The 60,948-nt window shown below is 44.1% G+C and overlaps 1 long non-coding RNA gene across 2 annotated transcripts; it reads right to left on the minus strand.

Annotated features, from left to right (window-relative positions):
- Positions 1–9,303: 9,303 nt before the first annotated feature.
- On the minus strand, positions 9,304–59,993 carry LOC140481763 (uncharacterized). 2 transcript variants are annotated; one of them, XR_011961597.1, is made up of 4 exons: positions 59,716–59,993; positions 57,732–57,896; positions 53,719–53,774; positions 9,304–9,677 (listed from the first exon to the last, which is right to left on the minus strand). It is a non-coding gene; the product is annotated as an uncharacterized lncRNA (long non-coding RNA). The 2 variants fall into 2 exon arrangements; XR_011961596.1 differs by lacking the exon at positions 59,716–59,993 and having other exon boundaries at positions 57,732–58,182.
- Between the last annotated feature and the right edge of the window lie 955 nt (positions 59,994–60,948).

The raw sequence follows: 60,948 nt of genomic DNA on the forward strand, positions 1-60,948 counted from the left end.
TTCTTTGGATTGGTGATGTTATTTCCTGTAGTGAAGTCACTTCCCGTTCATTTTCTCAGCAGGTGATAGATCATGTCTAACTCAATGTGTTTGATAATAGAGTTCCGAATGGAATGCCATGCCTCTAGGAATTCTCATGCGTGTCTTTTTTTGGCTTGTACTAGCTTGGATGTGTTGCTCCAGTTGAAGTGGTGTCCTTCTTCATCCATATGTAAGAATACTAGTGAGAGAGGGTCATTGTCTTTTTGTGGTAGTTGGTGTTCATGTATCCTAGTGGCTAGTTTTCTGCCTGTTTGTCAATAGTGTTGGTTAGTAACACTAACAAACACTATATTGGATATGAAGTCAATCTTCTCTGTTTGTCGTCATTTCACCAGCCTACCTTATTAAGGAACTTGAAGAGTGATGTTGCCTTATCAGAGTCTTCATTTTCCTCGTATTTATGAAGGGACAACTCATTTCCCAGGACTCCGCAGGGGTTAAAGATTTTCTGAAGTCCCAGGAAACAATTTTAGTGGTTGCCAGTCTGAGAGTACATTGAACATAGAATATAACAATGCAGTACGGGCCCTTCAGCCCTCAATGTGGTGCCGACCTGTGAAATTAATCTGATGCTCATCTAACCTACGCCATTCCATTATTATCCATATATATGTCTAATGACCATTTAAATGCCCTTAACGTCAGAGAGTCTACTCCTGTTGCAGGCAGGTCATTCCACGCCCCTACTACTCTCCGAGTAAAGAACCTACCCCTGATATCTGTCCTAAATCTATCACCCATCAATTTAAAGTTATGTCCCTTCGTGTTAGCCTTCATCATCCAAGGAAAAAGGCTCTCACTGTCCACCCTATCTCACTCTCTGACTATCTTTTCCGTCATGATTAAGTCACCTCTCAACCTTCTTTTCTCCAACAAAAACATCCTCAGTTCTCTCAGCCTTTCCTTGTAAGACCTTCCTTCCATACCAGGCAACATCCTAGTAAGTCATCTCTGAACCCTTTCCAAAGCTTCCATATCTTTCATATAAAGCAGTGACCAGAACTGTACGCAATACTCCACATGGGACTTTACCAGTGCCTTGCACAGCTTCAGCATGACCTCGTGGCTCTGAAACTCAATCCCCTACCAATAAACACCAACAGACCATATGCCTTTTAACAACCCCATCAACCTGAGTGGCAACTTTCAAGGATTTATGTACCTGGACACAGTGATCTCTCTCTGTTCATCTACACTGCCAAGAATTTTACCATTAGCCCAGTACTCTGCATTCCTTCTTCTTTGGAAGTGAGCTACCTCACACTTTTCTGCATTAAATTCCATTTGCCACTTCTCAGCCCAGCTCTGCAGCTTATCTATATCCCTCTGTAACCCATAACATCCTTCTGCACTATCCACAACTCTGCCTACCTTTTGTGTCATCCACAAATTTACTAACCCATCCTCCTATGCCCACATCCAGATCATTTATAAAAATGACAAACAGCAGTGGCCCCAAAACAGATCCTTGCAGCACATCACTGTTAACTGAGCTACCAGGATGAACATTTCCCATCAACCACCACCCTCTGTCTTCTTTCAGCTAGGCAATTTCTGATGCAAACCAGCTTCAATTCAGAAACTGCCTATTTTGTGCAATAGCCTACTATGTGGAACCTTATCAAATACTTTACTGAAATCAATATTCTCCACATAACTGCTTTCCCTTCATCCACCTGTTTTGTCACCTTCTCGAAAAACAAAATGGATTTGGTGTGACATTAACTCTCACAAACTACATTATTTCTAGAGCTGTCATTATTAGTCTTGGATAGGGCTTGTTTTAGCTTTAAATTTCATCCTTTCTGTTTGATTGAAATTTTCATACTGCCGGTCCAAAATAAATAAAACAACTTGAAAATTATTTTTAACAAAAATGCAAATGTAAGCTTAATACAACTGTATGATATTCCTTTGTCTGCTACTTTTACAAATCATTAATTAAACTATTTAATCATGCATTAAAATACATAGCCAAAGCAATGTCATCTAGATTACTTGAAATCTGCCTCCTATTATCAACAATAATCACTGCAAGACCCACCATAGTGGCTTATCTTCTCAAATATAGCTTTCAGGGAACCTGTTGGACTTCATAGGGTCATGGTACATTGGTGAGACCAAGCAGAGGCTACAGTAATAGATGAATGGGCACTGCATGACAAGCAACAGACAGGAGTGTTCCCTCCCACTCGGAGAACACTTTAGCATCCAGGACATTCAAACTTGGACCTTCGCTGAAAAATGTGTTGCTGGAAAGGCACAGCAGGTCAGGCAGCATCCAAGGAGCAGGAGAATCGACATTTTGGGCATAAGCCCTTCTTCAGGACCTTTGGGTGACTGTCCTCTAAGGCGGACTTCAGGACAGGCAACAACGAAATGTGGCTGAGCAGAGGCTGATAACCAAGTTCAGTACTCGTGGGGAATGGCCTCAACCGGGACCTTGGCTTCATGTCACACGACAGGTGACATCATTGCACTATACACATACGCAGACAGACACTCTTGTACACACACGCACTCTCTTACAGACACATACACTCACGCAGACCCTCTCTCATATGCTCACACATGCACTCCCACAAATACCCTGTCACAGACTTTTAACCGTTTAGACTCAGACTGACACACACACACGCACTCTCTCACAGACACTCATAACCACCTACCCTCCATCACACCATCCCCACACACACATACACATATAAGTTTGTGGAGTACATTAGCACTTGCAGAATTACATTTTACTTTGCTCAAACACTTCATGAATCCATGTAAGATTCTGTAAATTAATTTTTTAGATTAGAATCAGTCTGACCATTGTGGCACAGACAGTCTCACACAGGCAGCACACACCTTAAGTGCATCATCTGGGCCGACATGACACCAATTATTAATGTTCACTTGAGAATGTAACTTTTAAAGAAGTTTTGCAATTTACATATGAAAGAATTGAAACAACATGGTCATTCTAAAAGATGAGAGATTTTACTCGCAATCCAGGTCAATTTCAATGTATAATTTCAGTTACATCACATTGCAAACGTTTGCTATAAATTCTGTGTCTTACGAGCTTATACTTCACAACCACCTGATGAAGGAGCAGTGCTCCGAAAGCTAGTGCTTCCAAATAAACCTGTTGGACTATAACCTGATGTTGTGTGATTTTCAACTTCATATTATCCAGTGATCTAGGGGTACAATGTGAATAATTGCAAGTTACATTTGCCAGCTTCTATCACACAAAAGAATCTCTAAGTAGACTAAATAATGGGGGTGGAAAGGACACTGACCTTTAGGAAAAGACTGGGAGAAACCTTCAAAGGACAAAACCATTTGGTGCAGGGGAGATCCACCACCTAAAACTCCAATCCACTCACCACCCAGTCATAGAGTCGTAGAGTCATACAGCATGGAAACAGACCCTTCGTTCCAAACAGCCAATGCCGACCATATTCCCAAACTAAACCAGTCCCACCTGCCTGCTCCTGGCCCATATCCTTCCAAACCTTTCCTGTTCATGTACTTATCCAAAAGTCTTTTAAATGTTATAACTGTATCCACATCTACCACTTCCACTGGCAGTTCATTCTACACACGAACTAATCTCTATGTAAAAGAATTGCCCCACATGTCTTATCTAAATCTTTCTCTTCTCACCTTAAAAACATGCCCTCTAGTTTTGAAATCCCCCACTTTAGGAAAAAGACATCAGCCATTCACCTTATCTATACCCCTCATGATTATATAAGGTCACCTCTTAATCTCTCACGCCCCAGTGAGAAAAGTCCCAGCATGTTCAGCCTTTCTTTACAATTCAGCCCTCCATTCACAGTAACTTCCTGGTAAATCTCTTCTGAAACTTCTCCAGCTTAATACCACCCTTCCTATAATGGGGCGACCAGAACTGGACAGAGTATTCCAGAAGAGGCCTCACCAATGTCCTGTATAACCACAGCACGACATCCCAACTCCTATACTCAAAGGTATTTTGAACTATATCACTGTTTCTTCACTCCTTACTCACTGTCAGTGCACCTACATCAAATGAACTGCAACTGTTCAAACAGGCAGTTCACCATCACCTCCTCAAGGCAATTCAAGGTGAGTAATAAATGCTGGCCCAAACAATGATGATGTGATCACATTGATGAATAAAACAAAACCAATGCACAAGTAAAATTATTTTTGGAATTGGATGAGTCAGAGGCAGTTAATGTCTGCTCTTATCTCTGAACATTTTAAACAGAGATTGCGTTGAAGGATTTGTTGCTTATCAACAGTCACTATCAGGGTAGTCACAGCATTAAAATCTTATAAAGGAGTTCCTTAAAAAAAAACACTGGCTTGGAGTCTGTAAAGAGTAACAAAAGGGTGAGGAAAAAAGGCAAAAGAAGTTCGCACAAGAATTAAAGTTGCTCTGAGTCAGAGGAAGGAAATGTTTTCAGTATTTTCTGTTTTGATTTGAAAAGCAATAGTTTCTTCAAAGGGAGGGGTTTTGATGACATTTTATGAAGGAGATAAGAAATCAGCAAAAGGGATTGCTTTAGGAATGGATTTCCCAGGGACTGACAGACAGTAACTGGAAAATTGACCATTGGGTGAGTGAGGAGAAGGATGAATAAATAGAAAGAGTTTCAGGGGGGTGTGCACCTTGATATGGTTGGAAATCATTCAAAGTAGGGAGTGGTGAAAGTTGAAAAATTGTAACTAAGGACAGGGATTTTATGATTAACATGATGGAAGATAGGAAGTAGATGAAAGTTGACAAGTACAGAAGAAATGGGAGCATCCAATCTATTGAGAACACAGCGTAAACTATAGATTTCAGGGTTAATCACACTTTATGAAATGTGGAAATGGAGATGCTAGTGAATTTTTTATATTGTTCCATGATGCCTTGCCTGTAAAATTGTCCACCTGATCTATGTATGACAATTCAGTCGTACTTTAGATTCACTGCTAATTGAAACTGGATACAACTAGATTCACCTTAAAATCACGTGCTGTAATTAAATCTGGAATGTTCATTCAGACTCATTATAACAGCACATTGTTGTGCCACATCACCTGGTTATAGTACTGAAGGCAGCCCTTAAAATACATGGGTTATTATTGGCACTAAGATTGGAAAAAGAATGTTTATTCTACTGCACAAGAATGTTGTTGAATGAATTGCCTACTTTTTTTTAATGAATATTTAACACATCATCAATTGGATTCTTCTGCCAATAAATATAACAATTTTTGCAAGATGGTATCATGGAAATCACCAAGTTGATCAATGGTGGTTTGTTGAAATTAGTTTCTAAAGTTAGCACCATGGTAGCAGGCTGTTAGAGACTGGCCACATCAATCTCGTGCACTGTATTCCACCCAATAACATGCACTTTCACATTGTGAACTAAGCCAGTAATATGTTCTGAGAATTTTTGTTCTGCTTTGTCTCCCAGCAGTTGGAGGGGCATCAAGGAACAACAAGACCTTTGATTCACTCAGCGATGGTACATGACGTTACTCTAGATAGTCCTTCAAGAAGAACACATCCAGCACAAAAGAAGCCAGTATTTAAGAGAAAAAACTGTTTGTGATGAATAATTGTCTGAAATGGCCAAACTTTGCTTCCCAAAATTCCATGGGACACGGAATGCGTGATTCATGCACACTGTGTGACCTTCTTCAATGCATCATTCAAGAGTCAGCAGACCACACAATAAGTAAGCATCTACAAACTGGACATCTGTAAATATACCTACAAACTTGGAGCTATTGTACCTGAATGTGCCTCAAATTCCTTGCGATTACTCTTCCCTTACTGAGAGCTTTATTGATGAAAGGAAAATTGACCTGATATAAGCAGGATCTTCCTCTTTGAAACTGCCTCCACACTCTAATGAACTCTTCTATCAGAACATATAGGAAGATACAGATTTGGGAAGGCATTTTGCAATGATCTTTATCACGGCTGTGATTTTGGAATTATTTTAAGAAATATTTTAAGAATTTTGCAAACTAGTCGGGATATCAGCTGATGCAAACTAGAGAGAAAGCAACAGGAAAGTCCTGCACACCATTGAGTTCCCAGCCACTTGTGAAAATGATACTGATTTCATTTAAGGAATGTCAGAGGGTATTGATGTTTGCCAGTTCTCATTTAACTTTAAAGGAGAGCACGTCACTGATGTTTGTAAATTTATCAATGCTACAAGAAACTGTTAAAGAGAAGGGATGACCCATTTTGTCCACTTAGACCAGTTCAGGCTCTACATTCAGGAAAAGAATATCAGGAAAGGTGGGAGTTCATTTACCTGCACTAGTATTTTATAATTAGCTGTATTTACGTAGGATCAGTGCAGTGATTATTTCATTCTCCCTTTGCAGCTTTCTGCCCTGTTCTCACACAGGCCAATCTCTCCTAATGAGTTCAGCTAGTATAATGTTCTGACATAATAATTTGTTGACCGGGGGCAAATTCTGTACAGCTCAAGAGCTGTTGCATTTAATATGCACTTGTACACATCTTCCCAAAAGTGTAGTCATTTGTGAGTTCTTGAGGACTAATTCACCTTTCTCCTTTGAGGCATGTAATTGATACGTGCAAGAGTGAAATCTTATGAGGATATAGGGGTTATCTCTTAGAAAATACCCATTGATTGTCATGTTTCCTTCAGTACAGCAGTGACAACATTACTTCACTGGTTGTGAGGTGCTTTAGATCCTCTTAAGACTATACAACTACAAGTCTATACTTTCTGTCATGTTTTACTTCCATCGTGGGTGAGTTTTCAGCTCCTAAATGTTATTTCCATAGTTCTTGATATTTTGGTATGTTTTGATAATGTGTCCAGGACAACCAACGTGTCAATGATTCTTTTATCAATTATCCAAGTGCAAAATCCGTGTTTCAAGATTCAAAGGGCACTTTTGATTCATCTGCAGCTGGCCTGGTTTGTCCAGAACTTACAATAATCCACGATGAGCCAATTTGCATCAAATAGAATCGATGCTGGTCACTGACTCGCTTCTCGTTTCTAAAGAGTTTCACAGCTTTTCAGTGGAGGCAAGCAAGAGAAAAACTCATCAGGAAGTACAGCATTGTGGAGTTCTCTATTTCACCAGGATGAGTTTGAAGGGATTGATTGTTGAATTGAAGTGGTTTGGAAAGGAACTTGGGTTCATTGCTGGATCAGCGTGTAAATTAGTCCACTCTCCATTCATCTTCGGGAACTTGGCTCACATCCAGCCCCTGACAATTCAGCTGGAGGATTTCTCCCCATCCGGGCAGCAGGGAGCCTTTCTAATTGGGTTTGAAACAGCCTCGGACAGTCGCAAAGGAACAAAACACTGTTCAGCATCAACTGGCAGTGGCCTCAGAGGAAAGTAACCAATGTATGAAAAATAGAAATGTGAGACATGTTTATAAGAAGCTACTGCCTTTTTCAAGTTTCTGGTTAAGTATCTTGAACAGAGACCAGAAAGATCATCCAATATTTGGTATGACTGACTTAACTGTTCAATGTGTAGATTGGGTTTTAAATGAAAAATCCCCAGGCGTGATACAAACAGGGGAAATGTAAATAAGGCAGTAATAAAAGAATCTTTGAACTAAGTCTAAAAAGTGAGAGAAAGTTGTGGAGGAAGCCTGTTAGGCCCTTAAAATCTACTAGATCTTCTGGTAATTGAGCATCGAATTAATGACTGACGGAGTTTTCCACTATGATTCCCCAATCAAGAAAGTCTGTCCTGACAAGAGCTGTCAGTTAATGGGAGTCTGGAAGATGCACTTCTTGGCAGCACCATGAAGGAGGCCATGGTTGCTGTCAGTACAATTCTCCACAACTCCCAAGGATTTCAGACTGGCCCTGGAGCAGCTTGTAGATAGGTGCATTTTGCAGGGTGAAGGGGGGCTCTTCAAGGGTGAGGAGGAAGGGCAGGATTATATCTCACAGCAGTCACACACCTGTCTTAGGTTCAGTCGCTCGGTTATACACAGATGAGTGCAGAGAGAGGGACCTAGCCTCGAACTGCCAGCCTGACAGCACTGACTTATCAAGCACCTGGACCACGTAAGGACCTCAATTGACAGCAGCGTCTTCCTCTTGCCTGATGAAGAGCTCATGTTTGAAGTGTCGACCCTCCTGCTCCTCGGATGCTGCCTGACCTTTTCCATCACCACACTTTTTGACTCTGATCTCCAGCATCTGCAGTCCTCACTTTCCCCTAGCAGGGACTAAAGGTCAACTTTGGCCTTCCCATTCAGGATTTAATGTGAACAGAGGTGAAAATACAATCTCCACTAATTAATTTTCTTTCTGTTCTCCAGGCCACCTCTTGGACTGGAAACTTCTGCCATTAAAACTAAAAGTGTTCAGTGAAGAATGAGATATCACCCTGGAACTTCAACGGTGTGTTACATTGATATCTTGGCTACTCATGGTTCAGCCAATGTGAACATGTCTTTGGGATAAATTCAAAGCACAGAGAAGTTAGTGGATGTCAATGTGAACGGGGTGCTTGTAGACGAAACAAGATCCACTAATGACTCTGAGGATCAAGATTGTTTCAATTCATTTAAACTAAATGGCTCTTTGCCTTTACTAAACATCTGCCACCCTCTAATTAATAAGTCATTAATACAAGTTAACACTGTACTCTTGTTGATTTTAGGGTTGGGCCATCTCTAATGGCCTGATCACCTTTCATCAGCTGATGTCCCCTTGCCATAAATTACTTTACACAAACCAATGTCTAATTACAGCAGCCTCTGCCAAGGCGTCAACTCCTTTGCCCTGAGTTCCAGAACATTGACTGCTGGGAAGTGCCAGATTGATTGTTGCTTGCAAACCAAGGGAGTTTTTAACAGCCTTGTGCCTATCTTCACCAGACATATGATGCCCACTTATTCTCCACTACAATGCAAATTCCAGAAATAGTATTATATTTTTCCAATTTCCTCCCGAGGATTTAACGTCACTGTGGCAATGATTTGATCTGCTTCTTAATTCTCCGATGTTTTCACAATGGTCCATTATTTCTCACAAAGGGAACGTGTTGTGTTTCCAGTCCCCAGTTAGCTGGCACAAAAAGATATGAAGAAATCGGAAATAGCATTTAATAAAGCCATTGATAAAGTGATGCCAAATATGAAAAAAAAATCAAGGAAACAATGACTAAATTATTTGATAGTACAGGATTGCATTGAACTGAATTGAATTGAATTTATTGTCACATGTACCGAGGCACAGTGAAAAGCTTTGTCTTGCGAGCAATACAGGCAGATCACATGATTAAGTAGCATACATAAGTAAATAATAGGTAAACAGCGGCAAAAACAAAAACATAGGATGTTAATAGTTTGTGAGTCCATTCAGTATTCTAACAACAGTAGGGTAGAAACTGTTTTGAAACTGGCTGGTGCATGTGTTCAGGCCTCTGTACCTTCTCCCCGATGATCGAGGTTGTAGAAATACGTTGCCAGGGTGGGATAGATCTTTGAGAATGCTGGCAGCCTTTCCTTGACATTGGGCCTGGTAGATGAATTCTATAGATGGGAGGTTGGCCTTTGTGATTGTCCAGGCCGAGTTCACCACTCTCTGTAACCATCTCCGATCTTGAATGGTACAGTTGCCATGTTACTGAAAAAGAACACATTTTGTTGGATCCTCGCACTGAGCACTCATTAGGTAGATTCACATGAAAGGGAAAATAATCTTTAATGGTATATGAGAGTAGACTGCTAGCTAGCTAGCAAGTGAATACTGATTACCATGGAGAATGTACCAGTTAGATGGCTATTGACAGTTAACTGCCAAGCTCTGTTTACATTTTACATTTTAGTTTAGGCAGGTTGACTCTCATTGACCAAAGCAATATCCAGAGAAATAAAGCTGAGAATGGATTGTTGACTTGAAGAAAGTGTGTACATATTCTTTGCATCTGCAAAGAACAACATAAAGATAAAGTCTTTACGCCGGTATTTTTTACAAATTGTCCTGATGAATGCAAAATGAAGAACTTTGAAAAGAGATGTAGATTTTTTCAAAATACTCAAAACAATTATTATTGATCAATGATTGTATATATTACAAGCCTGAATTGCAACAATTGCTATTCCACATTGATTAATAAGGCATTTTAATGATCCTACAACAGAGTTCAAGGGAATGGGGTTGACACTTTGTTTTGTCGTAGTCAGATAGTACAGATGATACCTCCTGAATATAGCAGCCTCAGGACTGGGCCTTTGGTAGACAAGAAATTGTTACGGTCAGCATAAGAGTCAGAGTCAGCATCAAAGATTTTAAGCTCTTACTTTCCCAACTCCTGCCCCTCTTCGACCCTCACAAAGGCACTCACTGGAAATCTGCCTTACTGCATGTAAACTCTGTCTGCTCAGGAAAACCTGAAGCATCGCAGGTTCTTTTATTAATACCGAGCTACTCCAGTTACTGGAGGTACAAACTATATTTCAATAATTGGGACCCTTCCAGGTCTCTGATGCCAAGAAGAACTAAAGTCTGGTCTGATCCTGTTTGACATAGAGAACAAAAGGTCAAGAAAGTTTTGAGAGCCAGCACTGAACAACATGAATATGGTAAGATCTAGGCAAGGAAAGCTTTATACAGTATTTTTTAGATTAGATTCTCTACAGTGCAGAAACAGGCCCTTCAGCGCACACTGACCCTCCGAAGAGTAACCCACCCAGCCCCATTTCTCTCTGACTATAAGCACCTAACACTATGGGCAATTTAGCATGGCCAATGCAAGGAAACCCACACAGCCACAGGGAGAATGTGTAAACTCCACACAGACAGTCACCCAAGGCTGGAATTGAACCTGGGACTCTGGTGCAGCAGTGCTAACCACTGAGCCACTGTGCTGCTGGGTATCTTCATTCATAGTGATTCACATGGATGTTTTCAGAGTGTAAATGGGAGACATTTCCAAAGTGGACATGGTTTAAAAACCCACTGTTCCTTGAGCCTGTTGTGCTGTTCAATAAGATTGTGGCTAGTTTGCATTCCAATGCTATCCATCTACTTTGGCTCTGTAGTCTTTCCATCTTTTGTTCAAATCATTCAGTTGAACACAGGTTTAAAATTGTAAATGGAATTGTCATCTACTGCACTTTCTTGGAGACACATCCACATTTTTAATATTGTCTTGTATGAAAAGGTCTTTCCTAACTTCAGTTCTGAATGGCCTGCCTGTGATTTTAGCTTGGTGCCTATGACCCACCAGCAGAAAGTCTTTTCTCTATCTATCCTGTCAATCCCTTTAAAATTCCTAAAGGGTTGAATCAATTAACCCCATTATTTCCTATATTCCACAGAAGACAAGTCCAGATTGTGTAATTACTCCACTTCAACCATTGACACTTTGGTAACATTCCAAAATCTACATGGACAGACGCTAGATGGGAGAAAGTTCCCTCTTAGAAACCATCTACTATTCACAGTGACAAGTTACACATATGAAAGTCACCTTGGGGTTTGTTTTAATTTGGAGATGGGAGCCCCATTGTCAGTGGCAGTGTACCTGGTGCCCTTGACCAAGAAATCTCAGATGACTATAACTCATTATTAAGATGCCCTCAATCTTCCACCCACCCAGAATAAGGACAGAGCTGATCATTTGGAGATCACAGTAATCCAGTTGTCTGGAGTCCACAGAGATGGTTCTTGTGAGGTGCTACATAAAAGCCAACATACCCTCTGGGGAAGGAGTGCCAAAACACGGATGGTATGATGGATCCAACCAGGCATTTCAGTATTTGGCATGAGCAGGATTCACCTAAATTTATTTGGATACACCCAGTTTGTTTTTGGATAGGAAACAGGCACAAGATAAATCCTGGATTCAAGGCCTAATCTATAATTGCAGCAATGGATGCTTCTTGTTGGTTTTCATTGTTATTCAGAAACTGGGCAGCTAACTGACCGATCAATGTTGGTTGGATGAATTGAAATCAACAGAATTTGATCTGCATCTGTCTTGGAAAAATGGATGACGAAACAGCATGAGCAAGTAAGTGGTTTTTCCAGTTCGACAACACCTGAAACAGCAGTTCTTAAAGGGACAACGTAACATGACAGAAAAATAATAATCACCATGTTTCTGTATCTCTTGCCTCTCCTTGAGATGTGGAAGGTCAAAGCTGAATCCCACTGGCTGATACACTCCTGAATCTAATTTCCTGAAACCTTAAAAATGTAAAATTGTGAGTCATTTTCTGACCCCCTATGTTCGTTTACTCTGGCCCCCGAGACCACATCTTGATTTTCTTGCCTTTTGCCACAACCAGCCACCTTCCAAAATACTCCTCTAGCCTAACAATCTGCAGGTGCCTGTTCCTTGGCTGTGCACTTCCAGCTTAAACCTGTAACGTCCCACTCTATCACTCTCATCTCCACCACTGGATCCAGTTTCTAAGTTGGTGCTGGTTAACATGAGAACTTAAGAACTAGGAGCAGGAGTAGGCCATCTGGCCCTTCAATAAGCTCATGGCTGATCTTTTCGTGGCCTAAGCTCCACCTACCTGCCCTCTCACCATAACCCTTAATTCCTTCATTCTTCAAAAAATATATATTTTAGCTTTAAAAACATTTACTGAAGTAGCATCAACTACTTCATTGGGCAGGGAATTCACAGATTCACAACCCTCAGGGTGAAGAAGTTCCTTCTCAATTCAGTCTTAAATCTGCTCCCCCTAATCTTGAGGCTATGCCCTCTTGTCCGAGCTTCACCTTCCTCTCTACTATTTTACATCTATTTTATCGATTCCCTTCATAATTTAATATCACCCCTCATTCTTCTAAATTCCAATGCCTATAATCCTTCTCAGCCTCACCTCATAAGCCAACCCCCTGTACTCCTCTGCACCCCCTCCAGTGCCAGTACCTCCTTTTTCAAGTAAGAAGACCAAAACTATACACAGTGTTCCACTTGTGGCCTCACCAGCACCCTATACAGCTGCAACATAACCTCCCTGCTTTTAAACTCAATCCCTTTGGTAATGAAGGACAAAATTTTATTTGCCTTCCTAATTACTTGTTGTACCTGCAGACCAACCTTCTATGTTCATGCAAAAGGACACCCAGGGCCCTCCGCATAGCAGCATGCTGCAACATTTTACCATTCAAGTAATAGTCCTTTTTACTGTTACTCCTACCAAAATGGATGATTTCACATTTATTCACATTGTATTCCATCTGCCAGATCTTTGCCTAATCACTCAATGTATCTATGATCCTCTGCAAAGTTTCACAGTCCTCTGCACACTTTGCTCTAACATTCATCTGAGTGTCGTCTGCAAACTTTGACACACTACACATGGTCCCCAACTCCAAATCATCTATATACATTGTGAATAATTGCAGTCCCAACACGGATCCCTGAGACATATAACTAGTTATTGATTGCCAGCCAGAATAGTACACATTTATCCCCACTCTTTGCTTCCTGTTAGTCAACCAATCCTTTAACCATACAAATACTTTACACGTAACACCATACATCATTATCTTATGCAGCAGCCTCTTGTGCGGCACCTTGTCGAAGGCCTTTTGGAAATCTAGGTACACCACATCCACTGGGTCCCTGTTATCCACCTTGCCATAATGTCTTCAAAGAATTCCAAAAGATTTGCTATGCATGACCTGCCTTTCATGAATCCATGCTGCATCTGCCCAACTGGACAATTTCTATCTAGATGCCTTGTTATTTCTACCTTGAAAGTAGACTCAAGCATCTTCCCCACTAGAGAGGTTAACCCAGTCTATAATTCTCCAACTTTTGTCTACCTCCCTTTTTAAACAGTGGCATCAGATTTGCTATTTTCCAAACTGCTGGAACTGCCCCAAGATTACAGCGAATTTTGGAAAATTACCACAAATGCATTTGCTATTTCTTCCACCATCTCTTTCAGTATCCTGGGTAGCATTCCATCAGGGCCAGGAGACTTGTCTATCCTTAGCTCCATTAGCTTGCCCAACACTACCTCCTCCATAATAATGATTGTTTCCAAGTCCTCACCTACCTTTATCTCTTTGACAATTATTGGCATGTTTAAGTGTCCTCCACTGTGAAGACCAACACAAAACACCTATTCAATGCCTCAACCATTTCATCATATCCCATAACTAAATGCCCCTTCTCATCCTCTAAAGGACCAACATTTACTTTAACCACTCTTTTTCGCTTTATATATTTATATAAACTTTTGCTATCTGTGTTTATATTCTTTGCTAGTTTTTTAAGGTCTAGGAGCTAACAGAGCTGGCTTGTGTGGGTGTGTGGTACAATAGGAGTCTGTGGCAAAGCTCTTGGTTGGGATGGGTGTAGGTAGAGCCATCGGGGATAGGGACTTGGGGTCAATGGAGCTGAAGGCACACATTGGGAATGTACTGATGGGGACAATGGGGTAGTATGCATTGGAGTGGGAGGTTGTAGTTGCAGTTGGGTTTGGTGGGGGAGTTCAGAATAGGGGCACAGAATTGAGGGTGGGCAGGCTTTGCTGTTGCATGAAATGTAAAAGGCACATGCTCACATATAATGGTCATTCCATGGGCGTTGCCAGAGCTGATATCCTCTTCCCCATCCTGTCCTGGTTTTACCAAGGGGGCTTAGATTGCTGAGCCACCATTGGCTGTAGCGTTCTGAAGGTAAAAGTCTAGTCTGGACAATTTTGAAAACTGGCTGCAAGAAGGATGCCCTCAGTGAATATCGCAGGGTAGCAGTCACATGACTATGGCAAGCCAGGAGGGACATTGGCACAGTATTGCATTTTATCCCAATCCTATTAAAACCCTCAAGTGACCAATCAGTAACCCCTTATCCCAAACCGCTGCTATTTTATTTACAGCAATGGAAGGCTTATGTGGGCATGCAGCCTGGAGGGACTGCATTTAGGGTAACTTAGATCCATCAGAGGCACCCTCACTGCCCACCCTTATAACATTGTACCTCCCCATCCCACCACCCCTACATTAACCCTTTAACACTGACCTCCTGGCTTCTCACAACCTGCACTCTTACAACACCCCAAACATCGCCACCATCACCAATATGATCAGCCAGGACTCAAAAATACCTTCACTTCAGCCTTTGCCACTTCCACCTTTTCAGGCACTGACAGTAATGCCAGCAGTGGGCACCACTCAAACCTAGGTGTTCCTGGTCGTCTCGACATCCAATGGATGGGTCAGTTCTCTTCAGGCAGGACTACCTCCCCATCTGGTAATGGGGATATAACTCTCGGCCAATCTCATCAGCTGAATATTAAATGGCTACTGGGTAGTCTACATCAGTCCCTGCTGACCTTTCAGGTTCTGGAGCAGGGACACCTGCACCTCCTCATCTGATAAATCCTGCACCTATTGATGGCATTATGCCAGGAAAAGATAAAACATGCCTGAGTGAGAAAGATGGTGCTTCAGAGCAGTAAAGAAACCTGAATGATTCTTTAACTCTTCCCCTCACTTTGTTCTTTTATCAGAATACCATTAAGTTTCAATTCATTTCCAAGTAGGATCTTTACAGTGATCTGACAGAAGGGCTTTGGTTGAATTTGAATGTGAGTCCTGGAGATGTAAGGTCCATGTCAGTCCCGCTGCAAGAACCAAATAAATGAGGTGAAGCAACCTCCCATTCTCTTTTCAGGGAACCTCTCTGGAATGCACACACCAAACAAACCCACCGCCCTGTGGCTGACCACTTCAACTCCTCCTCCCACTCCACCAAGGACATACAAGTCCTGGGCCTCCTCCACTACCAAATCCAAACCACCCGATGCCTGGAGAAAGAACACCTCATCTTCCTCCTTGCGACCCTCCAACCACATGGCATCAACATTAATTTCACCAGTTTCCAAATCTCTCCTCATCCCCCACCTCATCCCAGATCCAACCTTCCAACTCAGCACTGTCCTCTTGAACTGTCCTACCTGCTCATCTTCCTTCCTACCTATCTGCACCACCCTCCCCACTGACTTGTCACCATCAGCCACCACCTGCATCCACCTATTGCTTTCCCAGCAACCTTCCCCCCCAGCCCCACCCCCACCCTCTTGTTTATCTCTCAGCCCCCTTCCACCTCCACATTCCTGATGAAGGCTTATGCCCGAAACATCAACTCTCCTGCTCCTTGAATACTGCCTGACTAGCTGTGCTTTTCTAGTGCCACATTTTTCAACTCAGTCCCACCATTGTTTCTGCTTGGACATTGCCTCACCTGTAGCCTGCCAGGAACAAGCCTAAGATTGTGAAGCAATGGGTTGAATATTTATAGCTTTAGGAAGAACATCTATTTTTAAACCATAGTATTAGATTGAATCTACAGCACAGAGCAGGCCCTTTAGCCCAAATGGTTGACATTAGTGTTTCTGCTCCAGAAAGCCTCCTCCTAACCCTCTTCAACTCACCATCTTTTCTGAATCCTTCTTATGCTTTTCTAGTGTCATAGACAAAGGGTCCATAAAGTTTAGTTATGATTCCTTTTCTCCATTTGAGCCTGCTAACGATGATGCATTGTTTGATACAATGTTTTCCCTAATGGAAGGTGTTCAATGTCTACTTGGTTAACTTAATCTCAACCTTCAAAATAAAACCACTGCATAAATCCCTTCAGCTTGAAACAAGGGTAGGTTTTATTAACAAAGCCTTCAAAATGGTGGGGAGATGACTGTGTTACTTCATTCATATTCACATGCACTCAAGATAGAAGAGGAAAGGAAGGGAAGATGTTACAAATGATGAATTTCTTAAAAATCAAAGATTTTGACGTTGGTTTCTGGGACATGGAGTCCAATATGAAGTAATTGGCTGATCTTTTTGTAGAAGCTGGGATACAGACGGAATGTAGTTGAAGATGGGAGGCTATTTCCTGTACTCGGAGAATGAGCCCAGTATGAGAGGCAAAGAGAGAGAGAGAGGGATGGAAAGCAGGCCTTCTAGTTATGAAAGTCTGAATCTGCGCTGCTAGTTAAACAACCACTAAAGTCAGAAATTAAAACTACATATTTGAAGAAGATTCAAACAGCCCAGTTTCAATCATGTAACAGGGTGGTTTCTGCTAAACAGTCCAAAGAATTGAGGAACTTTTATCACCCTCATCAAAATGGCCATTATGAAGTGTAGGGATGTCAATAGTCCAAATAAGTGGTTAATTGGAAATCCACAGCCATTTTGATATTGGACAATAATAATTTACATTCCCTTTGCAGCATGATCTTAATGGGAATAGGGAAATCTCTAGGCAGCTTATAGTCACAATAAATAGCAGGCCAGGTCTCCAGGGGTGAAAGAGGTTTGGCTTGTAGAAAGTTCCAATCATGTCATTAAAGCAGCCATCTTAACAGTTCAGCAATGTTTACCTTTATATGGAGATTTAACAGAGGAAATAGAGAATATAGCCTTACAAACAAAAGTCATGATTTTTCTTCTTAAAATATCCATCCCATTTACCTCGACTGTTGAGTCACACTGTCACAGAGACATACAGCACGGAAACAGACCCTCCGGTCCAACTCGTCCATACCAACCAGATGCCCTAACCTAATCTAGTCCCATTTGCCAGCACGTGGCCCATATCTCTCTAAATCCTTCCTATTCACATATCCATCCAGATCTCTTTTAAATGCTGTAATTGTGCCAGCCTCCACCACTTCCTCTGGCAGCTCATTCCATATACGCACCACCCTCTGCATGAAAATGTTGCCCCTCAGATCCCTTTTATACCTTTCCCCTCTCACCCTAAACCTATGCTCTCTAGTTCTAGACTCCCCCACTCTAGGGAAAAGTCTTTGTGTTTTTATCATAGAGTCATAGAATCATAGAAACGTACAGCATGGAAACAGATCCTTCGGTCCAACCCGTCCATGCCAACCAGATATCCCAACCCAATCTAGTCCCACCTGCCAGTACCTGGCTCATATCCCTCCAAACCCTTCCTATTCATATACCCATCCAGATGCCTTTTAAATGTTGCAATTGTACCAGCCTCCACCACTTCCCCTGGCAGCTCATTCCATACACGTACCACCCTCTGCATGAAAAAGTTGCCCCTTATCTCTTTTATATCTTTCCTCTCTCACCCGACACCTATGCCCTCTAGTGCTGGACTCCCCAACCCCAGGGAAAAGACTTTGTCTATTTATCCTATCCATGCCCCTCATGATTTTGTAAACCTCTATAGGGTCACCCCTCAACCTCTGACGCTCCAGGGAAAACAGCCCCAGCCTGTTCAGCCTCCCCCTGTAGCTCAGATCCTCCAACCCTGGCAACATCCTTGTAAATCTTTTCTGAACTCTTTCAAGTTTCACAACATCTTTCTGATAGGAAGGAGACCAGAATTGCACACAGTATTCCAGCAGTGGCCGAACCAATGTCCTGTACAGCCGCAGCATGACCTCCCAACTCCTGTACTCAATACTCTGACCAATAAAGGAAAACATACCAAATACCTTCTTCACTATCCTATCTACCTGTGACTCCACTTTCAAGGAGCTATGAACCTGCACCCCAAGGTCTCTTTGTTCAGCAACACTCCCTAGGACCTTACCATTAAGTGTATAAGTCCTGCTAAGATTTGCTTTCCCAAAATGCATCACCTCGCATTTATCTGAATTAAACTCCATCTGCCACTTCTCAGCCCATTGGCCCATCTGGTCCAGATCCTGCCATAATCTGATGTAACCCTCTTTGCTGTCCACTACACCTCCAATTTTAGTGTCACCTACAAACTTACTAACTATACCTCTTATGCTCGCATCCAAATCATTTATATAAATGACAAAAAATAGAGGGCCCAGCATTGATCCTTGTGGCACTCCACTGGTCACAGGCCTCCAGTCTGAAAAACAACCCTCCACCACCACACTCTGTCTTCTACCTTTGAGCCAGTTCTGTATCCAAATGGCTTGTTCTCCTTGTATTCCATGAGATCTAACCTTGCTATTCAGTCTCCCATGGGGAACCTTGTCGAATGCTTTACTGAAGTCCATGTAGATCACACCTACTGCTCTACCCTAATCAATCTTCTTTGTTGCTTCTTCAAAAAAACTCAATCAAGTTTGTGAGACATGATTTCCCACGCACAAAGCCATGTTGACTATCCCTAATCAGTCCTTGTCTTTCCAAATACATGTACATCCTGTCCCTCAGGATTCCCTCCAACAACTTGCCCACCACCGACATCAGGTTCACTGGTCTATAATTCCCTGGCTTGTCTTTACTGCCCTTCTTAAACAGTGGCAACACGTTTGCCAATCTCCAGTCTTCCGGCACCTCATCTGTGACTATCGATGATACAAATATCTCAGCAAGAGGCCCAGCAACCACTCCTCTAGCTTCCCACAGTGTTCTCGGGTACACTTGATCAGGTCCTGGGGATTTATTCACCTTTAACCATTTTGAGACATCCATCACTTCCTCCTCTGTAATCTGAACATTTTGCAAGATGCCACCCTACAGTCTATATCTTCCATATCCTTTTCCACAGTAAATACTGATGCAAAATATTCATTTTGTATCTCCCCCATTTTCTGTGGTTCCACGTAAAGGCCACCTTGTTGATCTTTGAGGGGCCCTATTCTCTCCCTAGTTACCCTTTTGTCCTTAATGTATTTGTAAAAACCCTTTGGATTCTCCTTAATTCTATTTGCCAAAGCTATCTCATGTCCCCGTTTTGCCCTCCTGATTTCCCTCTTAAGTATACTCCTACTGCCTTTATACTCTTCTAAGGATTCACTCGATCTCTCCTGTCTATACCTGACATATCCTACCTTCTTTTTCTTAACCAAACCCTCAATTTCTTTAGTCATCTAGCATTCCCTATACCTACCAGTCTTCTCTTTCACCCTGACAGGAATATACTTTCTCTGGATTCTTGTTATCTCATTTCTGAAGGCTTCCCATTTTCCAACCGTCTCTTTACCTGTGAACATCTGCCTCCAATCAGCTTTTAAAAGTTCTTACCTAATACCGTCAAAATTGTCCTTTCTCCAATTTAGAACTTCAACTTTTAGATCTGGTCTATCCTTTCTATCACTCTTCCTATCCATATTGTATATGGTGCCAAATTCCTCATTCTCACCACCCCACTTCTAAAGGAGAGTCATAGAAGACTCAAAACAGTAATTCTGTCATTTCACAAATGCTGCTGGACCCGCTGAGTTTCTCTCGCATTTTCTGCTTTTATTTCTAATTTCCAGCATATGCGTGCATTCTTTTTAAATTTCGTCAGTCTCTGGTTTCTCCGGAATTCCCTATTGGAGGCATTAGTGGTAATGATGACCACCACCCCACTCCCTGTCACATCTCCACCTCCATTTTGGTTTTACCCACAGCACTGTATCAAATCCTATCAAATCCCTTCATAACACAAATGGTGCCTTTCAGGTTACCCTTCAGTCAGTGCCTTCAGTGGGAGCTTCCTCAAAAACAACCAAGCAACTAAAGGGCAATATATAAACACAATTAACTGAAATGTCAAATAAAGACAAAATGGAAAGCAAATAGTGATATATCCTTTGCTTGACTCCCTCCGTACACAGATATCACCTTGTTATTTTATCATGTTGTTTGAACTCACACCTTACTTCAACCGTCATTTCACCTCAACTGGAAATAAAAATCTATTGTTACACCCCACCCATGACCTATTTCCCAAGCTATTCTCCTCATGCTATTTCAACAATACATTTACATCAGCATCACCTTCGGAGTGGGTGGGGAACAGATCAAACATAACCAAGAGTGAGGCGACAACATTCTCAAAATCTAATCGTGAGGCAGAAGATGATCAGAGCTAAGGTCTCACTCAGATAAGACTTATCAGTTGTTTCATTTTTATATTCCTTTCTGTTCCGAAAACAAAACCATTTAGGCTTTTGCAGATGAATCAGGAAGGGTTGAAATTTTGCCTGAAGGATAGAGCTGCATTTCTATAGCCTCCAATCACATCATTTTCTTGCTTTACACAATTTATTCTGACGTCACTGTTGCTATAATGTTGGAGAATGCTGACAAATGAATGGATTTAATATGCTGATATCTGAGCTGATCACATAGCATGCCAAGAATGTGATGAAAGATGACGGCCGCTCTTAATTCACAATCGTTAAACCCTGATCCTGAAGCTTTGTTCTGTAATATGCAGCAACACCATACATTTCACTGCAGCATTATAATTATTAAAAGCTGAAGAAGACCGATCAACGTAGTTAAAATAAATTAAAGAGACCACGTATCAATTATATGGTAGCTGCTATACTCATCCATCATGCTCCCTTCTGCTGACCTATACATACAGATGAAATAGGTCCTTTCTGTACGAGAATACCCATGCCTCATGCTGTAGGTTGTAGGTTCAGTGTAAATATAATTAAGATCTCAACATCAGCCCCATTCTACCTCTCTCTCTCTCCCTCTTCTTCACAATTGCCACTCTGAAAATTGAACCCAACATTTTCCAACAATCTACTCTTGACACATATCCCTGACTTTGCCAGTTTGCCCGTTTTTGGTGGTCAATTCAGAGTGTCACCTGTTAACTTGCTCACTGATGGATGGAAAGAGAGGGACAACTGGAAGCCAGTAGGGTAGGTGGGGACTGGTGTCAGTCCCAGGTGTAAAAACACAAACTGACTTCCCTTCTTCATTTCACACCTACCCGCATTTGGTCACAGAAAAAATTATTTTTCTTGGACCCATTCCCTTATGTTTTAAAAGGAACTATTTAAATAAACTTTTTTGGGTTGATAAAGAGTGAGTTTATTTGTTGCTAAATGTGAGAAGAAATAAGTTTGCACATGCACACGTTCACTGTCCCTCTCTCTCTCATATGTACTCTCGCACACACTTTCTCTCTCTCACACACACACAAACACTGACACACACACACACACACACACACACATACACACACACACATGCACACACACACATACACACACACATACATACACACACACATACATACACACACACACACACACACACACAGGAGAAAGTGGCAACTGCAGATGCTGGTGAGTCAGAGTCAAAAGGTGTGGCACTGGAAAAGCACCCCAAGACTATTGCTCTTCTCTCTGTGTTCTGCTTCTTTCTCTATCTTTCTCTTCCTACTACTCCACTCCCTCTGACCAGACCTATGACAATAAGTTTGTCCAGAGCTGTTGTCGCTGGTCATATTTCTCCTTACGCAAGATCCAATCTATGATAGCCGAAGCATCACTTATTCTGATGTGAGCAGCGGGAAGTAAACTATCAGCAGAAGCTTTGCAAATGGCCACTCTCCAAGCGAAAGGTCAGGAAATACTGAAGATGTATTCCAGTGCTTCCACTGAATTCCTCAGTGCCCTTGCTTCCACTGCATTTCAGGGAAATGTGGGAAAATCACCAATGCTACATGTAATTTTGCCACTGGTTTAATGAGTGACTCATATACGTTAATGGGTACCATGTCTCCCTCAAGCAGATTGCGAAAATGAAGTTTGGTTTAATCAGTCAAGTTTTGACTGGTATCCAAACGCTCACATTTTTAAATCCTCCTGCACTCACACCTAAACCTATGCTTTCCTCTGGTTCAAAACTCCCAAAAAGTGCTAATAGTTTGTATATGTATTTTAGATACTCCCTTCATTACTGACAATGAACAATGTTCAGCAAATAACCAGTTCTGGGTCAGATTCCTTCAGGTCCTGCTAAAAAAAACCATGTTTGAACCCTCCAGTCAAATGTGTCCTTTATGCTCCACTGTGGATTTGTAAAAGAGAATCCAGTACCAAGATATAAGTGATCTTTCATGGCATCATTCTATTTTGCTTTGAACAGCAATTGAAAAATGGTTTTCCAAGACCAAGACATTAATTTACTTTTAAAACTGTTGTTCGACCTGTAAACAGGGAAGCTATGAGATCAAACTTTTTATTTTAAGAGGTCTTTGTGTCACAGAAACAGAGGAACATAAAAGTAAATGCAGGAGTAGGCTATTCAGTCCTTCAAGCCTGCAACACCATTCAATATGATCATGGCTGATCGTGCAATGTCATTTTGCCATTCCCTCCTTCTCTCCATACCCCTTAATCCCTTTACACACAAAGGCCACTTGTCAAAGTAAAGCTTCTCTGAATTTAGTTATTTGCCACCAGATGGTTAAAAGCTTTCTGTGTGATTTCTTGAATAGGGGCAAGCTGATACATTGAAAGTTAAAATCCACCTCCATCATTTGTGACCGAAAGCCCCTGTTGGATCTTAATGGTAATGTGCAAACATCCCTCTTTATTTTCAATATGAAAATACAGGCAGTGCCATGCCACATTCCCTCAATCCCTCGTCTCATCGTACTTTGGGTCTCTTTTCCTTATTTGCTCTTTATTTAAGATGGAAACAGTGGGAAAGAACAGGGAAATTGGATGCCCTGGTGAAAGAGGCTACAATACATTCGCCATTTGATCTAGATTCATGTAGGAACAGTCCTTATGTTAGATCTCTACAGACCACCATCAATCATTTTGAGGTGGAATCTTATAATGTCCTGAAAGACATGGGCAATGGTGAGGAATTTGGGAGGATCACGTGAGAAATTGTCAATGTCTTTGACAGAGTCTAGAGCAACAACTCGCAATATCCAACAAAGTTCTTTACTTCAAGCTGAGATTGTCACTGGAAAGCGTCGAGATGACTATCAACAGGGGATAAAGCTGAAAATGTGTTGCTGGAAAAGCGCAGCAGGTCAGGCAGCATCCTAGAACAGGAGAATCGACGTTTCGGGCATCAGCCCTCCTATCAACAGGGATAGCTCACTATCATCCTCATTAACACTGAATCTCATCTCCTTCATGTGCAGATTCTAATTCTCCCATACACCAGAAAGAAAACAGGTGTTCAGAATTCCGAGTTGGAAGTCAGAGTGGGAACTAGACAACTCCTGCTCGCTGCTTACTCCTCTGGATCTACAGCTTGGCGACCCAGCACTAATGTCTCAGGGCATACTCCAGTGCAGTAGCCACTTGCACCCCACATCCATCCTCCACACCATCATGGCATATCTATGCCCCATTTACAGTACGTTTCTGCACAGCCACACTGCACATTGAGGCACATAAGCATCTGTCATTGCAAGGACACTTTGTGTGCAGGGGCAGACACCCAGCTCAGAGCTTGGACCAGCATCTTGGATCAGCTCACTTGTTCTCCTAGCACCAATTCACCTTGTGCCTATTCAGGTTGTGACATCATCTCTGATTTTGAGCACAGTCCCAAAACCAGGCAACTCCTCATGGTTGTCAGTGATGCCCCCTTTGTCTCCCTGCTGCTGCACTGTTCCCTTTCTCTGATGTTACACTGCTACCTTTCTCCAGGCTGCACTTCCCCCTCTCCCTCACTGCTCACTATTTCCTCTTTCTAATACAGCAGTGCTCCCTCTTTCCCTATATTGTGTTGATCCCTCTGATACTCCCTCTCTCCTGTGTTACACTGTGCTGCGCCCTCTGTCTAATGTACAAAGGTTCCTCTTTCTAATATTGTACTGCTCCCTCTCTCTCTGCTCCACTGCTCTATATTGTATTGTAAACCACATTGTGTACGTTGTCCACTTAAAGTTGCTGTACAGATATACCAGCAGAGGCAGTCCATTTAGAAAATAAAGGAAACTATGTGTGGAATCTTCTCAATCCTGGCAAGAAAGTTGGGAAAATTATGTGAAATGTTCTCAAGCAGAAGGTCCCATTTTCCAACTATGTTTTAAAGGCAAAATGACATTTGCTAGTGAGTGGGGAAGCCTGTTAGTGTGAATGATCATTAGAACATAGAACATTACAGCGCAGTACAGGCCCTTTGGCCCTTGATGTTGCGCCAACCTGTGGAACCAATATGAAGCCCATCTAACCTATACAATTTCATTTTCATCCATATCTTTATCCAATAACCATTTAGATTGGGGATTAGATTCCCTACAGTGTGGAAACAGGCCCTTCGGCCCAACAGGTCCACACCAACCCTCCAAAGAGCAACCCACCCAGACCCATTTCCCTCTGACTAATGTACTGAACACCATGGGCAATTTAGCATGGCCAATTCACCTGATCTGGACATCATTTTTTGATTATGGGAGGAAACCGGAGCACTCGGAGGAAACCCACACAGACATGGGAGAATGTGCAAATTCCACACAGATTGTTGCCCAAGGCTAGAATCGAATCCAGGTCCCTGGCACTGTGAAGCTGCAGTGCTAACCACTGAGCCACCATGCCACCCTGAAGTGCCCTTAAAGTTGCAGGCAGGGGGTTCCATGCCCCTACTCCTCTCTGAGTAAAGAAACTACCTCTGACATCTGTCCTATATCTATCACCCCTCAATTCAAAGCTATGCCCCCTCATGCTAGCTATCTATCACCATCCAAAGAAAAAAGCTGTCACTGTCCGTCCTATCCAACCCTCTGATTATCTTATATATCTCAATTAATTCACCTATCAATCCTCCTCTTTCTAATGAAAGCAAACTCTAGTCCATCAGCCTTTCCTCATAAGACCTCCCCTCCATTCCAAGTAAATCTCCGCTGAACCCTTTCCAAAGCTTCCACATCCTTCCTATAATGCAGTGACCAGAACTGTATGCAATATTCCAAGTGCAGCCACACCAGTGTTTTGTACAGCTGCAACATGACCTCATGGCTCTGAAACTCAATCCCTCTACCAATAAAAGCTAACACGCCGTATGCCTTTTTAACAACCCTATCAATCTGGGTGGCAATTTTATCTGCGCACAGATTAATTAACAGTCTCCTTATTAAATAATCTTATTTCATTTTCCCATTATCCAAACTGCCAGATTGAAACGAGACAGCTACAACTCCCTACATGAAAGTCAAATCAGAGGGGTTACCTGGAGACTCCCTCCAGACTGTTCATCTCTGTAATGAACAACTTCTCAGGGCACACTCCACAGGTAGTGACTGCATAGACACCCCCCTCCATGGATCTCGTAAGAGACTGAACCTGAGACTCGCTGTGTGAGGAGAGACCACCATTTCTTTCCATTTGTACTGTAAATGTGTACAATGGAACTGAAAACAGCAGTGGGCCTTACCCAGAGAGGTTGGGGTATGTGGTTCATTTCCTGAAGGAAGGGCTTTATTTTGAAGGTGAGGTGAGACCCTGTAAAGGGCAACAGCATGACACAGACAGTACAGAAGCATGACATGTGGTGTATTAATGTGCTGTATGGATGGCAAATCCAGGCCTAAAGTACTCTTGACCACGTGAAACATTAAGAATCCATTCCATTTATGGCTGCAGTGAACAAACAATATATCATCACCTGGAAACATTCCCCTTATTTGTAGCAGTCACCTTTCCAGTTCCCACAGCCTGCACATGAAGCAGGAGCTGCTCTGTACACAACTTAGACCCTAAAACACCATACAGTGCAAAGGATGGCTAGGCACTGTACTTCCAGTCTTCTTGTTGCAGTTAGACAGACATTCGCTCACATAGCTGGTGAGGAAAAATGAACATATATTTAGAAACGTAAGATGTTCTTACATTGAAATGTCACTGTGCCATCTATGTTCTCCTTGAAAGATGTCTTCTTCCCTTCCCTCCCACTTCAGCTCAGTGCAGTCGTTAGGTCTGCAGTTGAGGTGGAGGGAGCCTGCCATATAGTAGGCCTTGGAATTGTGGTGTTTGTATCTAGAGGGCCCAGACATATGCTGAGTGTGTCCTGCCCAGAGACTGGGGCACATCCCTCAGCTTAAACTCCCACAGGATGGCAGGCAATGTTTCTCCCAAGCTCCATGACATGGGTTAGTGCACGGTAATTGGTTTACAGAATTGACTTCTAGTCTAAGGTTACGGACCAAAGAAAACATAACTAGCGGGAATGCTGGTGCAGGTAGGCTAGAGGTGGAAGTGCTGGTCACCTCTGGAATGTCCCTGGAGTAGACTTCTGCAGGGTGCTATATGTGGTGACTCCAATGGCTGGATGGTTACTAACACCTTCCTGAATCCTCATGAGGAATGGGCAACTGGAAGGAACTCAAGGTCCCTCGATCCTTGTCACTTTACAGTTGGTGCTGGGGATTGCAGTGTTTGACAGTGTTTGATTGGGCCATCAATTGACTTTTAAATTTGGTGTAAGTGCAGAAATCCCAGGATGCCCCAGCAGTGGCAAGTACTTATGTCAATGGCACGTGAGGAAAAGGACAGGTGGAGCACCATCAGATGTGGTGCATAGGTAAGGGGTGAGTTAGAGTGATAGCATGGGAAAACCTGCTAGGAGAGAAAGCCTCTATGAATTTTGCCAAAAGTGATTCTGATTTCCTGTAAGATTTAGACCTACGCTTTACCAGAATGTGCAGTTGTTCTGCTTCTAGTGGAATCTAGCTGAATTTCTCCCTAAGCACTCCACAAACTTCCTCTCTCACTGTTGGGCTTCCCAGCTCCATGGTGTTTGAGAGTTGCCTGATGAGTATGAAATGGATATTTTGGAGAAACAAAATCAACTTGATTCGATCCACGTTATGGAAGTTTGATGACATCTTGGGCCTGTCGCTCTGACATTTAGGATCATTGTGTGATCTTAGCTGCTGGGCTATGGTTGCTTATTTAATACAGGGCTCTGACTGTTAAAAGAGAGAGAAGAATCCAAAGCCCAGCTCAACCCGAAGCCATGCATTAAAGACAAAAGGTAGATTGGTGTTAGTTTACCATATCATCAAATCCCAACCAAATCAGAAACATTGGGCAAAGTGTCCGGGTACAGCTATTCTTATTGCCTACATGTAAGAGAGACGCATATGAACAAGTTCAGTGAGATTAACTAACACAGGGAGCTTGAAGTGTTCAAAAATCCATTCAGACCAGCATGGGCTAGTTGTTCAGATCTCCAGTAATGTTGGTGCAACTTCCCAAATACTTGTTGCTGAATAAATCTGGACAGTAAATGTTCAATTGCCTTGCGGTTATATTTTCCTCTATCACTTCCAAATAGCTGCGAGGTTTCAGTCCTCTGCATCGCTCCCCAAGGCTTGAAGCTGTGAACTTCTGGGAGATGTCCTTTCCAACTTTTCAATCAGGCTTCAATGGAGATTTTGCCTTTGAGCGATTCTTGCCTAAAGTGTAACACTGCTCACAAAACCATTTCACCTGTGCCAAAAGCAGGTTCAATTTCCTTTTCAGCATCAATTTCCTTTCAGTGTGAACATTCCATTGCTTCTGTGCAGTGATAGAGGGCTAGGAATAGAGTACAGGATAGGCTATCCCCAGCTCTAGAGTGTGGTCCGAGCGACATGTCCGTAGCTCAGCAACTTAAAGAATCTGGACTTGGCACTCGTCCACTTTCCTGTTTAGATTCTTTCCTATCTCCCATCTGACTCACTTTTCCTCCTCACATCAGCCTTCAGCTGAGGAAATGGAACACACTGAGGACAAACCTGCCAGCCTTGCCTGTACTTATCTTTCTGCCACTCAGGAAAACAGAAGCCAAATGAAAGTAAGGAAGCTAACATTAACTTCCTTCTCCAATACAGGAGTTTTATATGATCAGATTGACGCCCTCCCTCTCCCTCTCCCGCTATGAATAGGATGAGCTATTTACTGAATGGTACAATGCTGTTTGTCACAAAGTCACATTTAACCACTGATACTGAGTCCATGGACCCCACTCTATTTGATCATGTAGGCTTCCAGTGCACTACCTAGCACAGGAAATAGCACAGGACTAGTGGATTGGGTTGTTTGAATGTGTTACTGATGGCAAAGTCATGTGATCAAACTTCCAGGGTTACATCCAAAGAAAGTTTGCAGTCTGGCTCACAGGGATAGCCACCAGCTATTAGTAAAGTGCTGTTGCTTATTAAGATAATTACCCCATCCCAGGTATCAGAGAGAATATTTACTGAACTGATTCTAATGTGTTAACATCCTTTCTTAAATAAGGAAAACAAAATTGGACATACCACTGCAGCTGTGGGCTTACAGTGCTTTATACAACTGTAGCAAAACATCGCTACTTTAATATTCCATTCCCCTGCAATTACCGACAACATTCAATTTCCTTTCTATATCACTTGCTGTAGCTGCAGCTAACCTGTTGTGTTTATGTCCGGAACACCCTCTCTCCACCTCAGAATTCTCCAATCTCTCGCCATTCAAATAAAAGCAAACGAACTAGGAGCAGGGGTAGGTAACTCAACCACTTGAGCCTGCACTGCCATTTAATATGATCATGACCGATCTCATCTAGGCCTCAACTCCACTTTCCTGGCTGCTCCCCACGACCCCTTAGCACATTACTAATTAAAAATCTATCTATTTCCTCCTTAAATTTCTTCAGTGTCCTGGCTCCCACTGCACTCTTGGGTAATAAATTCCACAAATTCATGACTCTTGGAGAGAAGCAATTCTTCCTCATCGCTTCAGTTCTGAAGAAGGGTCACTGGACCCAAAACGGTAACTCTAATTTCTCTCCACAGATGCTGCCAGTCCTGCTGAGTTTCTCCAGCATTTTCTGTTTTTGCTTACCTTTGCTTAATTCTCGATTTACCCGTAAGGTGAAATATCCTCTCTGCATCTACTTTGTCAATCCCCTTTATTGCCTCAATTAGATCTCCTCTCAACTTTCTAAACTCTAGCAAGTGTAGGCCTGTATTGCTCAATCTCTCTTCATAAAACAAGCCTTTCATCTCTGGAATTAATCTTGTGAACCTTCTCTGAATGGTCTCCAATGCAATTTCATCTTTCTTCAAGTAAGCGGACCAAAACCGTGCACAATGCTCCAGTTATAGTCTCACCAACACCTTGTACAGTTGCAGCAACACTTCCCCACTTGCATACTACATTCCTTTAGCAATAAATTTCAAAACTCCATTTCACCTCCTTATTGCAAGCTCTACCTGTGTACTAGTTTTCTGCATGCATGCACAAGGCCAACCAGGTTTCTTTGCACCAGGGTAATTTGGAAGTTTCTCTCCATTGAGATAATAAGTTGACTTTTAGTCTTCTAACCAAACTGAATTGGGGACTGAAGACCAAATTCTGTGGCACCACACTAGTTATACATTGCCAACCAGAAAGAGACCCATTCATCCTGACTCTCAGCTTTCTGTTGGTTAATCAATCTTCTATCAAAGTTAATAAACTACACCTAACCTCATGTGATCTTACATTGTTTATTGAATTTTTTCGTGACACCTTATCAAGTGCCTTCTGCACGCCCAGATATACTATATGTTTGGACTCCCATTAGCCATTTGTTACATCTTTGAAGAACTCCAGAATGACTCTCTGATCTACGGCGCCATGAGTGGTGACTTGTGAGTACATGTGACAATAATGCGAATTAGATTAGATTCCTTTTAGTGTGGAAACAGGCCGGTCGGGCCAACCAGTCCACACCAACTCTCCGAAGAGTAACCCACCCAGACCCATTTCCCTCTGACTAGTACACCTAACACATGGCCAATTCACCTGACCTTTTCATCTTTGGACTGTGGGAGGAAACCCACGCAGACAATGTGCAAACTCCACACAGACAGTCACCCGACGTTGGAATCAAACCTCGGATCCTGGTGCTGTGAGGCAGCAGTGCTAACCATTGAGCCACCGTGCTACCCCAAATACATTATATTTGGACAAGCATGATCTACCTTTCATAAAACCATGCTGACTCTGATAGATTGTGTTTTGACTTTCTAAATGTCCCATTACTAATTCTTTAATAACAGATTCCAACAATTTCCCAATGACAGGTATTAAACTAACTGATTTATAATTTCCTAATTTCTGCCTCCCTTTCTTATTTTTTAGTAAGGGTATTACATTAGCATTTTTCCAATCCAGTGGAACTTTTCCAGAACCGAAGGAATTTTGGAATACTGTATTATGACTAATGCATCTACTATCTCTGCTGCTACTTCCTTTAAGGCCCAAAGTTGTCGACTGTCAAACCTGGCAAAATGGACAAGTACAGGTATTTCTATTTCAGAGTCCATTCACCAGTTTTTTGCCTGCTCACTTAACTTCTCTATACTTCCTCTCGATTATTTATCCAACCTCCTTGGGGGTCAACAACAGATTTAGCCATCATGTAATGAAGGCAAGAAAGCAAGGAGAGAGGCAGGAATTCAGGCCGAATACCTTAAGGTGTAATTATCATTGGCAACTCACTATTTAATCTTTAAATTATACACTTTCGATGTTATGTCTATATATATAATATACTGTTTTAATCTATACTTAATATGTTTACATAAAGTGTCTTATTGAGACTTAATTAAGAAAATTAGCATCAGCATTTCAAATCAGAATGGAACCTAGAAACCTGGAAGGGAAAATTCAATGCCTGGATCCTTTTATTTGCAGTGATTGAGAGAGCTAAAGTGAAGAGAGGCGGGTAAGGAAAAGATTAACACAGAAAAGGATGGGTCCCCTTATCTGAAGCAAGTTGTCACCATTCCTTGTGGTTGAACTAACTCTCACATACTTCATGGAAAGATGCTGGAGGGGATATTTTTGGGACAGATATTATTTCATGAGAACAAATGTGTCAAAAACACTGCTTTCATTCTCCCTGAATGTTGTAAAACAGAAAGAGGTTATAATTATAGGAAATCTCCAGTATTACGCCCTATCCTGACCGCTTCCTTCCAGATGGAGCAAACAAACCTCTTTAATTATGAACTACTTTTTTAACTCATCGCAATCAAGGACACTGTATTTTCCTCAGATCTGAGGCTACGTGCAAGAAAGAATCATTTTGTTACTTGCCTTTGAAAATCCAGCAGTTCTATATGCTCACTGCAAGCAGTGTATAGCAGAAAGTATGGGACATTCCCTCCTCAGCTTTTGCCTGCTCTGTCCAGGAGGAACATCCATTTGTTTCTCACCTCCCTGGTCTGAACTCATGTGCAATATATATAACTGCAGGGGTGATTGGAGACATGAGGAGAAACTTCTTCACGCAATGAATGATTTGGATCTGGAATGTGCTACCAGGCAGCTTAAATTGAGGCATTTGAATGGGAACTGGATTATCATCTTGCAAGGCAGAACATGCCAGCTTAAGGGGTGGAAGGTGAAGAAGTTGAATTAGGTGGGTTGCTCATCCAGAGAACCAGTGCAGGCAAGATGGGCCAAGTGGCCTCCTGGAAGTGAACCATTCTGTGATTCAGTGATGATGATGAGCCATGCATGATCCCCAAGTAGCCATCAGTGTCCTTCACATCAAACAGGGCATTCTTCAGGTCAAGAAGGTGGGGGTTTGCACACAATTAGCGTTCCAGCAATATGCAATCTCAGGAACAACATCAGTTTAATACATGTCGAGAGTGTGGTGCTGGAAAAGCGCAGCAGGTCAGGCAGTATCCGAAGAGCAGGAGAATAGATGTTTTGGGCATTAACCCTTCATCAGGAATCATCAAACAACATTTAAAAGGCATTTGGACAAATACATGGATAGGAAAGGAGCAGTAGGATATGGGCCAAACACAGGGAAATGGGATTAGTGCAGATGGACATTTTGGTTGGCATGGACCAGTTTGGGCCAAAGGGCCTTGGGCAAAATGCTGTGGGACTCTATGACCTACTGCCAACATAATTGCTCCATAACTTGGGATTCTGCCCCAGTGAGTACAGTTTCAGAGTGCACAAACCTTGCATTCAGCAGCCTGGACATTTTCATAGAGATGGTTCCCCCAGGCATCAAGGCTCTTGTTAAAGTCAACTGACCACAAGCCTTTGGGTTGTGGAGGTGAATCATAGACCAACTGTAGAGGGGCCAGAAACAAAAAAACAGAAACTGCTGGAAAAGCTCAGCAGGTCCGCCCAGCATCTGTGCAGAGAAATCAGAGTTAATGTTTCAGGTATCTCCACGGATGCTGCCAGACCTGCTGAGCTTTCCCAGCAATTTCGGTTTTTGTTTCTGATTTCCAGCGTCCGCTGTTCTTTTGATTTTTATGTAGAGAAGCCAGTCCTTGTTGGCCAACAGCCACCTTATGGCTGGCTGTGGTGGATGAGCTTTTATTGGAACAGTAGACTAGGAATGAATGAGAAACAGGATAAAGGGCATTCACCACCATGCATGAGCGCATAAGACCGTAAGACATAGGGGCAGAAATTAGGCCATTCAGCCCATTGAGTCTGCTTTGCCATTCAATCATGGCCAATCACTTGAATTCTGCTGCCAAGACACTTTGCCCATGGAACCGGGCACCCAACTCACAGATCAGAGCAGGGCTGATTGCTTCCTTTCTTCACATTCACTTGTTTTGTGCCTATTTCCAGATGCACAGCATCACTCACTGCCATGTCCCCTTATCCAGAGCTGCAATACCCACAGCACTTTCATTCTGCCTTACTTTTAGTGCCAGGTACAAAGCCAAACAACTCATTCCTGATGAAGGGCTCCGACCCGAAACATGATTTTCCTGCTCCTCAGATGCTGCCTGACCTGCTGTGCTTTTCCAGCAACACACTCTCAACACTTTCAGCAGTCATCAGTCAAGGGGGTGGACATGTTACAGGCTGGCATCATGCTAGACACCTGCGCCTTCTACCAGCACGTCCATGTTTCAAGCAATTGGCCATGCCTCAGTGTTTGCAGGGGGTGGTCCTTAGTTCGGTCCATGGGGACATCCTTCAGCCAGTGGGCTCCAGCACAGTCAGTCCGATATCAGTCCAGAGGTTTCGGGACGGTTAGTCAGCCATTCAGGGTGGCCAGCGTCACAGGGTCTGTACTTCTCCAGTCAGAGGAGAGGGCCATGGTCAGCCCTGTGGATCCAGTGGAACTAGTCTGGGGGGTAGTGGGTACAGAGCCATGGGAACCGTGCAGAGATCTGTCAGAGTCCTGCTCACTCATCATTCGGGGCCATCCAGCTAAAGCCATTCAAGTAGACAGTCAACACTCAGTCTTGGGGGTCCAGACTCAAGGATTGCTGGGAAGTTATTAGAGGCTACTGCTGCAGGAGGAAAACTGAGGAACATTGTCTTGGGGATTGGAGGCAGAATGCGGTGATGGAGAGTCATAGAGTCATAGAGATGTACAGCATGGAAACAGATCCTTCGGTCCAACCCATCCATGTCGACCAGATAACTATTGGCAGTGGAGGGGGGGGGGCAACTTAATACACAACCAGGGGAGTCAATAGAGAATTGAAGGGAAAGGGATAATGCTCAAGGAGTAGGAAGGATCATCGACTTTAAGTCGCATCCAGTCTTCCATGGTGGTGGGGACATCAGCAGTCTACTAGATTTGGCATCTTTAGTTGATGTGCCTGTGGATGGCAGAGTGCGAGGAGTATTGGGGGGGATGGTGATGGGTGTTGGTAAAATGGGCAGATGAAGATTTCGGTACATGGGTTGAGTTGGGATCTGGGCAAGATCAGAGGCTATGGAGTTGACAGGGAGGACCACCAGGGAGGGAACATCTACATTTGGATGTACACTGAAAAGAAGAGGCTGAGCCCAACCCTGCTGTTTCCTCCCGTTGTGTTGGAAATGTTTCCGACCACACCTGGAGAGAGCAGGATAAATGTTTTGTTCAGTGCAGGAGGAGGCTTCAATTTTCAGCAATGTAAGACATTTCAAGATCCATACACCAAACCTGCCGGCACTATATGCTTAGGCATTAGCATGCAGTACGCAATCCAAATCCTTGCCCAAGCTGCTCCTAACTATATAAGGCAATGTTACAAAGTAATGCCGCTATTGGCTGTGACACATTTGCTCTGTTTGGCTGCCTGGAAAGCTTGACCCTGGATGCCAAAGTAGCGAATACCCACAATGCAGCCATAGCCTCCAGAAGGTGCAGAAGCTTCTCACTTCACAGCCTGTGCTATCTGTGCACTGTGCCGTGCTAGGGGTGGCTTGGCTTTGTACCTGCAATGCTGTAGTTGTGGGAAGACAGACATTTGCACTCGTCACCAATGAAGATATGTGACCATATATAAATATATGATAATATTTTTCCTGTAGTGTGTCTCCTATTTGCCTCAGAAGGCTTCCTTTCTTATCCTCCCAATACATCTATCTGGTTGCAGCCCTCAATAGAGGGAGCCTGCTCTACAGTGGAACCTGTGGGCCTTTGGGTTTTTCGGGTGATCCCAAGGGGTTTTGTGGCTAGAGGGGCCAGACATGCTGAATGCCTCCTGCTCAGAGGCAGGGACAGCCTCTTCAGCTCCTATAGGGCTGGTGGGGGAGGGTGGTGACAGGCAGGGTGGAGGTTGAAGGTGTGACTCCCTCTGGTGGAGTCCTGAAAAAAGAATTCCTGGGGTTCTCTCTTGTGCTGGCTGCCTACTGGCACCAGCCTGCCTGCTTGTGAGGAAGGGGCCACTGGGAGGTAACTCAAGGTCCTTTGTTCCCCTTTTGTTGTTGTACACCAATGGCTACAGTGATGGAGAGTTGCTCTGTGTGCAGGTCAGGCAGCCACTGCGGTTGTTAGGCCTGGCTCTCCACGGCAGCTACCAATCTGTCCATGAAGGCAGCTAAGTGATTGTACTGGGAGACAGCAGTGTGTTAGCAGCGTTGTGGTAACCCTGCAACCTTCTTTGCCGGTTGGCTAATGCCACAGAGTCATAGAGTCATACAGTGCAGAACGAGTCCATGGACTCGGTCCAACGAGTCCATGTCAACCATGTTCCCAAACTAATCTAGTCCCGCCTGCTTACATTTATCCCATATCCTGCCAGACCATTCCTATTCATGTATCTGTCCAAATGTCTTTTAAATGTTATAACTATACCTGCATCCTTCCACTTCCAGTTCAGTCCACACGCAAACCACTCTGAGTAAAAAGTCCTTTTTAAATCTTTCTCCTCTGCTTTAAAAATGTACCCCCTAGTTTTAAACTCCCCTGTCCTCGGGAAAAGGCCCTTGTTGCACACCTTATCTATGCCCCTCATGGTTTTATAAACCTTAATAAAGTCACCTTTCAACATCCTACAGTCCAGTGGAAAAAGGTCCCAACCTATCCAGCCCATTTTTATAACTCAAACCTTCTGTCCCTGGCAACATGCTGATAAACCTCTTTTGAATCCACTAAAATTTACTAATAATATTCCTAAAGCAGGGTGACCAGAACTGGACACAGTACTCCAGAAGAGGTCTCACCAATGTCATGAACAACCTCAACATGACATCCTAACTCCTATACTCAAAGGTCTGAGCAATGAAGGCAAGTATCCTAAAGGCCTTCTGAACCACCCTGCCTACCTGTTACGCAAATCTCAAAGAATTATGTACCTGAACCCTTAGGTCTCTCTACTCCACAACACTACCCAGGGCCCTATCATTAATTGTATAAGTCCTGCCTTTGCTTGTTTTACCAAAATGCAATACATCACATTTATCCAAATTAAACTCCATCTGGCACTCCTTGGCCCATTGGTCTAATTGATCTGAGATAACCTCTTCACTCTCTGCTATATCACCAATTTTGGTGCCATCTGCAATATTACTAACCATGTCTTGGACATTCACATCCAAATCATTTATATAAATGATAAACAGCAGTGGACCCTGTACCGATCCCTGTGAAACACTGCTGGTCACAGGCCTCCAGTCCAAAAAACAACCCTCCACCATCACCCTCTGGCTCCTACCATCAAGACTATTTTGTATCCAGTTGGCAAGCTCTCTGACAAACCTGGGCAATTATTGCAGTGCTGAAGTCAGTGTGCAGCATTATATTCAAAGGGCATCTAAATCAGTGAGATACCACATGTAAGTTGTGTCCTGGTAAAGTAATGTCTTACATCAAAGTGAATCTTGATGTGCTCTATACTAGTTATTTTTGGAGGAAGGCCTCAGTATAGAGATTAATGAGACACGTGTGGTTTTTGAAGTTTGTTTTTGAGATCAATCATGTCTTTGCACTGGTTGCAATGTTATCAAAGCTTCCTACGGTCAGTGTCTCGCCCATGACTACATGTCCCTGGCCATCAGTCTCTTTACTCTGTTGCTGTGGCAGCACTTTCAGGCAATTCCAAGTCATACACAGGAAACTGAGCAGGCGTTCCTGAGGCAAATGAATGAAACAGGATTTCCTATTCCTGATGGAAAGATCCCAGCAGTACAAGCTGAAGGTATTTATAATATCACATTCTCAATATGAACTGAATGCTTGTCATTACTGTCACTCGTTGGATGCTGCCTGAACTGCTGTGCTCTTCCAGCACCACTAATCCAGTATATGTCAGTTTTAAATGTCAGCCTAGCTCCCATAAAGACAACTTTCCAAAGTGATTTAAAGAGGTACCAGGGGACATCTTGAGAATAGAGGCATTGAAAGATTGATCAAAAGCTGGAGGTCTATTCTAAAGAAATTCTTAAAAGGGTAGAAACAGACAGAGAGATTTAAGGAAGGAATTTCTTCAGTGAAAAAAAGATGGAATTCTTTATTTACTTACTGATGCTGAGAGAAAAAAAATTGCAACCACACACACACACACACACACACACACACACACACACACACACACACACACACACACACACACATAGACACACACACCCAACACATAGAAACACCGACACACACTTACACATAGACACATGTACACACACACCGACACAAGCACACATACACACACACTGACACACACATGCATGTATTTTATCACTGAATGCAGATGACTGAAAGACTCCAATGTTTGAGGTCAAGGGAGGAAGGGCAAGACCAGAATCCAGACTCAGAGCAATAAAGACTTCAGGCCAGGCAGCTGCTGCAGTGGAGAAGAGAAAGGCAAGGAGGGATTTAAAGGTAACCATGTGATTGTTATGATGTTTACAATAACAACACAATGCACCTATGTGGAGATTTGGGTATGATAAAACTTTTCTAGGTGTTTTGTGTGAGTATTGGCAAACAACACCTGTCACCTGTTAGAATAGTGATACATCTATTTCTGACTCTCATCATTTAGTTTCAATACTCAGGAATTTATGTGGGCTAAAATTATTTTTAAACAGGAAAACACTGGCATATGATGGATGCAGTTGACCAGGTTGATCTAAGCTCATGAAACTATAAATAAATACGAAGCAGGCTGAGCTGAAGTTAACATGATTGTAAAAAATAATTGAAATGCAAATCTGTATCCCCGGTTCATTTACAATTTTCTATAATGTTCACATATTGGGATGAATGTTGCTTGCAGATTATATAGTTTGAAAGAACGATGAAGTCAGATACTGGAATACTGAATGATCTATATTTCAAGCAATAGCTTTTGGATAGGAGAAAGTGAGCACTGCAGATGCTGGAGCTCAGAGTTGAGTGCTGGAAAGGTAATGCTGTAGGTGAGGGGAAATGTAGCTGTGAAAATGATATGTGGATGAAGGTGAGGGAGAATGTGATAGGTTGGGGGAGGGGGGGGGGGGCGTGATGGACCACCCTTGGACCGTTCATCACTCCCTCTCTGACCTACCACTTTCTCCCTCACCTTTATCCACCTATTGCTTTCCCAGCTACCTTCCCCCCAGCATCACCTCCCTCCCATTTATCTCTCAGCCCCCAGCCTACAGGCCTCATTCTTGATGAAGGGCTTATGCCCGAAACATCGATTCTCCTGCTCCTTGGATGCTGCGTGATCGGCTGTGCTTTTCCAACAGCTTTAAGATGGATAGACCAGAAGAGAAAAACACATAGATGTGTAATAGCAGATCCAGAAGGCTTGCTTTCTCCTTCCTTTGTCTTTTTACAGCACCTCAAGAGGTAACACCAAAAGAACAGCAAGTCAGAGAAACATCTATACAGTGAGAACTCACAAATATCTATAAGCTCCACCACTGCTGAAGATAGAAGGCTTTCAGTGAACAGCCATGATCTCGGGTCAAAATCAACTCCTCAAAGCCTCTAAAGACTTTTTAAAACTGCTCATTCTTGATCTTTCCTTTAGTATTAGACCTTTTTAAACTTTATATCCACCTTATTGCATGTTTGTTGTCACATTTCTTATTTTTCTCAGCGTTGATAATTAAATAATAATTTCTTTCACTGAAAACCTTTAATTGCTCCTTAATTTTGATTAGTCTATAATTTTAACTAAAATTTGGTGACATATTAAAAGCCATTAAAAAGTTTTGTCATTGGTGAGTGAGGAGGGCTTTAATAAAAAAGAGACCCTCCCTTCTCAACTCGTCATAACAAACTGAGTATAACAAGTGACCAAACTACAGTGAAGGAGTTAAGATTTATCATCTCAGTGAAAGAAAGAGAAGGATGGTTTCCTGCATAACAAAGCTCTGGAAGGGTCAAATTAACCTGGACTATGTGCAGCATCTCAGTGGTAGCAGAACAGATGGCAATGAATCATAAGGCAGCAATTTAAATTGGTTTTCCTGCAGTCCTTCAGAAATCCATGGAGTGCAATGCAACTGTTTACAAATGTACTGATTAGCAGCAAGGCATGAAGCACCCACAGCGCATTGTCATTATAACAGGAGAATACTACCCACCCAGCGTATTTAAGACCTTCCATAACTATGGGGAAACACAGTAACTGGAGGAGATCTGATTGAAACACAGTGAATTAATTTGTAAATTTTCTTCTTTTTTAATAACTTGATTTTCTAAGAAGTGAAAATCTCTGTTAGGTTCTTTGTTTGGTGATTCCATGCTGGAGTTACCCCAGTGCCCTCTTCCCATTTAATCAAGAAAAAGTAACAGAGAATGCTGTATATCAGCAGGGTTTCCTGTAGGACCCACACAGTGCGCAGGCACTATTAGCTCCCCAGTAGGGACATTATTGAAACCAGCAGCAGGGAGAATCGTGCCTTCAGTCATTAAGACTGCTGCTTGTGCAGTCGGAAGATTTGCCCTTAAATCTTTTCACACAACCTGACCCCATCTGCCCCAGTGCGGGATCTGCTCTTTAGGTGACTTACTTCAACTGCAATGGCTTTCTCTTATTACAATGTAGTGCAACGTCCTCACCATAGTGACAGGAGGATGCTGCTGATCCCTCAAGCCTCTTCCATCTTATCTCAGGCCATAGCTGGAATTCAAAGTAGCCATTTCGACAACAACATCTGTTTGTTCAGCACCTTCAAATTTCCTAAAGAGCTTCATAAATGTGAATCAAGCAACAATATTTCAAGCTTAAATATGGAGAGGTAGCTTCCACTGATGTAGGAATTTAGGATGAGGTGGCATAGTCTCAGAATAAGGGAGTAACACATTTAAGACAGAGATGAGGAGGAATTTCTTCTCTCAGCCGGCAGTGAATATGTGGAATTCTTTTATTGCAGAGGCCTGCATCATTAACTGCAGTCAAGACTGAGATAGACTAAGTTTTAATCAGTAAGGGAATCCAGGCTATGGAAAAAAAGATAGGAAAGTATGGCTGAGGATTATCATAGCATAGTGAAAACTGGGCAGTATGGACAAGGTGGGCTGAATTAGAGATTGGAATTTCTACTGTGTGGAAACAGGCCCTTCAGCCCAGCAAGTCCACACCGACCCTCCAGAGAGCAACTCACACTACCCTATATTTACCACTAACTAATGCACCTAAGTTACACATCCCTGAACACTATGGACAATTTAGAAAGGCCAATTCAACTAAGTGTGGACTGTGAGAGGAAACTGGAGCACCCAGAAGAAACCCAGGCAGACACAGGGAATATCTGCCAACTCCACACAGACAGTCGACCGAAGCTGCAGTGCTAAACACTGCGGCACCGTGCTGCCCTAATTTTCTTGCTATAAACATCTGTGCCTCTATGACAGAGCAGACTTATTGGGCTTAATGGGCTGCTTCTTCTCCTTTGATCTAATGGTCTTACTTAGCCATATTAGGGTGAGTGACTAACCACTTGTTCAAGTGGTGGGCCAAAGCTGGGTCCTAAAGGAGGGAAGTGAGGCAAAGAGACTTGGGAAAGACGTCCGGAGCTTAGAGCTTCTGCAGTATGACATAGTCACTGAAGCTGCATCACATGGGTGCTCAAAAGATCACACTTGAGTGATTGCAGACATTTTAGAGGGTTGTAGGGTTAGAGGAGTTATGGAGATCGGGATGGGCGTGATCACCAAGGAAATTGAAAAAAATGATGCAAATTGAAAGTTGACTCAATGTAAGATATACAAGTTCAGGAGGGTGTCATGGTAAAAGTTAATGAAACAGTGGCAGAAACGATGGTGAAGTTGGCTAAAAGGAATGAGTTGGCAGACTTTGTACAGAAGTACCAATTGTATTGCCACCTGCCTCAATAACCAATGCACAGCATACTGCCCACCTCTCTCTCACACTCCGACTCTTACACACACACATACACACACTTATACACACACATACTCACACACACATACAACTTTAAATAGCCTTCTAAGAATTGACAAAAGGAGAAGTGGGGATTATGAACAAACGACATCATCTAGATTGCCCATTCTGCCGTCACTGGTTCCCTGCTAACCTGGAAATGCTTGAAAGAATCAGTCAGCTTGCTTTTGGTGGAGGATGCTCTGAGCCACATTCATTCTACACTGATTAGGGTGGTCTTGTGGTTCTCCATCTGTCAACCAGCTTTGTTTGAGTTGACTGTAACTCATACCACAGCCCAACACATCCCATTGTAAGGTGGGCACCCCATTGATATCAACATGATACAATGAAGGGCTGAGCTATACCAAGGCTGTCTCAGTTTGGGGCATGGGTTTCTGCTCTGTCATCTAAAATCAGCTCAAGCTGTCAAGAGTGGCCCTAGCCTTACATAAATAGGAGGGAGAATATAGGAAGCTAAGAGCAATTAGAACTGAGAGTTGTTTTTTAGTGTTTCACTCAGCATCATTGTTTCCCTTGGATTAGACTGGTCTTGTCCTTCTCCGCCAGCCCAACAAAACTCTGAAAACTTCCTTCTTTAATTCTGGCCTCATGAATGTCCCTAAATTCCTTCATTCCACCATTTGGAGCTAAACCTTCAGCTGTTGGGACCATAACCTCTGGATTATCATCCCTGAATCTCTCTACCTCTCTCTCCTACTTTAAGATGATTCTTAAAACTTACCACTTTGACCAAGCTTTTGGTCCCCTGCTCTGATATCAATTCATGTGACTTGGTGAGATATTTTGCCAGATTAGACACTTGCGAAGTAGTTTGAGATATCACAATATTTTAACAATGCTATATAAAAACAAGTTCCTGCTGTTCAGGCGGATATCGTTGGATATGGTTTGGGCGGTATACGTTATGAGAAGAACCCATATATAAGTTGACTCTGCTATTATGATATTAAAAATCACACAACACCAAGTTATAATCCAACAGGTTCAATTGGAAGCACTAGCTTTCGGAGCGCCACTCCTTCATCAGGTGGTCGTGGAGAATAAGATTGTAAGACAGAATTTATAGCAAAATTTTACAGTGTGATGTAACTGAAATTATACATTGAAAAATACCTTGATTGTTTGTTAAGTCTCTCATCTGTTAGAATGACCATGTTAGTTTCACTTCCTTCATATGTAAATCATAAAACTTTTTTTAAAAAGTTACATTCTCAGGTTAACTGTAACAATTGGTTTCAGCCCAGATAATGTGTTGAAGGTGTGCACTCCCTGTACGCTGCTGTCTGTGCCATAATGTTTACATTGATTCTAATCTAAAAAATGAGTTAACAGAGTCTTACATGAATGCATGCAGTTTTTGAGCAAAGTACAATGTAACTCTGCAAGTACAAATTCACCCCACAAACATATATGTGTATGTGTGCGTATGTGTGCATGTGCGTGTGTGTGTGTGTGTGTGTATACCTTTAACACATTATCTGGGCTGACACCAATTGTTAAAGTTAACCTGAGAATGTAACTTTTTAAACAAGTTTTGAGATTTACATATGAAGGAAGTGAAACTAACATGGACATTCTATCAGATGAAAAACTTAACAAACAATCAAGATATTTTTATTGTGAGTTGTTAGATGGGGGCACCTTCCACCATGTACGTGGCAGGTACTCATGTGACTCAGCCAACATTGTCTATCTCATACGCTGCAGGCAAGATACATTGGTGAAACTGAGCAGAGGCTACAGCAACGGATGAATGGGCAGCGCACAACAATTAACAGACAGAAGAACACTTCAGTGGTCCTGACATTCGACCTCAAGCCTTCCGGTGACCATCCTCTAAGGTGGACTTCGGGACAGGCAGCAGCGAAAAGTGGCCGAGCAGAGGCTGATAGCTAAGTTCAGTACCCATAGGGAGGGCCTTAAACGGGACCTTGGGTTCATGTCACATTACAGGTGACCACCATTGCATTATACACACACATACAGACACTCCTACACACACACAGACACACACAAACACGGACACACACACACACACACACACACACACGGACGGACACTCCTATACACAGTTATGCACAAACTCACGACAGACTCCTACAGACACACACACTCCCACACTCACACGTGCACCCTCTCACAAACTTAGACCCCTCTACACTCACACATACACATATCCACTCTCTCTCACAGACACTCACAACCCTGCACCCCAGACACACACACACACACGTTTGTGGAATGAATTTGTACTTGCAGAGTTACATTGTACTTTGCTCAAAAACTGCATGAATCCTTGTAAGACTCTGTTAACTCGTTTTTAAGATTAGAATTAGTCTAAACATTATGGCACAGACAGCAGCGCACAGGGAGTGAACACCTTCAACACATTATCTGGGCTGACACCAATTGTTACATACTGGATTAGTGGTGCTGGAAGAGCACAGCAGTTCAGGCAGCATCCAACGAGCAGTGAAATCAACGTTTCGGGCAAAAGCCCTTCATCAGGAATAAAGCTTTATTCCTGATGAAGGGCTTTTGCCCGAAACGTTGATTTCGCTGCTCGTTGGATGCTGCCTGAACTGCTGTGCTCTTCCAGCACCACTAATCCAGTATTTGATTTTCAGCATCTGCAGTCATTGTTTTTACCAATTGTTACAGTTAACCTGAGAATGTAACTTCTAAAAAAGGTTTTGTGATTTCCATATGAAAGAAGTGAAACTATCATGGTCATTCTAACGGATGAAAGACTTAACAAATAATCAAGATGTTTTTCACTGTATAATTTCAGTTACATCACACTGCAAACTTCTTCTATAAATTCTGTGTCGTACAATTGTACACTCCACAACCACCTGATGAAGGAGCAGTGCTCCAAAAGCTAGTGCTTCCAATTAAACCTGTTGGACTATAACCTGGTGTTGTGTGATTTTTAACTTTGCACACCCCAGTCCAACACCGGCATCTCCAAATCACTGCTGTTATGAAGTATTATATGCCCAATCTAGTTCTCCATTATATGAGCCATCAGTAAATTTGATGTATAATATTGTCACACAAAGACCCTGATTGGATTAGAATAAAATATCAGCCTCATAAAAGCAGCCAAAATAATTTAGAGATGTGAGATGGTGTTCCTTTGGAAGGTCAAATAGAATGAGAGACACTGTGACATTTGCCCTTCATAAGAAATCATACTTGTCGTGAATGGAACAAGTTCAGGCTGGTGGACATTATAGAATATGAGTTACCTGATTGGGGCTGTCAATCTGGTGTCAGGAGTGTCAGGGCTTTTGTTCACTCTGAGAACTGGCTCTAAGCTAGCTGGGTCAGTGCCATTTGCCTTATATGTAAAAGTAGAGGCAGAAATCAGGAGGCTGGAAAGTGAAGGAATAATCAAGGCAGTCCTGTTTGCGGAATGGTCAGCACTGGTTGTACCGATTGTGAATACTGGATTAGTGGTGCTGGAAGAGCACAGCAGTTCAGGCAGCATCCAACGAGCAGCGAAATCCTCGTACCGATTGTGAAGTCCAACCAGTCAGCTTTCAAACAAATGGTTCTTTGCTTTTCAAGTTGGATAAACACTCAATCCCTTGTGTAGAGAACAGGCAGGGGTAGGGGCTCTCCTCCATGAAGCTGGACATGAGCTGTGTGCACCTGCAATTGTGATTAGATGAGGATCCTCAGAAAAATGCAACAATGAATACCCATAAAGGTTTGCACCAATATATGAGACTGCCATTTTGGATATCATCAGCTTGTGCCATTTTCCAGCAGACAATGGAGAACTTTTTACAAGGTGTGCCCCAGGCTGCCATTTAACCAGAGGACAGGCTCATAACAGGGAAGACCAATATAGAGCATTGAGAGAACTTGGACATAGTGCTTAAATATTTCTCCAAGATAGGTGGATGCCTTAGGAAGAAAAATGTGTTTTCAGGCACTCAAAGTGACGTACTTGAGCTACAGACTGGGTTATACATGTTGGAAGATAAAGTGAAGGCAATCAAAGGTGCCCCTGCTCCATATCTATAATGGAGCTTAGGTCTTTACTTGGGTTAGTGAATTATTATGGAAAATCATACCTAACCTGGTCACCATCCTGACACCGTTACATCTGCTATTGAAAAGGGTCAGTCTTGGAAATGGTCTCATACCAAGATGTAGCTATTAGCAAAGTGAAGAAGCAACTATTGCCATCCAAGGTGTTGGCACGCTATAATCCCAAGTGAGATCTGGTGCTGGCATGCGTACCTCTCCGTACGGTATTGAGGTAATGGTGGCTCAGCAGAGACCCAGTCAAGAAGAACGCTCGATAGCGTGTGCTTCCTGACTTTGGCTAATGTCAAATGAGAATGCCACCAGATAGAGAAGGAACGGTTGGTGGTCGTAGTTGGCGTGAGAAAGTTCCACCAATGGCTTTGCAGACGTTAATTTGCAATAGTAATAGACCACAGACTCCTGCTCGGGCTACTTTAAGTGGACAAGATAGTGCTACCCACAACTCCAGGTCGCATTCAGTGGTGGACTCTCATTCTGAGAGTGTGCAATTACAAGTTGGAACACCGTCCAAGATGCCAAGAGGCAAATGCAGATGCCTTGAGCCACCTCCCACTACTGAATACACCACCAGTGATGCCGCTCCTGGAAGAGACCATTCCACTGCCAGATACTGACTGAGCTCTGCCAGGAGTTTACAAAGTGAAGATGTTGGCAAGAAATGATATCTGGTGGCCAGGACTGGATGATGACATAGCCATGTTGATGGGGCAGTGCCCAGAATGCCAGCATGGACAGAAATGATCACCAGCAGCTCCCCCACATTCATGGGAATGGCCAGGTAAACACTGGATTTGGTTCCAAGTCAACTGTGCCGGTCCGTTCATGGGCTCAGTCTTTATGGATGCCCCCAATCAAAATGGTTGGACATGCAGAGAGTTCATTCATCAAACATGGAGATGATGATTGAAAGGTTGTGGGCATCTTTTGCAATACATGGACTTCTGGAGGTGTTGGTCACAGACAATGGGCCATCATTTACCAGCAGGGAATTCGGTATTTCCTAAGGTCGAGTGGCATTCAGCAGATAAGGACAGCTCCATACCATCCCCTACCATCCATCATCCATTGGGATGGCAGAAAGAGCTGTCCAAATTTTGAAGACAGGCTTAAAGAAACAGTTTACAGCTTCACTCCATCCCAGACTGTCCCAAATCCTGTTTCATTATAGGACCACCCCTCATAAAACGACAGGGTTAGCTCCAGCAGAGTTGCTCATGGGGTGAAGATTCCTCCCCCCAGGGTAAACCTGATCTTCCCAGACCTGGGGCTAAGGGTGAAATGCTGGACACAAGACTCCTCTAAGTGAGAGAAACAGTTTACTTCAGAGGATGAAGTTTTGTGTCGAAAGCACAGGAATGGCCCTGCATGAGTAAGAGATATGGTCAATGTGGGGTCAGGTCCCATAATGTTCAAGGTTCAGACAGGAGAGGCAGTTCTGAACAAGCATGTGGACTAGATGAAAGCTGCTGCCTTTAAACAGGGGCAGGAGCAAAAGATACCCAGCCCCTCAGAACAGCCAAAAAACGATGAATTCTTCTCCTCCGCCTCACATTGAGGAAATATCTGAGGACGGGATGGACACGGCAGATGTCACAGCCTCGACGCTGTTACGGCCTGACAAAGAGGATGAATTCCTTCTGAGATGCTCTGGGTGCAAGATGCAGTACACGCCGCCAGTATCCGAGGCAAAGTCGGAGGCACCGGACCTGAATGCGAAAATGTCTGAGGAAAAGCTACAGGAGAAAGAACAGGTCCAAGTCACAGGACTTAGAGGGGGAGGGATGTAGTGATTAGAATAAGGTCAGCCAGGTGGACCTTATTGAATATGAGATCCCTAATGGGTTTGTTAACCTGGTCCAATTATGGGGCCCAGGTTGACAAATATAAACAGGAGGGTCAGAAGTTTTGTTCACTCCAGGAGCCAGCTGAGAGCTAGCTCGGTTAGTGTCAGGTACTATGCACATGTACATAAAGGGTGACTTAGTGATAGGATGCCCAGCCTTTGTGGAGTTATTTCAGTAATGCTTGTTTGTAAACAGGTTTATGGTTTCTAATAATTAAGCACAACTCCTTGTATTGAATATGATCTGCATAGTAATTAAAAAGAGAAATGAACAAAGCTATGACAATGGAGGCAGCACCAAGCACTGGGACAGGGCGTCTCCTGATATGAACTAAATGGAGGTAACCAAGATACATACACAGGTCACAACTCAGGCAAGGTTCTTGGAAACTCAAGCCTAGATTTTCAAAATGCCATTATTTTAATTAAAGTCAGAAAAACCTAAGTCAAAAATCATTCAGTATCTGACAAATATTATTTTCTCTGTATTCAAAAAAGTTGGGCCAGTTCCAATTCCTGAAAAGAAATATTTATAGAAAGTACCAATGAGCTCAGGAGGATGTGGTGGAGGCTAGTACAATTGCAGCATTTAAAAGGCATCTGGATGAGAAGGGTTTGGAGGGATATGGGCCGGTGGGCAGGTGGGAATAGATTTGTTTAGGATAGCTGGTCGGCATGAACGGGTTGGACCGAAGGGTCTGTTTCCATGCTGTACATCTCTATGACTCTATGACTCTACCCAGATACAGTGCTCCCCTAAAGGATTAGTGTGTGATGTTGGCAGGATTGATTCTTTGTTCTACATACACAGGCTTGGCTAAATTTAGCGAACATATTAGTCAGGGTACAGTTAGAGCTCACCACATAGGAGAAAGAAAGGTTTCCTTGGCTCATTAACGAGCAAACTTTCCTCGAGAGTGGAACCTGGTTTAACCGAATGAGAAAAGGTGATTCAGATTCACTCTTTTTTGAATTCCTTCTCAATGTTTGCAACAAATAGATATATTTATTTAACCTTGCAGCTATCATAGAATAGATTGCCTACAATATGGAAACAGGCCACTTGGCCCAACAAGTTCATGCTGACCCATCAAAGAGTAACCCATTTCCCTCTAACTAATGCACTGAACACAATAGATAATTTAGTATGACCAATTCACAAAACCTGCACATGGTTGGACTGTGGGAGGAAACCCATACTGACAGTCACCCAAGGCTGGAATTGAACCCAGGTCTACTGGCGCTGCAAGGTACTAGCGCTAATCACCAAGCCACCATGCCACCCACATCATGCATTGGTTAAAGACACAGTTAACTGGATCAAAAGAAAAGAGCCAATTACCAAGGTACTTTTGAATACAAGTGGAATTTTAAAGCTCACTGACCCCAAAAAAGTAATCAAAATGTAACATCAAATAAATATACTAACACTGGTAATTTCAAAAATGACAGAATGTCTGGTACAGGAAAAATAAGGGCTATGCAGTTTGTAAGTCATCAAGATTCATGAAGGTCTAGTTTTTTAAAGTGGCATCACTCATGGTATCCTCAGCAGTGATGAAATTTGTAGAAGACTTTGAGTCCTCGGTGAACGGTTGCTTGCCCAATTTGTTTTATCACCATGTGCTGTCCTCTGAGATGATGAAACGGAACCAAGAAGAGAGACAGTGCCTTTCAGTTTTAGCTGTTTAAAATCTTTATCGCTGCTCTGCTACTAAAACCCACCTCAGTTACATCTTGCCAAGTCAGGTTCCATTGTTTGTCTAACCAGAGTCCCGGAAGTGTGTCACAGCTTGAGCTCGGAACGGAGAGAGTGTGAGTGTGGGCCAAGTCCTGGAGCAGGAAACAGAGCAAGTGTGGGCCGAGTCCCAGAAGAGGGAGCAGAGAGAGTGTGGGCCGAGTCCTGGAGTAGGGAGCAGAGCGAATGTGGGCCGAGTCCTGGAGTAGGGAGCAGAGAGAGTGTGGGCCGAGTCCTGGAGTAGGGAGCACTGAGAGTGTGGGCCGAGTCCTGGAGTAGGGAGTGGAACAAGTGTGGGCTGAGTCCTGGAGTAGGGAGCAGAGAGAGTACGGGCCAAGTCCAGGAGCAGGGAGCAGAGAGAGTGTGAGCCGAGTCCTGGAGTAGGGAGCAGAGAGAGTGTGGGCCAAGTCCTAGAGTAGGGAGTGGAGCGAGTGTGGACTGAGTCCTGGAATAGGGAGCAGAGAGAGTATGGACCGAGTCCTGGAGCGGGAAGCAGAGAGAATGTGGGCCGAGTCCTGGAGTAGGGAGCAGAGAGAGTACGGGCCGAGTCCTGGAGCAGGGAGCAGAGAGAGTATGAGCCGAGTCCTGGAGTAGGGAGCAGAGAGAGTGTGGGCCAAGTCCTAGAGTAGGGAGTGGAGCGAGTGTGGGCGGAGTCCTGGAGTAGGGAGCAGAGAGAGTGTGGGCCAAGTCCTAGAGTAGGGAGTGGAGCGAGTGTGGGCGGAGTCCTGGAGTAGGGAGCAGAGTGAGTGTGGGCTTCATCCTGGAGCAGGAAGCAGAGAGAGTATGGGCCGAGTCCTGGAGTGGGGAGCAGAGAGAGTGTGGGCTGAGTCTGGGAGGAGGGAGCAGAGAGAGTGTGGGCCAAGTCCTAGAGTAGGGAGTGGAGCGAGTGTGGGCGGAGTCCTGGAGTAGGGAGCAGAGAGAGTATGGACCGAGCCCTGGAGTAGGGAGCAGAGTGAGTGTGGGCTGCATCCAGGAGCAGGAAGCAGAGAGAGTATGGGCCGAGTCCTGGAGTAGGGAGCAGAGAGAGTGTGGGCCAAGTCCTAGAGTAGGGAGTGGAGCGAGTGTGGGCTGAGTCCTGGAGTAGGGAGCAGAGAGAGTATGGACCGAGTCCTGGAGCAGGGAGCAGAGAGAGTGTGGGCCGAGCCCTGGAGTAGGGAGCAGACTGAGTGTGGGCTTCATCCTGGAGCAGGAAGCAGAGAGAGTATGGGCCGAGTCCTGGAGTGGGGAGCAGAGAGAGTGTGGGCTGAGTCTGGGAGGAGGGAGCAGAGAGAATGTGGGCCGAGTCCCGGAGCGGGAAGCAGAGAGAGTTTGGGCCGAGTCCTGGAGTCGGGAGCAGAGAGAGTGTGAGCCGAGTACTGGAGTAGGGAGCAGAGAGAGTATGGACCGAGTCCTGGAGCGGGGAGCAGAGAGAATGTGGGCCAAGTCCTGGAGTAGGGAGCAGAGAGAGTACGGGCCGAGTCCTGGAGTGGGGAGCAGAGAGAGTGTGGGCTGAGTCTGGGAGGAGGGAGCAGAGAGAATGTGGGCCGAGTCCTGGAGCGGGAAGCAGAGAGAATGTCGGCCAAGTCCCGGAGTAGGGAGCAGAGAGAGTGTTGGCTGAGTCCTGGAGCGGGGAGCAGAGAGAAGGTCGGCCGAGTCCTGGAGCAGGGAGCAGAGAGAGTGTGGGCCGAGTCCTGGAGCAGGGAGTAGAGAGAGTGTGGGCCGAGTCCTGGACTAGGATGCAGAGAGAGTGTGGCCTGAGTCCTGGAGTAGGGAGCTGAGCGAGTGTGGGCCGAGTCCTGGAGTAGGGAGCTGAGCGAGTGTGGGCCAAGTCCTGGAGTAGGGAGCAGAGAGAGTGTGGGCTGAGTCCTGGAGCGGGGAGCTGAGAGAATGTGGGCCGAGTCCTGGAGTAGTAGCAGAGAGAGTGTGGGCCAAGTCCTGGAGTAGGGAGCAGAGAGAGTGTGGGCTGAGTCCTGGAGCGGGGAGCTGAGAGAATGTGGGCTGAGTCCTGGAGTAGGGAGTAGAGAGAGTGTGGGCTGAGTCCCAAAATAGGGAGCAGTGAGAGTGTGGGCTGAGTCCTGGAGCGGGGAGCAGAGAGAGTGTGGGCCGAGTCCTGGATAGGGAGCAGAGGCAGGGTGGGCCGAGTCCTGGATCGAAGAGCAGAGAGAGTGTGGGCCAAGTCCCGGAGCAGGGAGTGGAGCGAGTTATGGAAGTGAGTTACGGCTGGATCAGGAGCTGAGCACGCCCAGGCTGGCTAGGCGGATGAGTCCAGGACAGACACCAGCGCGTGGAGGAAGCAAGGCCTTGTGTTCTGGATTCTAGCAGGCATGGATTTGGTGAGGAAGGACTATAACCTAAGTACTTTGAAGATTTTATTTCTCTTTCTGTACTTTAGAAACTCTGTATTCCCTTGCTCCTCTTATTATTTCACTGTTTCAATTACCCAGGTGCCCTGTACCTAAGATGGTGCTGCACTCATTCCAGTGCACATGATAATAAAAGCCATTCTATTCTAACCAGGCTAACATCCATCTCTCAAGTTATGAAATTAATGTACAAGTACCAAGTAAAACAGGAGGAGGAAATTTCTTGACTCAGTTGCTTAATTTTGATGTCCTAAGAAACAATGATAATTTCAGTGTATTCCAGATGGGTCTCCTGGATTGTCTCAGTGTGTGGTCAGGTGACATGCAGCCATTTTAGAACAATACTATTTTATTTGAAACCACTTTAGTCCGTGAATGATCTCAAGTATAACAATCAAATGCCTAAAATTAAAATGTGTGGGTGTATATTTACTATGATTGCAACAACCTCTGGTGACAATACAAATCCAAGCTTCCTTTATGAACATTTGCAGTAAGGAGAGAGCAGACACGACAATAAAGTTAGGGCTGCAAACAGATCAACCACAACCTTCTGAAATCTCAGAGCAAATTCAGCAGGCTGAATAGCCTACACCTCGCTGTAATTGATATATTCAGTAGTTAAGATTATCAGTTGATAATATTCCAGAGGGCTACTGAGCCTGTGCTTTTCCTTTCTTTAATAAAAAGCATCATTCTAGAGACAAGGATGCCGTGGGCATTGTCAACTGCCCTGATCCCCTGAGGTACTGCTGGGAGTGCATTTGACAACAAAGTCAACTCAAAAACAATCACCTTTTTTGGTGTCCTGCATAGCTTTTAGTATGTCGGGAGATAAATGTGTATGCTGCCCTAACTTTAACACAATGGTGAGAAGTCTGGAGGAGAGCCCACTTGTCTGCACAGGAAAAGGAGAACAAAGTGAATTCATTTAAAAGCCTTGCATGTAGATTACAGCCGCTGTTTTTGTTTAATAGAGGAACAAGCGAAACTAAGATGATCTGGAGTTGGTAGCAAGCATGAAATTCTACTTCACGTCAAATCAAGACTGGAAAAGTCGGATTACAAATTCCAGGCTGACATGTATTTTGGGAACAGACAGTGTGAAATTAATCAAAACCGATCCCACCCTATCAGTATCTCTAACTTTGTGGGAATTCATGCACCTCTCATGTTTAGATTCAGAATGCTCAAGACCTCATTGCTTTCCTTCCAGTGCCTCACCTTTGATCATATCATTTTACTCCCATGCAATACACAGACAAACATACAAATTAAGAGCAGAGGTAGGCCATTCGGCCTTCTAGCCTGCTTTACCATTCAATAAGATTATGATTGATTTGCTAGTAGCATCAGTTCCACATTCCCAACTACCAAGATAACTGCTGACTCCCTTGTTAGTCAACAATCTATCCAAGTCTACACTGGCAGTATTTGATGGTTCAATCTCCTCCACTGCCTGAGGAAGAGAGCTACAATGACTCATGCCATTCTGAAAAAAAAACGTTCTTCTCATCTCGATCTTAAATGGGACATTGCATTCCTCTGTTCTAGAAAAAAATCAGCATCTCTGGCAGCATCTGTGGAGAGAAAGCATAGTTGGCATTTCAGGTCCAGGGACTCCTCTTCAGAACCATTCTCAAGGAGGGTCACTGGACCAGAAAAGTTAACTCTGCTTTCTCACCACAGATGCTGCCAGAGATGCTGAGATTTTCCAGTAACTTCTGATTTTATCTCTGATTTCGAGTATCCACAGAGCTTTGTTTCTTTCTCCCCTTTGTTTTCATCTCTCCCACAGGAGCAATCATGATTTGAATAATCGTCCTCTTGAGTCTCCTCAGGTCCTTTCACCAAAGGAGAGTCATGATGACTCAAAACATTAACTCTATTTTTCTCTCTCTGTAGATGCTGCCAGACTTGCTGAGTTTCTCCAGCACTTTCCGTTTTTATTTCCAATCTCTAGCATCCATAGTCTTTTGCTTTTATGTTTCAGTATGGACACCTCTCATAAACTCTAATGGATACAAACAAAGCCCGCCCAACCTTTCTCTCATGTAAAACGATCCCTTCGTCCCAGGGATCAGTTGAGAGACCCTTCTCTGGACTGTTTTTTAATCAGTTGTGTCCTTTCATAAATAAGGAAAGCAACACGAAACAATGTACTCCAAATGTGGTCTCACCAATGTGACATCTCATTCCATTGCACAGTCAGGGCCTACTACTGCTCTCAACCTCAATGTTGGCTCTGACACCTGCTGCTTCTCCCAACTAGCCTGCTCCCTGTGTTGGTCTCACACACTGTTATCCTGCAAGGCAGCTATACGCTCTCTGTGTCTTGCAGGAAGAGCAGGCACCTGAAAGGAGGGAGATATCCAGATTAAAACGATGGCTGGCATCAATGTACGTGCACGCACCATTAGCAGTTAGGCTTGATCCCGCTATTAATAGCTGTCCTCTGCCTGAAGAAACCCTGGAAAACATGAGAACAGTCTTTTAGTTCTGGGCCATGACTGCAAAGCTCAGGAGCCATCAAGTATTCTGTAATCATTGTGACACACCATACAGTTAGAACCCACAGAGGGCTTTTAATGCAGGCCCTGTTTGTAAGACAACAGTGAAAGGCCAAGCCTGATCTTTGAGGTCAAATCTGGACCTTGTGGCAAATATCTCAGATGTAATACAATGATTTTCAATCCTGCTTGACCACAAATAAAATGGCCATTGATGACATCAGATAAAAGCAAATTACTGCAGATGCTGGAATGTGAAACCAACAGAGAAAATGCTGGAAAATCTCAGCAGGTCTGGCAGCATCTGTAAGGAGAGAAAAGAGCTGACATTTTGAGTCTAACTGACCCTTTGTCGAAACGTCAGCTCTTTTCTCTCCTTGTACATTGATGACATCAGGCTCCTTCACTCTAATACGGTTGGGGGAGCTGAACTTTACACTTTACCACCTCATTTGAGCTCAAATTTGGGTTTGAACTGGACAGGAGTACTGTTGATCAGGTTTTCAAATGAAGATTAATCTTGGTTTACCCCTTGGCGGGAGTATCAGGAAGACATGTTGCAGGGAACAGGTTATGCCATTACCAATCCCACCCCCTGATCTGACTTCACTGTCTTGTTCCAGCCACTTCATGCACAGCAAAGATGGGTCATGGGCTCAAGGGAGCTGTTTTAATGTCATTGAAAAGGGGTAAAGCCACATCAAGCCCTCAGCATCATTTTCCCCACAGCAGATTTTGTTCTTCCTGCCACAGATGATTTGAGAGCACTTTGGTTGGATTTGCTTCCTTCCAAGGATTAGACTCCACAGGCGGAGCGAGAGGGACAAGGAAAGCAGCTGGCATAAGGCTTGACTGAGGTTTCACTGCCTTTCTCAGCACCGGCAGGCCCGAGAGGAACTTCAGTGAGACAAACCATAGAGGGTGGAAGGAACCGGGCAAGGGAGTGGTGGAGGAGCTGGTCAGATGATCTAGAATGCAGCAGACATTCAGGGAAGACCTCTTCAGTCAGACAATCCAAGCCCCTCAACATTAACAAGAAAGTAACTCATCTATCCCAGCCATATCATCCTAAAACAAACAAACAGGGAGTAAAGTTGATATTCACGCCAACCAGCATTATAGAGCATTCTCCATCCAATAAATATTTTGAACATATTTATGTTCAAGGAATATGAGCAGAAGTAGGCTGTTCAGCCCCTCTAGCCTAGTCCAACATTCAGTAGGATCATATTTGATCCAGCATTCTTTACGTTTACTGTTCTGTGTTTTCTCTGCAACCCTTGATTCCCCTATTGATCAAGAATCTATCATTCTCAGCCTTAAATATACACAAGAACTCTGCTCCACAGCTCTCTGTGGTACAGAGTTCCAAAGACTCTCAACCTTTTGAGAGAAGAAATTCCTCATCATCTCAGTCTTAAATTGGCACTCCTTTATTCTGAGTCAAAAGGTGTGGTGCTGGAAAAGGACAGCAGGTCAGGCAGCATCTGAGCAGCAGGAAAGTTGATGATTTTGGCATAATTCCTTCACCAGGACTCCTTTATACTGAGCCTATGCTCTCTGGTCCTCAACTCTCCCCTGAGCGGAACCATCTTCTCATCGGTTACCCTGTCAAACCTCTTAAGATACCTATGTGTTTCAGAGAGGTCTCATCCTTCTAATTTCAATTAATAGATTCTCAACTTGTTTAGCCTTTGCTCATAAGATAATCCCTCCATATCAGGAACCACCTTAGTGAACCTTCTCTGAACTGTCGCCAGTAAATAATATCCTTCCAAAAGTAAATAATTATGGAATAGCTTGCAGTTTCCAAGATTACTGGCCTGATTTACATTGTTCCATCCTTGTTCTAACCCTCTTCCAAGCAGCTGCTACAGTGACAGCACTAATGGAAGGGGAAGGTGGCTAAATCTTATCCTAGAGTTGATCCTTATGGTTGTGTCATTAGGACTCACTTTAATTTAGAAGCCATGAGACTCCATGGCAGGGAGTAGTCTTACAGGGATCTGAACAACATGGCCTATGGCAAAGTCTGTGTCAGGATCAGCTGAAATGTTTCTTGTTACATCTGTTGCGTCTTTATTGACACGAGATTCTCACTAGGCAGAGGCAAATTGCCAATTAAGAAGCCTCATAGTTTGGCAAATGTTTTATTAATGCCACAACTCACCTTATCTCTAACGTGCTTCCGATCTCACCAAACATGCTGAACAAAGTTAGACATCGAGAACCTTTCATATGGAAGCCAGAGTGAGTACCTGGTGACTGTGAGGGCCTCCATCGTGCTCAGTACCAACCAGCATCTCAAAGCAAGATCCACGGGCACCAGCTCACGATTCTGGACACTGGCATCCAACATTTGCCAATTCTCATGACCATCATGACACCTCTCTAACACCGTTACACGTAAGTTAGGAAAGCACAGGGTTGCATTTGGAAGGGTATCAGAAAGCAACATTGAAAGGTTGCGTCAGAGATTCTGTGCACCCAGCTCACAGACTAGAGTAGTCCGCATCTCAGGGCTGCCCTCTCGCACTCTTAGCAGTCGCTTGCTTCGCGCATACCTGCATGCTCACGCCATCAATGCATCTTTGCCTTGTCATGCCATGCTGTGCCAAGCAGCGCCGTGAACTGTATAACTTACCTTGCTACTCAGCAGTCTTCAGTCAAGAGGGCACATGTTGTGCTGTACAGCAGCCTGCCACATCAGTCTGCACCATGGGCCAGCGGCTTATGCAGCTAATGCAGTACATGAGCAGCAAGCAGCCATGTCCTAAAGTCTTGGAGGAGTAGTTATCCACAAAGCCCATGGAGGCAACCATCAGTCAGAGGGTCCCAGGAGAGGGCAGCTAATGCAGTCGGGGAGATGCACAACCATCAGTTAGGGGTCTGGCCACATCTGATGCAGGGTTGCCCATCTGGGTTGTTCAAGGCCCATCATCAGTCCATTAAAGTCAGTCCGCAGACTGTGGAATGGGGAAGGACAATGGCAGCCACTGTAAAAATATTTTTTGTGATTGAGGGGCTGCAAACTGAAGTGCGAAGTTTGGGGGTGAGGGGGGTAATCTTGATGGAAGCCAATCTGCGAAGGAATGATATGGTAAAGCATGGACAGGAAGGCAATCAGGCAGGAGAGAAGCTCATCCATATTCTGGAGACCCTGGCTTCAAGGATGGTACACTATATGACTACATTTTGCCTGGTCACCTCATACGCCAGGGCTGGGGACAAAGGTGAGCAAGTGCACCTCATGTTGATGGTTTGGATGGGACCTGCAGAGGTACAAATCCTGTGGGGTTCTCAGGAAGAGTTACCAGGAAGGGGATCACCAACAGCTGGATTTGGAGGCTGGAAGCCACTGAGTGAGGAATTCTCAGTGTCACCTTCCATCGTTCTGGAAATTCCCCATTGGGGAAGAAAATGGCTGTAACCACATCCAGAGTGGGCAGGGTAACCTGCAATACCATCAATGTGAGGCCCTTTAAAGGGAGAAAACATTACACACAGCCCCAGGCAGTGTACAGGAGAGTCCTGCAGGGGGCCTAATCCCTGGCCATCCTGACGCATTGCCTGCCTGTTTGTTGTACACCTCTCTGTCCCAGACATCACTGAGCACTTCATTCTCTCCAACAGCTTTGGACACAGAGGCCAGGGAAAGAAGAGGGATGGTATGGGTCATGTGTTGTGGAGTCAGGAGGACCCATTGCCCTACTTATACCTGGGTCCTTTTGCTTCTACAGAATGTAGCAAGCTCTTAACATAGACATCGGCTCATGGTGCATCCTTTGTGGACAGGAAGTTAGACATCGCGTCGACACAGTTACATTCAGGGCTACATGGAGAGTCAAACAAACAGTTGTCAAATCAACACAGTTAAATTTATTGAGCAATAAGAAATAGTATGCAGTGAATTGTACCTGTGCCACCACAGCATTCTCAATGAGTTTTCTTCTTTGTCTTCTCCCTTTCCCTGCATCTTCGTGCACTCCCTGTTTCCACAGTGGGAGTAGGTGAAGCCTACTTGGCATTGGAGCCCATTGTCCTGGAGGAAACCCAATGGCCCAGGCATGATGAGAGTCTCGCTGCCAGAAGAAAATGAACACTCTGCAGTTGCACCATCAGGCAGGAGTTAAGCAGGGAGGGTGGAGGTGGAGGGCTCAGCAAGCTTTCCTGCTTGGAGATCTCTGTTGGGCTTTTTTGTTGTTCCCCCTCTGCCTGGGTATTTCCCGACAACTCCCTGACTCTGTGTGGGAGAGGGGTACCTGGAGAAGTTCTCTGAACCCCCAGTCACCATGCCTTTGGTCCTGAGAGGCAATGGAGTGCAGGAGTGGGCACCTCTCCAGCGGCCCCTGTGGGTGCTGGGCCTGGCTGTCTGTGGGCAGCTGCCAACCTATCCGTGGTGGCAGAGAGACACAGCCATGACTCACTACACTGCCGCAGTCTCTAGGTAGTGAGGGGCCATTGCCTTGTACCTAGCTGTCTGCCTGCTCCTGTCCCTCCCTGTGCCCATGGGTGAAGTCCCTGATTGCCCACACCACAGGCTCCTCTCCTGCCTGTGTCTGAGCAGGTCCCTGGTCTCCATCAATCCTCTCAGGCCCAGCTTCCTGGCTCAGCTACTGTGCTGTCACAGTGAGGGGCTCACTGGACTGTGCTCCTGAACTTTCTAAAAGTGACGGTCCCACTGAGGTGTCAGCATCTGGGCTGGGGATGGTGCAGGGACAGCCTTGTCAATGGTTCCGCTTGAAGGTCTCATCTTCAGAGATAAGGGAGGTGGGTTCTGGGGGAGCAGCCCATTTCTCCATCGAAGCCATGGACATCCCGCTGATACCTGTGAGATACAGGGGGAGAGGAGGATTCCCAGCCAATGGTTAGCTGTGGTGTACAATGACTGAGACAGACAGTGGGGTTACTCTGAGAGTGCTGTGGAATGAGGAGTGGAACCTACACAACTGGTGGGACACAGAAGTCTCAGTATCCCCACAGGAACAGTTCGGACCTTCTCCTGTGAAGGATGGGATTCTCTCCTCGTAGGTGCTGAGAAGTAGAATGTTGGGCATTCCCCACCCACCTGGGCCCTAATGTCTGCTGTCCTCTCCTGGAACAGAGCAAAGGAGGGGATTGAGTGAACTGAAAGTGGGTGGCACTACTGTTAGTGCTGTTGCAGGTGGCCAAAAGGTGTCTCGAGTGAGTAAGCGGGCTATGCCAGGGCCATGCAAGGGTCAGTTGTGTGGGAGGTTGGAGAGAGGGTGAGAGCAAGTGAGGGAAGGTGCTGCAGGCAATGGTGAGAGTGGCAGAGCATGAGCCTCCATGGCAGGTGGGTGCAGTGGCAGAGAGAGGGTGAGTGCGGCATAGCAGAGAGAGGAGTGTGGCACTTGCCCTGGCTGAACAGAGATGGTCATTGACATCCTTGTGACACTGCCAACCATTCCTGCTCATCCCAGACTGTCCCAGGAGGCAACCTTGGTCCCGGCTGCTGGCATCCCCTTCCTCTCCTTTGCACTGCAACCCAGACCAGGACCTCCAGACCCCAGAGAGAGAATTGCGGCGTCATCCTCCCTGTCTCTTTGCTTCTGTCCCAGCCTGAGAATGGCAGCTTCAGAATGCCAATGCTTACTGGGTGCACAGTGGGTACCAGAGCAACTGGTATTTTGGCTGATATCTGGAGAGTGGTGGGTTGTTCCAGGAATGAGGGGGATTTGAATTGGACACGAGACAGGCCATCGGAAGGGAGGGGGTGTGGGGGGGTAAAAAAACAGCAAGGAATCTCATTGGGCATGAATCATTCCAAAACATCACACAACCCGTCTTTGGCCAAATAAAACGTAAGGTGCAACCCCACATGTTGCCATAGATGGGGAGCACCATGGGACATATGTGCCCTTATTTAACACTCCAACTGACCTGCAGTAGTGAAGACTGTGAGACACCAGCTGTGGGCTTATACACTCCCTCGACACTGGAATAGACAGTTGACTCCGGAGCCTAGGTGACCTCAGTTGGGAATATCCTCCCACTGAGGTTTTGTTCCCAGTATCCTGGAGTATCTGTTGAGGTAATCCCTGATTGTCTGCTGATACATGAGAGCCCTGAGGAGCCTGGAGTAGAGCCTGAGCCACTCTGAAAGCTGCCTGACAACTTGCTGGTTGCATCCCACCAATGTCAGCCCACAGGATTTTTCCACAAAGTTTAGCAGCGCACTGACTCCCTCCTCCCCGACTGAAACTTTCAAACTAAAGCCAAAGGCCGGAAAGCTCCACGGGGTCAGCTGCAGGTCAGTCGGGCAAGTTATCATCCTTCATCGACCGAATGGCACCCCCAGCAGAGAGAGAGAGAGGTCAAGACAGTCAGCAATGAAGCTGTCAAGCTGTGAGCTTTGATATGGGAGATCCTCAGCCAGTGCAGATTTAGCAAACAAAAACAGATCCACCCCAGACCCTCTACACACTGCCAATAGCAACAAACGTCAGACCAATCTGGAAAGTAGTCCGAAGTCTTGGCTGATATCTTCAAAGGCAAACTGTAACTATAATTAAATTGAATTGAATTGAGATCATTGTTTTTCCTCCTGTTTTTGATACAATGACACAGTTGTGGGGCCCAGCTGGATTCATAAGAGTCCACTGAAGGTTTCATTCCACGTCTACATTCCCCTGACTCTTTCATCACACAGTGTCAGGCTGACCCCAGCTCACAGGCTGCCTGAACTGGTCAATGTGTTTGGGTGCTGCACTGAAAACTTTTTTTCACAAGTAACCCCGAATAAAGAGCACAATATACATAGTATCTAAAAAAAAAGACATAACAGTTTCATTGATGTGATCAGAAGCAAAATAAAGCTTGTTGTGGTTGCAACTGGTCAGCACTCATGGGAGAGGGCATCTTGTAGTGTGTTAAGAATATTTTTTCTGGGTTGTCCAGGTAAGTCGTTTTGAGCTATAGGGAGAGGCTGATCAGGCTGGGGCTGTTTTCTCTGGAGTGTCAGAGGCTGAGGGGTGACCTTATAGAGGCTTATAAAATCATGAGGGGCGTGGATGGGGTAAAGAGATAAGGTGTTTTCCCCAGGCTGGGAGAGTCTAAAACGAGAGGGCATAGATTTAGGGTGAAAGGGGAAAGGTTTAAAAGGGACCGAAGGGG

This window comes from Chiloscyllium punctatum, chromosome 10 (genome assembly GCF_047496795.1).
Source record: "Chiloscyllium punctatum isolate Juve2018m chromosome 10, sChiPun1.3, whole genome shotgun sequence".
Classification (NCBI taxonomy): domain Eukaryota; kingdom Metazoa; phylum Chordata; class Chondrichthyes; order Orectolobiformes; family Hemiscylliidae; genus Chiloscyllium; species Chiloscyllium punctatum.